At 45.5% G+C, this 60,948-nt stretch overlaps 1 protein-coding gene and 1 non-coding gene across 3 annotated transcripts; one reads left to right on the forward strand and one right to left on the reverse strand.

Annotated features, from left to right (window-relative positions):
- The first annotated feature begins 5,961 nt into the window (after window positions 1-5,961).
- On the forward strand, window positions 5,962-60,460 carry PRPSAP2 (phosphoribosyl pyrophosphate synthetase associated protein 2). Of its 2 annotated transcripts, XM_004612836.2 has the most exons (12): window positions 5,962-6,108; window positions 10,160-10,256; window positions 10,498-10,648; window positions 11,349-11,401; window positions 13,410-13,476; window positions 20,444-20,616; window positions 26,364-26,479; window positions 45,488-45,543; window positions 50,961-51,109; window positions 53,013-53,083; window positions 55,581-55,727; window positions 59,722-60,460. In XM_004612836.2, the coding sequence occupies exons 3-12, from the start codon at window positions 10,530-10,532 to the stop codon at window positions 59,878-59,880; spliced, it is 1,110 nt and encodes a 369-aa protein (XP_004612893.1). In that variant the 5' UTR covers window positions 5,962-6,108; window positions 10,160-10,256; window positions 10,498-10,529; the 3' UTR covers window positions 59,881-60,460. The 2 variants fall into 2 exon arrangements, with proteins under 2 accessions (XP_004612893.1, XP_054992220.1); XM_055136245.1 differs by lacking the exons at window positions 5,962-6,108; window positions 10,160-10,256; window positions 10,498-10,648; window positions 13,410-13,476.
- Window positions 17,356-17,486, reverse strand: LOC129404677 (small nucleolar RNA SNORA44). Its single transcript, XR_008630046.1, has one exon. It is a non-coding gene; the product is annotated as a small nucleolar RNA SNORA44 (small nucleolar RNA).
- Window positions 60,461-60,948: the final 488 nt, after the last annotated feature.

The following is a 60,948-nucleotide window of genomic DNA, read 5'->3' on the forward strand; positions in this document are numbered from 1 at the left end:
ACTTCAAACCATAACACCCAAAAGGAGAGAGAAAGCAAAAGGGAATGCCCTGCCACAGAGATGGAGGGTGGAATGGGGTGGGAGTGAGGGGAGGGATTCTGGGACCATTGGTGATGGAGAATGGGCACTGGTGGAGGGATGGGCACTTGACCACTGTATAACTGAAACGCAAGCTCGAAAGTTTCTAAGTCTGTGACGGTACTCCATGGTGATTCACTAAAAAATAAAATAAAATAAAAAAAAAAAAGCCAGCTGATCTCCTAAAGAAAAAACACAAATGACTAAAAGGTACATGAAAAAATACTCTACATCATTAATCATCAGGGAGATGCAAAATCAAAACAACAATGAGCTATCATCTCATGCCCCAGAGACCGGTACACATCAAAAAGAACAAGAACAACCAGTGCTGGCGTGGATGCGGGGAGAAAAGGACTCTCCTTCATTGTTGGTGGGAATGCCGACTGGTCCAACCTTTTTGGAAAACAGTATGGGCATTCCTCAAAAAATTAGAAATTGAGCTTCCATATGACCCAGCAATACCACTTCTGGGAATATACTCTGAGGGCCCCAAAACACACTGCAGAAAAGCCATCTGCACTTCAATGTTCATTACAGCACTGTTCATAATAGCCAGAATCTGGAAACAACCCGAGTGCCTGAAAAGAGATGATTAGATAAAGAAACTATGGTACATCTACACAATAGAATATTGTGCAACTGCCAGAAAAAATGAAGTCATGAAATTTGCTTATAAATGGATGGACATGGAGAGTATCATGCTGAGTGAAATGAGTCAGAGGGAGAGGGACAGATATAGAATGCACTCCTTTGCAGAATATATATATTGATATATAAATATATGCATATTATATTTATATATATAAACTATGGTATGAAGCTAATACCCAAGAACAACAGAAATGAGGGTCAGTAGTACTGGTCCATTGTTGGAAGCTTGCCACAAGTTGGTGAGGGGAAGGGCAGTTAGGACAGAGAAGGAAGCACTATGACAATGATAGCTGGAAAGGATCACTCTGGATAAGAACTGAGTGGAGGGGCTGGAGTGATAGCACAGCAGGTAGGGCATTTGCCTTGCACGCGGCCGACCCGAGTTCGATTCCCAGCATCCCATATGGTCCCCTGAACACCGCCAGGGGTAATTCCTGACTGCAGAGCCAGGAATAATTCCTGTGCATCGCCGGATGCACCAAAAAGAAAAAAAAAAAGAACTGAGTGGAAGGAGGTAAAGGGACAAACATGATAACCTTTCAGTACATGCATTACAAACCATAATGCCCAAAAGGAGAGAGACAGAGAGAGAGCCAGAGACAGAAACAGAGAGAGACACACACAGAGACAGAGAGAGACAGAGACAGAAACAGAGAGAGAATTGTCTGCCATAGAGGCAAGGCTGAGGGGGCGTGGTGGGAGGGAAACTCCTGACATTAGTGTTGCGAAAGACACTGAAGGCCAGTGTTGAAACATTGTATGACTAAAACTCAATCATGAACAACCTTGTAACTAACTGTGTATCTCACTGTGATTCAATTTTAAAAATATATATTTTTAAAGGCAGCTGAGCTCTTCCATCCTATGCAAAGACTCCAAGTGGGCAAAGACTCCAAAGTGTGAACCTCCAAGTGGGCAAAGGATGATTAAGTTTATTTATTCATTTTGGGCCACACCTGGCAGTGCTCAGGGCTTACTCTTGATTCTGCACTCAAAGATCACTGGGGGGGGGGGGGGCTGGAGTAATAGCACAGTGGGGAGGGCATTTGCCTTGCACGTGGCTGACCTGGATTCGATTCCCAATATCCCATATGGTCCCCTGAGCACCGCCAGGAGTAATTCCTGAGTGAAGAGCCAGGAGTAAACCCTGAGCATTGCCGGGTGTGACCCCCCCCAAAAAAGATCACTCCTGGGGGTCCTTTGGGGACCATATGGGTTGCTTGGGATCAAACTAGGGTCAACCATGTGCAACATGTCCAAGGCAATCATCCTACCTGCTGTAATATCTCTAAGCCCCAGGATGATCAAGTTTAGCAAGAGACTAAAAACTACCTTAGAGTAGAAGTGACCACCCGTGTTCAGTCTGGTTCTGCTCTTTACCAACAGCTGTTTAACAAGACATAGCAAACTCAGAGCATTATTATACCTCAGTTTTTTAAGGTTTCGACTAGGCTCAGCAAAGTGGTGGTTGCCTGGGCCAGGTGTCTACCACAAATCTCTCTCATGGCCTAATACCCAAGGAGAAAGAGAATGGAAGCTGACACCAGCTTCAAAAGAAATTGGAAATTTGGCAAGTGGAAGGAGGATGGAGAAGTTGTATCTGATATAAGAAAGCAAAGAGAGTGCCGGAGAGGTCGTTCAGAGGGTAAGCCTCTTGCTTTGCGTATGGCTGAGTTGGTTCAATCCCCGGCACACTGCCAGGTGGCCCCGACTCCCTGACCCATTGCCTCCAAAAGCAAACTATAAGCCAAGCGTGGAGCGTGAGAAGAAACTGAGAGTAACTAGTCATTTTACTACAAGACCTGCTCATAATCACTCACAAGACCAATTAAGAACATTTTGTGATTGTTATCTCTGCATAGGTTATTAAGAACCCATACCAAAACTACAAAGTTCTGTGCTTCTGACGCTTTTCCACCAAAGAAGGTAAATTTTTAAATCATAAATTTTATTACCATTATTTATTTACACAGACTAGATTTCATCAATCCCCAAATTAACTACAGGCTGCCCTAGAGATATCTACAGAGATTTTCCCACATCTAGAGAAAATGAGAAAGACAGTGCTGGGGCAGGGACACCATTGCAGTTTTTCAGCCTGCTTATCTACCCTCCTCTGAAAGACATAACTTTTTTTTTTCTTTTTGGGTCACACCGGGCAATGCTCGGGAATAACTTCTGGCTCTGCACTCAGGAATCATTCCTGGGGGTGCTCAGGGGATCATCTGGGGTGCCGGTGACTGAACCTGGGTTAGCTGCATACAAGGCAAGTGCCTCATCCACTGTACTATCTCTCCGGCCCCAAATGAAGTCACCCATTTCACAGTCAGTTATTAAGAACCTATTTGTGGGGTTGGAGCAGTAGCACAGCAGGTAGAGCATTTGCCTTGCACACTTCGTACCCAGGTTTGATTCCCAGCATCCCATATGGTCCCCCGAGCACCACCAGGAGTAATTCCTGAGTGCAAAGTCAGGAGTAATCTCTGAGCATCAATGGGTGTGATTCAAAAAGCAGGAAAAAAAAAGAACCTTATTTGTGTCAGACGCTGTGCTGGAAATAGCTTCTGTTTCGTTTTGGATTGCACCTAGCGCCTCACACATATGAAGAGCATGTGTCCTACCACTGGGCCACATCTCTAGCCTTGGAAACTGCTCTTGGTACGCAAGAGACAAAATTTGTGCCTTCAAGGGGGAATAATCTGTTGGGGGGTAGGTGAAGAGGTTTAGAAAATAACCTGCAATCAACAACCATTATAAACTTCAAGAAGGAAAGGTACATGAAATTATTGTCTTGCTTGTTCTGAGAGAAAATGATTTAGGGAAGAGTTGAAAATTATTATTGAGGCGCACATGCTGCCCAAGTCCATGTGCTGCTTGCATCCATGTGTCATGATGAAGCACATGTGGTGCCTGAGCACATGTGTTGCCTGTATCTCCCCTCTTGAGATGGGCACTTTCATACCTTCATACTTCAATGCTGGGATGTATAGTGGGGCTCTCTGTCTTTGGAGAAGGCTGAGTTCTGTCTTGAGTGCGTTATTCTCTCTTTCTCTCCCTCCTTCCACTTCCTCAAAATTTGCAAATAAAATCTGATTTAACTTTAAAACAAAAAAAAAAAAAAGGAGAGAGAGAGGGGCTGCAGCAATGGTACAGCAGGTAGGGCGTTTGCCTTGCATGCAGCCGACTCAGGGTTCGATTCCCAGCATCCCATATGGTCTCCTGTGCCAGGAGTGATTCCTGAGTGCAGAGCCAGAAGTAACCCCTGTGCATTGCTCGGTATGACCCAAAAAGCAAAAAATAAAAAATAAATTATTGAGGAGCTGGAGAGATAGCTCAGCAGGCTGAGCGCAAATCTCGCATATGTAGGGCCTGGGTTCCATCCCTGACATGCTCAAGCCATTCCTGAGCACAGAGGTGTCTCCTCAGGGCACAAAGAAAGTACGTTTCTAGGGGCAAGAACATCAAGTGCAAAAATCCTATGCTTAGGCCAGGAAGATTAAGCTGGAGAAAAAGGACAATGAGAAATAAGCTAAGGAAGATCACACAGGACCCTTCATATGATAGAAACCACAATCCATACTGATTTCAGAGGGTGGTGGGTAGGAATTTATTGGCCTCTATCACTGAAAAGTTCAGGGACCCATTGTTATAAATTCAGCTTAAACTCAACTGGGTTTGCGCCATCCCCTCTCCTGCTCATTCAGCATCTCTCTCTGGCAGTCTCCTCTTCCTGCCTCCCTCTCCTCTAAACTATGGACTGCAGCAGAATGCTGCACATAGGCAGAGATTTGTGGCTCACTGGTTCAGTGGTTTATCTTTGGAGCCTATTAGGGAGCTGAGGGATGAGCTGCTCTGATAGGCTAGATCCTACTACAGGTCTGCAAATGTAGTTAAGGGTAGAGCCAATGAGACTCAAAACAGGATGGTTTTGCTTGTTTTGAATTAGAATAGAGTGCAGAAGAAAGGAAGAAAACCCAAAAAAGGTCCCCTGGAAAAGAATTTAATCTTTTTGATTGATGTATTGCTCATTGATGCACTGATTGATATATTTTTGAGAGGTTTATCTCTATAAAGTTTTAGGCAAAGGAAATGTTACAAATGATCTCATTCCACAAACTACTTGTTGCAGCTGTAAAAGCAGAGGTTTTATAGTTTTCAGCACTGTGAAAACTGACTGTGGACTGTGCAGCTTTCAGTGAATAATTCATGTCTCATTGTCGTAAAAAACCTAAAGCAGAATTAGAGAGATGTATGACACAAAGATTAGTTCAGTGCAGAAGTTGATCCAGGTCATTTGGGTTGTACTTCTTGTCTACTTTGACACTGGGCAAGTTATGTACCATTAGTGTCTCAGTTCCACATCTATTGAAATAGTGATAATACCTGTTTCATACTCAAGTATGGGAGAACTAAACTAGGGTTATTATGTGGTAAGTACTTAAAAGGAATCTAGCCTGACACATGGTAAATTCTACAAACATATCTACTATTATTATATAACATGACCAAAGATAAACATACCAAATGATAAAGAATCAAGCAATACTGGGTCTGATTCGGGTTCCACCCTGGTCATTCTATATGCCCCCCCCCCACAGCCCAGCCAGGAGAAATCACTGAGCACTGCTGGGTGTGGCCAAAAAAAAAAAAGGAAAAGAAAATTAAGCAATACTAAAAGCAACAAATTACTTATAGTAGAGGAAGTGCGATAAAACAGATTATAGTATTTACTCTATGCCAGGAACAGTACTAAAATTGCAGGAGTTACTCCACTTACTCTCACAGCAACTCGGAGATGGGTACCACTACCATCGTTAAGAAAACATCTGGGGCATCATTAAGAGGCCACAGATGAGAAGTGATTTGCCCAAGGTTGCAGCCTGTAAACATTGTGAGCCCAGACTACAATTGCAAACCTCTGTGCACACTCATTCCCGTTGCCTTTTTCTTGCTTTCACAGCGGTGCAGTGGTCCCACAGGCGCAGACTCAACCCCCGACCCTCTCTTCACGTGGCCGGAAGACCCAGTCTAGGTCTCCATCGCAGGGGCTAAGCGCCCGAGCCAGATTCCGGCCTCCGTCCGGCCCGGCCCGACCCCCACAAACCCACCAAGGCCCCGCCCCCAGACCGGGCCCCGCCCCATCCGCCCGGGCCACCCCTTGTCCAGACTTTGCTCCGCCCTCCCAGGGCACGACCCGCCCTCTCAGGCCCCGCCCCCGCCCCGCCACGGCCCGCCCCTCGGCCTCGCTGTCGTCGCGGACGCGGTGCTGATGCCCGGAGTCGCCATTTTGCCCTTAGAGACGCCGCCTGGAGACTCAGCGTTTTCTCCTCCCGGCAGCGGAGGCTGCGGCGGGGCCGGGGCTGGGGTCGGGGCCAGGTAGGAGGGCAGGAGGCGGCGACGAGTGGTGGCGCGGGCCGGCGGTCTGGGCCCTGCGGGTGAAGCTGCGGGGCGGGCGCTCGGGCCGGGCCGGGCGGCTGCGGGGGGCGGCCGGAGGACCCGTCTCGGCCCCGGGGGCGGCGCGCGCTGCGGGCGGGGGGCGGCGGGGCGGCCCGGCCCGGCCTGGGGGGGCTCCGTGGCCTGGCGAGAGGCACAGTCCCAAGGGGCGGCTCTGCTCCGCCCGGAGTGCGCTTCGGGGAAGGGATGTGGATGTCGGCAGAATCGTCGTTGTGCTTCCGTCAGGAATCGGAAAACGTGGAATGGGGGTTGGGGACTGAGGAAGTGTGGTTTTTTTTTTATGTTAAAAAAGTTATGCACAAATAAAGATGATCCACTTCACATTGAATCTGGTCTTTTACCATCGTCACCTAGTTATGTTCAGACTTGCCGGGAGCTCTTAGAGCGCCAGGGAGTTACGTTTCTGTGCTGGAATAGATGTTCAGGTTCGATGACCTGGTTGGTCTGCAACCTTAACGCGCCCTCTGCGTTTCCCGTGCCCGTTAAAAAGCTTGCGGTGCCCGTGGTTGAGCTTGTAGCTTCTTTCTCGGTCAGTTTCCCAAAGGGCGAATCAGCAAGCCCAAGTTTTGGTTCCTCCTCGGGGGCCTGATGTGCGCTGCGGTGGGCCGAGGCAGGCTGACAGCACGGTGCGGGGCCTCTCCAGGAGCGGGCTGTTGGCGCCAGCTGCATACTCCGAGTCAGCCGGAAACTGAGGCCCCGGCTAAATTTCATCTCAGTCTCCCTTCCTCCGAAAGACGTGTACCTTTTGAACCCACTTTCTTGAAGTGTGAGCGAACTCAGGAAATGGAGTAGCTCCGAGGAAATGTTTTGATGGAGAGGCTTGCAAGATGTAGTTTAGGGTTTGCCCTCTTAATTCTCTTCATTATGATACAATGTTTGTGTGTGTGATGCATTACTAATAAAAATAGTTATGGGGCTTTTTAGTTTAACTCAGTGAAGTCAGGTTACTAACATTCATTTATCAAGCTTCTTAGCATGTACCAGGTGATGTTCCAGGCTCAGCGATGCTGGTCCTTGAATTATGATTGGGGAAGCTGTTTTTATCAAGCAGTGACCTCTTTGAGTTGTCTGGAAGGGAAAGGCTGAGGGAAGAAAGAAGCGGGGACAGGAGACTAAGTGACCAAAACATCCAGAACCCTTAATCTTGCAAGGCAAACCCAAGCTCTAACATTCCTGCTCCAGCCATCTTCAGGCAGAAGCTGTTACAACAGCCAGGGCCCTAGAGGGTAAACATTACTAATGGCAGCCTTCATCTGGGCAGTGAATGGTTTTAAAACAATGGCTCCCAAGGACCTTTCAGCTTTCTCATTCAGAGGAGAGTATGCTTTGCTTTTTGAGAGATACTGAAATTCTTGGAAGAGGGTGCATTTTCACCTGCTTTTTTCCGTAGTCTTCACACATTCGACATTTAGGATAAATATGTAAGCAGTCTGCGAGACGAAGGGAGTGTCTTGATTCTGCCTTTCACACCAGAGCCTTAGTGCCACTGAATCTGTAGCCGTCCCCATCCCTGCAGAACCATCAGGTTCTCGAATAGTCTTTAAAAAACTCTTCTTCCTGGGGCTGGAGCGATAGCACAGCGGGTAGGGCGTTTGCCTTGCACGCGGGGGACCCAGGTTCGATTCCCAGCATCCCAGGTTCAATTCCCAGCATCCCATATGGTCCCCCAGCACTGCCAGGAGTGATTGCTGAGTGCAGAGCCAGGAGTAACCCCTGTGCACTGCTGTGTGTGACCCAAAAAAAGCAAAAAAAAAGAAAGAAACCTCTTCTTCCAGTTTGCTGATGGGTACAGCTTTTGTTGTGTTGGTAATAGGACTAAAACTAGTCACAGTTTGTATATTTGAGCTTGATTGATAAAGTTATCGGTTATGGTTATTAATAGCCATTTCTAAAGCAGTTGTGTCTTCATATTGCATTAGTTGTTGTGTGGTTTGGTTGTTTGGGGGCCTTGCTCTGCAGTGCTCAGTGGATTTTCTATACCTGGTGCTGGAAAGTTGCTGGACATCAAACACCACCCACCACCCCTAACCCCACAATCTTCTAAGCCATACCCATGCCTAAAATTATTTTTGTTTTGGGGCCACACCCAGTGGTGCCTAGGGTTGCTCTTGGCTCTGCAGTGAGGGATCACTCCTGGGATGGTAGGGGATGCCTGCGTTATCTCAAAAAAAAAAAAAAAAGGTCCCACCCTTGCCTTTTTTGAGTGTGTATGATGGGGATAAGGGGCGTAGCCCCAGAGATTGCCCCCAGGTCTCATGCATACAAGGTATTCACTGAATTAACCACTGAGCCATATCCCTGGCTGCACCTTTCTCTTTCTGATGGGGAGTTCAGGTTAGTTTTTTACTATAGAAAATGGAATCTGTAGTATCTGTAGAAAATGGAGCAGTAGTATAGCAGGTAGGGTGTTTGCCTTGCATGTGGCCGGCCAACCTGGGTTCAGCCCCTGCCATCCAATATGGTACCCCAAGCACCGCCAGGAGTAACCCCTGAGTATCACTGGGTGTGACCCTAAAAGAAAAGAGAGAGAGAGAAAGGGAGGGAGGGAGGAGAGTGGAGAGTTTTATCTAAAGACTGGAGACTACTGGAGTGATAAAAGGCTTTATTTACATAATCATTTTGTTTTTTGGGGCCCCAACCAGCAATGCTAGGGCATACTCCTGGCTCTGTTCTCAGGGATCCCTTCTGGTTCAGGGAACCATATCAGGTACTGGAGATCGAACCCTAATTGGCCGTGTGCAAGATCAGCACCCTCTTCACTGTACTGTTCTCATCCCTGCCACAGAGAATAGAATTAAGATAATTGGGTTCCGGACTGGAGTTATTTTCTATAACTCCTAAGGAAAGAACAAGGATCAGTGGATGGAGGCTGTAGGGAGAGAAATCTTAGCATGTACTAAAGGACGTGGGCGGCCAGCTGTAGGCTGTTCAGGAATCTGGAGTGGTTCCTTGGCAGGAATCCCGTAGTTGGCAGAACTATCTCTAAGATAGTGTCCTACTCCTAAGACACTTAATTCCATTTATTCTAAGCTAAATCCTTCCAAGAACACTTGTAATTTCAGAAGCTGAAATTACTTTATTGGAAAGTTGGGGATAGAAAGAGGACCAGCCCACACATTATCAAAATCTGAGAAAAGTCAACTCATGTGAGTTCTATTTCAAAGAGTATTCTGTATGTGGGCACTGTGTTACCAGTGCTACAGAGAGGTCAATTGGATGTAACCCAGTGCTGCTGGTGTTCACAGTAGTAAGGATGAGAGACCTGTACAATGATGGTACTTTTAAGGTGGGCCATGCCCTACAATGCTCAAGGACTGTTCATGGCTCTGCTCAGGAATGATTTCTAGGGGTGCTGGGCCACCAATGTGGTGTGGGTTTTGAACCAGGGTCTGCCGAAGGGACCACATATGGCATACCTCCAGTACTAACTTTTTGGCCCTAGATTATCTCTGACTTCTATACATTACATTTATGGGACTCACATACAATTTTTTTTTGTTTATTTTTGGACACACCTGGCAATGCTCAGGGGTAACTCTAGGCCCGGGACTCAGGAATCACTCCTGGTGGTGTTCAGGGAACTATATGAGGTATTGGCAATTGAACCCAGGCTAGTGTGTGCAAGGCCTAGCTGCTGTTCTATGACTCCAGCCCCTGGAAGAGATTATCAGCCCAGGAAATCAGGCCCTCAGAGAAGGCTTCTAGGACAGAATGCTGCCTTTTACTTGGGTGACTCTGCACTTTTCTTCAATGTCACGGAGTCAACCTTGTTGTTTGAGTTGAGAATGCAGATAAAAAGGTCAGTTTTAGAGGTGAATGCAGGCCATCAGGCAGAGGTATTGCTTGGAGAGGTTTTATGTTAAGCAGGTATTAAAGGAAAAGTGGGGCATAGATGGTTCAGTTACGGTTTAAGCATCACTCAGTACATCTCCTTGCTAATGGCTCTGCCATTTTTTTCTGTGTGTTAATCCAGGAGGAATTGTGTTGTCAAGAGAATAAAAGGAGGTTATCCATAATTGACTTTAAGCAGCAAACTATAAAACACTGAGCTCTTCAGCTCCACCTTTCTTGTAAGTTTATTATTTATTCCTAGTGGTCATAAAAATTGATTAAATCACATATTTTCATATAACTGGAACTCTTAAATCCAATGGAATATTTTATTTGTCCATATATACATATACTTAACATAAAGAGAATTTATCATGATGAATGCAGATTTCCTTCAACTGATGTATTTGATATTATAAATGTTTATTCAGGTATATTTAATTTCAGATGGCAGTTTTGATATGTTTTTTATCTTTCTAGGGTCTGAAAATTGGAAAAACAAGAAGGTTTTGATGTTTTGTTTGACGCCACCTGAACTAGAAACCAAGATGAACGTAACTAAAGGAGGTCTGGTGTTGTTTTCAGCAAATTCTAATTCATCATGCATGGAGCTTTCGAAGAAAATTGCAGAGTGAGTTAGAACCACTAACCATTAAGATTTGTATTCATATGTGATGTAAATATTCATATGTTATTTGATAATGCTGATTGTTAAACTTGAAAGTGGGTATTTCATAGTTTGTATATTGTTTATACTTGTCAGGAGTAACCTTTTTATAAACTATTGTAATTTCCTATACTTTCTTCCGATAGATATTGAGGGACTCATGAGTGCCAAGGATTGTTTCATAATACATATGTATGTACAGAATTAGTAAAGTGTAAAGAATGGTGATGTGTATATTATATGAAAATAGTTTATAGCTTATTTATAAATTACAGTTCAATATAATTTCCTTCTCCCCTTCCCTCCTCCCCCTCCCTCCTTGGTTTTTGGGCCGCATCCGGTGATTCTAAGGGCCACTGTTGGCTCTGTACTCAGGAATCAGTCCTGGTAGGACTGTAAACCACAGTGCCTAAAACTTCAAAACAAACAAAATAAAGTGCCAGTTATAGAGGCACAGGAAGGTGTGAGGGGAAACTAGGGACATTGTTGGAGGGAAGTAGACTCTGGTGAAGGGATTCGTATTGGAACATTGTATGCCTGAAACCCAGTCTTGAAAAACTCTGTAATTCACAGTGACTAAATAAAAAAAAAATTAAAAAAAAAAAAGATGTGAGTCTGTTCGATTACTCTTTCAGCTTCCCTTGCTTTTCTCTTTCTCCTCTAGGCGACTGGGGGTAGAGATGGGCAAGGTGCAGGTTTACCAGGAACCTAACAGAGGTGAGCTCTCTTGGGTATGCGTAATATTAATCTTTTCTTGTGGAATGTGATATACTTAGTCCTTCATCCTCCACTTTCAGAACCATTGCACTCAGTGTCTAGTTCTGTCATCAGGCAGTCAGGCTAACAGGGTGGGTAAAAGTGGTATTTTACTTATTTGGGGAGCGGGTGGGGCAAAGATCAACCTAGACCCTGATGTACATGAAATGTGCTGCTACTGAGCTACATCCGTAGTGAAAGAGCTCCCACCAGTACTAGGTCAGTATAGGAGACTGTTCCCTGTATCTGGGGGCTTGAACTCTGGCTGTGGATCTCATCCAAGAAAAACTGCCTAGATAAATTAAACCACTGGCCAACTGAATTGGAAACATAAACTCGGTCATTGGTTGAGTTTATGTCGCTTTAAACAGGATAAGTAACGCCTGAAGACATAGCTTTAGTTGGTTGGTACTGTTTATCTCCCTGTACGTTGTTATGGCTAGCCATCATGAAGTCTCAATAGGAAATGCTTGGGTGTCACTACATAACCAACCTGAGTTGTGAAAGAGTGTGTGTGCTCTTCATCTCTAGTTGCTTTAGAAATGCTGTGTATTTGAAACTATTCTAGGGGACTGGAGCGGGAAAGAAAAAAAAAGAATCAGTAGTCAAATCTAGGTTTACTTGAGTCTAAAGTTCATTTTCTTTCCATGGTAAGCATGTCACTTTTTGTTTATATTATTTTGAAAATTTTTATGGGAGAGGGACGTTTGGGCCACACTTTGTGCTCAGAGATTGCTCTTGGCTCTGTGCTCTAGTGGACCAGATATTGCTAGAGATTGAACCCAGGCTGCCTCTTCACAAAGCATGCACTCAACCCATCCAACCTTATTTCCGATATTTTTAGTTAAAATGTCCAAATGTAATAAACAACTGAAAGTACAATGAAGTCATGTAGTCTACCACCTAGATTTAGCATTTACTATTTTGCTATATGAACATGTATGCATAGGAACATCCAGAAACTTAATAACCCCTGAAAATACTTGACCATGAATTTTCTAGAAATTGGAGATTTGGTGGTGGTGGTGGTGGTGGTGGTGGTGGGAGTTGTTCTACATCTGGCAATGATCAGGGGCTGTTCCTGGCTCTGTGCTCAGGGGTGACTCCTGGTGGTGCTCAGTGCACTGTGTTTGGTGCTGGGATTGAACTGGAGTGGGCTGCTTGCAAGGCAGGCTTCTTACCTCCCTTAAACTCTGTCCAGCCCAAGAAAAAGAACTTTGTTTTATGTAAATATATTGCTGTTGTCACATTTGAAGAAAGGAGTTCTAGGAGCCTGAGTGAAAGTACAGTGTGTAGGGGGCCTTGCCTTGCGCCTGGTTCACCCTGGCATCCTGTATATCTTCTGAGCCTGCCGGGAGTGATCTCCGAGTGCAGCATCAGGAGTCAGCCCTGAACAGTGCTAGGTGTGGCGCCAAACCCCCACTAAATTAGTTCTCTATCTATTTGTCTATATTCAAATTTTCATAGTTGTCCTAAAGTTGTTTATAGGTTTTTTTTTTTTCTTTTTGGGTCACACCCGGCGATGCACAGGGGTCACTCCTGGCTCTTGCACTCAAGAATTACCCCTGGCGGTGCTCAGGGGACCATATGGGATGCTGGGAATCGAACCCGAGTCGGCTGCGTGCAAGGCAAATGCCCTACCCGCTGTGCTATCACTCCAGCCCCTGTTTATAGTTTTGTTGTAGATTTTTTTTTCCCCTGCAAACTAGGATTCTTAGTGTGGTATTTTTTTTTTTTTTAAGTTAGTTTTGTTGTGGGGGGAATCCAGTCTTGGACACATTCACGTATAGCTGAATGTGAGCACGTATAGCTGTATATTCTCTAATATAGACTATCCCCGTACCTTTTCTTCTGCCTTCCCCTGATGTTAACTCTTTGAATGGTGTCTTTTGTTTTTTGTGTTTTTAAAAATTAACATTTTTTAAAACAAAAATTAGCATTTTTGTTTCTCTTTATTATTTCCTGCCAGAAACAAGAGTACAAATTCAAGAGTCTGTGAGGGGAAAAGATGTTTTCATCATCCAAACTATTTCAAAGTGAGTACTCAACAGAAAAAAGTGTTGGGGCTTTCTGGATTATTTCTGTTTGAGCATGAGTTGTTTAAATAATGGGTTGGTTAAACGAGAAGAACTGGGGCTGGAGTGATAGCATAGCGGGTAGGGTGTTTGCCTTGTACTCGGCCGACCCGGGTTCGAATCCCAGCATCCCATATGGTCCCCTGAGCACCGCCAGGGGCGATTCCTGAGTGCATGAGCCAGGAGTGACCCCTGTGCATCACTGGGTGTGACCCAAAAAGCAAAAAAAAAAAAAAAAAAAAGAACTAAGAGATTGTTAGATTGTTTCATAGTTACTTATATTATTTTGCTATGTTTTCTGACATAACTGTATTTTTTTTGATATTCTTGAAAGTTTGAAATAATAAAGTATCGTAGTATAGACTCTTTTGAGATGGGGATATGCTTTGGGTCACACCCAGAAGTACTCTGGGCTTTGTGCTCAGGAGTCACTCCTGAGGGGACCATATGTGATATGGGGATTTGCAGGAGGGTTGGCTGTGTTCAAGGCAAGCACCATAACCCCTGTACTATTGCTCCTGCATGCAAGCTTTTTTGGGGGGCCTTCTTTTTAAAAAATAAATTTGATAAACTGTATAAATTTAAGGTACGCATTGTGTTACTTTTTTTACATTTTTATATTGTTAAATGTTTGTCTTTGTCCTGATGCATTGCATAATAATTATATAGTACTGTTGTCTATATTGATTTTAATATGCTTCAGATTTCTGCTTGTTGCAATTCTGAGTCTTTTTTAATTCTTTGTTTTTGTTTTGGGGCCACACCCAGTGATGCTAAGGGCTTATTCTTGGCTCTGTGCTCAGGGAGGATTACTCTGACAGAGCTTGGGGAACCATATAGGTTGTCAGGAATTTAATCTGGTGAGGCATATACCTTACCCACTGTACTATTACTCCAGCCTGCAAGTTTTATTTTGTTTTATATTTTTGTTTTTCTTTTTGGGCCACATCTGGTGATGCTCAGGTTACTTCTGGCTCTGTACTCAGAAATCTCTCCTGGCAGTGCTTGGGGGACCATATGGCATGCCAGGGATCGAACCTGAGTTGGGTGCGTGCAGAGCAGGCATCCTACCCACTGCACTATTTCTCTGGCCCAAAATTTTCTTTCTGTTGGGGGAGGGGGTTGTTATTCACATTTATTTATTAAGACAGTGATATACAAAGTTGTTCACAAATAGAATTGTTTCAGGCATAGAATGTTCCATCATTAGTCCCATACCAATGTCCCCTGGTTCCCTGCCACTTCCCAGCCTGCCCTCTTGGCAGTCATATAACGAGTTTATTTCATATTACTTGCCATAACAAAACTCAAAGAAGCAGCAAATGGAATTATCAGAAAATAAATCAACGAAAGTAAATTTGCAGTGACTGCTAATAATTTGCTCCAACAAAACTTAAAGGAATGGCAAATGGTATTACTAGAAAATAAGAAAAGTCTTCATGATTGCTGTATGTTTTTAACCTTTCTTTAGCTAATAAAGGACAACCAAATGCATAATTAGTAAATGCCATACTCAATGCACATGACGGGAAGTTTCTCCTGTCCTTTAGAGGAGCTCTTTTATTTCAGCAAGCAGTTACTCTTTATAATCTGTTAATCAAACAATATCTTTGCCCTTAGGGTGCTATTTCACTGGTCATGCAGTTGAATATCTAATATTTCTATTTGCGTGGTAGGTTATTACAGATGTATTTTAGGAAAGATATAAGACCTGAGAACTCTTAGAGTTGGTTGGGCTGAGGGGGTGGAATTATTGTGTGGGTGCTGATGTGTGCAGGCGGGTTTGGGTTCATGCAGATTTGAGAGGGGCTTTCTGTCTAGTGGACCCAGGAACAGGTCACCGGTGACACAGAAATGATGGGCTGGGAAGCCAGGGGAGCTTTTTTGAGCTTCTTGCAAAACTGGTTTCAAGGTTATGTATTCACTGAGCTGTTGCCTGTCCATGAAGGTCTGTATAGTTCCTTCAGATCTGAATGGTCTTGGTGAGGTGTTCAGTTCATTGAATTTTTGTCCTATATCTTTGCATGTTCTTCTGGCTCATGGAGTCTCATCTGCTGTACATTTTATGGGCTATACTTTTTATATATGTTCCTTATTTGATCTTGCTGCATTCAATATTCTGTCTCTATATTTGGATTTTGCCATTGCTCCCAGCAGTGCTCAGGGCTTAATCCTGGTTCTGCACTCAAGAATTACTCCTGGAGGGGCTGGAGAGATAGCACAGCGGGTAGGGCATTAGCCTTGCACGCGGCCGACCGAGGTTCGATTCCCAGCATCCCATATGGTCCCCTGAGCACCGCCAGGAGTAATTCCTGAGCGCAAAGCCAGGAGTAACCCCTGTGCATCGCCAGGTGAGACCCAAAAACAAACAAAACAAAACAAAAAAGAATTACAGTATACCTCCCCCCACCCCCCACCTCCCCAGCCCCCCACCCCGCCTGTGTACATTGCCAGGTGTGACCCAAAAAGAAAAAAAAAAAAGAATTACTCCTGGAGGGGCTGGAGCCATAGCACAGCAGGTAGGCGTTTGCCTTACATGCAGCCATCCGGGGTTCGATTCCCAGCACCCCATGTGGTCCCCAAGCACTGCCAGGAGTAATTCCTAAGTGCAGAGCCAGGAGTGACCTCTGTGCATCGCCGGGTGTGACCCAAAAAGCAAAACAAGAAAAGAAACAATTTCTCCTGGAGGTGCTTAGGGGACCGTATGGGATGCCAGGGATCAAACCCTGGTCAGCCACATACTGTACTGTCACTCTAGCCTCGATGTTCAGACTGTTCTCCACTTTCTGCTGTTGCCTAGTGGTTTTCTCTTCCTCATCTTAGAGCTCCTGATTTTTTGCTCAGCTTCTATTACTATTTTGCTCTATTGGCTATTTATTTATTTATTTATCTATTTATTTATGCTGTACAGATGTCTTTTTATTTAACAGAGAAATACTATTGGCTTTTTAAAATATCACCTACCATATTCATTGCTTTACTGACTACCTGTGCTATCATTCCTTTGAACTCATTGAACATCCTTTTCATAGTGTCACTGAAGACACTGAGGGTTTACTGATGTTGTTTATGTCTTTGGTGATACTGTTTTTGCTTGTTGAGTTTGGTGGGTTTCTGTGTATTTTCTCCATTGGATTTTGGTGCTCTTCCTTACTGTGCTGAGGGTGAGATAGTTATCTCCCTGGAAGATGCTGAGGGTTTGACATGAAGTTACTATCTGTCTACTCCGTTGGTGCTCACAGGTTGCTAGGCGAATAAAGGGAAGGTGGAACGGCAAGCAGATCTGTCTGGAGCTGTGGTGAGGGCCCTTAACCTGGAGCAGGCCAGGTGCGGAGGCTGTTGGGAGGGAGGGGCTTTGCCTCCTGTTCTGAAATAGGCCCAGTATGATGTCCGCCAGGGACGAGCCTCACCTGGGATGGCGGGGCAGCAGGCAGAAGGTCAGGACCCAAGTCTCGTTCTTGAACATTAATCTTTCTCCCTATCTTTATCCTCTGTTACCATCGTTTTACTGTTTTTCTGGGCTTGATTTTATTTTTAGATTCCACGATGTAGCAGTAATACAGTACTTTCCCTGTGTGATTTAACCTCACAGCATAATGTGTTGAGATCAGTCTATGTTGTCTCAGATGACAGGATATCCTTTTCCCCCTCAAGCTTCCATTATTTATATGTAACACATCTTTATTATCTATTCCTCCATATACTGATTATTGTGAATAGGAGTGACTATGCTTCAAAATTCTGTTTTCACAACTTTTGGTTATATAACCCAGGCGTGGTGCTTCTGGATCGAGTGGTAGATATGCTTTAACTTGAGGAGACCCTTTTTTTTTTTCTTTAGTTTATAGGAAAGGTGAATGGCACTTGCAGGTACTGGTTGACCTTCACTGTCAAGAGTCTCTCCAGATTGCTTTTGCATGCAGTTGGAGATCCCATGGCTACTATCAGCCATTGACCTTGGAAACATGCTATCCTTTTATTGTTTTCATATTGACTGTACCACCTTATAATCCCCCAGTAGTGATTAAGATTCCCTTTTAACCAACAACCTCCCCACCACTTGTTACCTGTTGTGGTCTTGAGGTTCATAGTCCTCACAGGTGTAATTTTTTTATTTATTTATTGGTCTTTGCATTTCATTTATTTTAATTTTAATTTAATTTTATTTTGACCCTTACAAAGCTGTTCATGATTAGGTTTCAGTCATACAGTGTTCCAACACCCATTCCTCTACCACTGTACATTTCCTAGCACTCTCTCGCTCTCTCTCTCTCGCTCGCTCTCACTCTCTCTCTCTCTCTCTCTCTTTTGGGCATTGTGCTTTGCAATACAGATACTGAAAAGTTATTGTGCATATCCCTTAACAGGTGTAGTTTTGATTTATATTTCCTTCATGAAGTTGAGCATCTTTCCATATGCCCGTTGGACATTTTGATATCCTGTGTGGAAAAATGTCTTACCAATTTTTCTGCCTGTTTTTAGTGAAGGGCTGGAGCAATAGCACAGCAGTTGGGCGTTCGCCTTTCATGCGGCTGACACGAGTTCGATTCCTCCGCCCCTCTCAGAGAGCCCAGCAAGCTACCGAGAGTATCGAGCCCGTGTGGCAGAGCCTGGCAAGCTATCCGTGTGTATTGGATATGCCAGAAACAGTAACAATAAGTCTCTCAATGAGAGATGTTACTGGTGCCCGCTCAAACAAATTGATGAGCAACGGGATGACAGCGACAGTAACAGTTTTTAGTGAACTTTGTCTGTATGTGGGGTAGGGGCTGCCACTGGTGCTGGTGGCCCAGAAGAGACGCCAGCGTTAATTGGCTGGTGGGTGAGCTTGAGGGTTCAGTGCTGGGGCCTGTTGGTTTGGTGCCGTTTGACCCCATCATTGCTGGAGCCTAAGTCTGCCAGGAGCCTGACCTGGGCACTCTCAGGGCCAGGTGCTCTACCACTTAAGCACATTCAGGACCTGTATGAGGTATGTTTAGTCAGTGGCTTTTGTATATTAACCTTGCCTTGATACGTGGCTTATAAAGTACTGCTCTGTATTCTTTTGGGGGCTGTACCTGTGCTGCTCGGGGCTCTGCCTGGCTCTGTTCAGGACTAACTGCTAGTGGTGCTTGAGGGTACATGTGCAGTGCCAGGGGTTGAACAGGAGCTTGCATGCAAGGCAAAGGCCTTAACCCTTTCACTCTCTTTCTGCCCTGCTTAAATTCTTTTTCCCCATTCAGCAGGTTATCTTTATTTTGCTATTCCTTTTTATATGCAGAAACTTTGCTTTTGATGTAATCTTTTTTTTTGCTTGTTTTTGGGGTTACACCCGGTGATGCACAGGGGTTACTCCTGGCTCTACACTCAGGAATTGCTCCTGGTGGTGCTCGGGGGACCGTATGAGATGCTGGGAATCGCTGTGTTATCGCTGCAGCCGCGTGATGTAGTCTTATGTGTTGGTACTTACTTTTGTTTGTACTTGTGACTGGAGCGATAGCACAGCGGGTAGGGTGATAGCACAGGGCGTTTGCCTTGCATGCGGCCAACTCGGGTTCGATTCCTCCATCCCTCTTGAAGAGCCCGGCAAGCTACAGAGAGTATCTCGCCTGAACGGCAGAGCCTGGCAAGCTCCCTGTGACGTATTCGATATGCCAAAAATAGTAACAAGAAGTCTCACAATGGAAACGTTACTGGTGCCCGCTCGAGCAAATCAATGAACAACAGGAGGAGAGTACTACAGAGTGCTACTTGTGGCATTGCTTAAAACTAAAATCATCACAAAGACCAATATTAAGGAGCTTTTTCCTTTTTTTTTTTTTTCCTTTTTTTAGTTTTTTGGATTACATGCAGTGGGGCTCAGGGCTTACTCCTGGTTTTGTGCTCTGGGATCTCTCCTGGGTTCAGGGAGCCAGTGTGGTGCTGCTGGGGCTTGTGCCCAGATTGGCTCCCTACCCACTCTTCTGTCTCTCTAGCTTTGATGCACCTTTTTTTGTTTTGTTTTAGGTCTGCACCTGGCAGTGTGCAGGGCTTACTCCTGACTCTGCTCAGGGATCACTCTTGATGGTGCCCGGAGAACCAGATGGGTGCTGGGCATCAAACCTGGTTTGGCTCTATGCTTCCACTCCACCACTTGGAATGCCCAGCGCGGCGGGGCTGGGAGCACCCAGTGTGTGCTGTTGCTCTTTCCCTGAGGACTCACCTGTGCTCTTCACTTCCCCTCTCCCTGGAGTGCTGGGGAGGAGGACGGGAGCCTTATATTTCTTTTTTCAGTCCGCTCCTGCGGGCCTACAGTGCTTTTGTTTCCTCAGAGACTGGATTCCAGTGGGACAAATGCACCGAGATTGTGATTATTGGCCCACAGGGTAAAGTAGCTTGGGAGGCCAAATTAGGCTGAAGTTCAAAAGGGGGGACTTCTCATCCCTATTTTCAAGTCCTTAAATATCTTACTTCTTTTTGTCAGTTGCATCGCTTAACCATTCTGCTTCTGCCTTTTGTCAGGTTTTTTTCCTCTAGATAAAACCAGCCCTTGAATTTTCTCTACAGGTGATTGATCACACTTTTAAGAGAGATTGAGTTCCTGGAAGTGTCCTAGAGCTAGAGAAGCAAGAGGGCTTGGGGATTAGTGAGTAATTTGAAGGATGAGTTGAGGGTGACTTTGTTGTGGAAAGTTCCTCCCTGACTAACGCGTGAGGGCAGCCAGACCGGCGAGGACAGATGCATGTGACTGTGGGAGCCCGAGGGAGCTCTCCTGAGTGTGCTTCATTTTCTTGTGAGAAGGAAAGTGGGGAGGCCTGAGGAATGGAGAATTTATGATTTCTTCTGTGTCTAGATCCTTAAGCCTGAGTCTTCCATGGAGAGTAGCACCTTGGTGTTTCTTTGTTGAACAGGGAGATATGATCTAGTGTCTTACATTGCATGCTCTGGTTTTCTGTCTTTGGGGCTGCAGGGATGTGAACACCACCGTCATGGAGCTCCTGATCATGGTGTATGCATGTAAGACCTCGTGTGCCAAGAGCATTATCGGGGTGATCCCATACTTTCCCTACAGCAAACAATGCAAGATGAGAAAAAGAGGCTCCATTGTCTCTAAATTGCTGGCTTCAATGATGTGCAAAGCTGGTAAGAAGGGCGGACATTTGGTAATTAATTTGGGGTTTGGGAGTTTTATTTTTACCTTAGAAGTTATAAAAACCCTATTTTTTTAAATTAAAATATTGAACAGATGAAAAATAGTGATAGTTTAGGACTAAAGAGATTTACAGGAGTTTTGGCCCTGCCTCACATCCCACTGACCCTGGTTTGAGCCTGGCACCACATACAGCTGTGCCCACCCCTCCTCCCAGCAGGTCAGTCCTGAGCATGGCTGGGTGTGGCCCAAAATTTTGGGGGGAGGAATGAAAAAGTGATAAATTTATGGGGAGGGCCTGGAGGTTTCCCAAACAGTGCTGAGGGGTCTGGGGGCCGCTCCTGGAGATTCTTTATCAGCTGGTTCCGATGCTTCGATGGTTCAGTGCCTGGGTGTGCCGATGTTGTCTCAGTGCTGGGGGCCACCAGGGCAATACCAGGGGTGCTGGGCTAGGGGTGGGTAGCCCATGGCCTGAGCTGTTTCCTGAAAGAAAGTGAATTTTTTAGTGGGGGGCAGTGCTTGGGCCACACTTGGTGGTGCTCAGGGCTCTGTGACCAGGGGTTATCCTGATGGGACTCGGGACTATATGGGTTGTTGGATACCCAACCCAGGTTAGACATGTGCAAGGCAGGCAGGCTTCTGTATTATCTGTATTCCGTATTATCTCTGTCCCTCAAGTGTTTTTGTTTTTGTTTTTAATTAATTTTGTTTTGTTTTGCTTTCTGAGTCACCACCCAGTGATGCTCAGGGCTTACTCCTGGCTTTGTACTCAGGAATTATGCCTGACGATGCTTGGGGACTATATGGGGATGCCGGGGATCGAACCCTTAAAATCAATTTTTGGTTTTTGGGCAACACCCTGTAGTGTCCAGGGACTCCTTCTGTTTCAGAGCTTGTGGGTTGCTGCTGGTGGTGCTCATGGGACTATGTGCCAGGGTTCAGGCCTCTTTCTTATAAAGCATGTGCTTAGCCCTTTGTGTTATTTCTCCTGCTCCCTTCAAGTCATTTTGGGGGAGGTGGACTTGGTGATGCTCAGGGGTGACTCCTGGTGCTCTTTGGTGACTTCACTGTTGCTCGGGGCCCCTGTATGCATGCTGGGGATCAAACCAGAGTTGACTGCATGCAAGAAAAACACCTTAATCTGTGTACTGTCTCTAGTCCCCGCCTCAGGTCATTTTTAATGTTTTGGGGCCACACTTGGTGATGTTCAGGGGTTACTCCTGGTTCAGGAACTACTCCTAGCAGTGGTTAGAGTACCATATGGGATGCCAGGGATTGAGCTCAGGTTGTCCCTGTGCAAGTCAAGCACTGTACCCGCTGTCATATCTTTTTTTTTTTTTTAAATTTTTTTTTGCTTTTTGGGTCACACCCAGCAGTGCACAGGCTTTGCACTCAGGAGTTACTCCTGGCGGTGCTCAGGGGACCATATGGGATGCTGGGAATCGAATCCGGGTCGGCCACGTGTGAGGCAAATGCCCTACCCGCTGTGCTATCACTCCAGCCCCTGTCATATCTCTTTTTTTTTTTTTTTTTTTTTGCTTTTTGGGTCACACCCAGCGATGCTCAGGGGTTACTCCTGGCTTTGCACTCAGGAATTACTCCTGGCGGTGCTTGGGGGACCATATGGGATGCCGGGGATCGAACCCGGGTCGGCCGCGTGCAAGGCAAACGCCCTACCCGCTGTGCTATCGCTCCGGCCCCTGTCATATCTCTTTTAAATATCACTTTTAAAGGCGGAAAAAGATATTTGGAAGTAACTCCTTTGACACAGCAACTATTCACATTGAGTGTCTTCCTCCTATCCCCCAGACAGATTGGTATATTTTGTAAACCAGATGAATTATTTTGTGTTGTTTTCAGGGAACATCAGAGTGGTGTTTCACCATTGTTTCTAAATTACTGTCAGGAGTTGTTATTGTTTGTGTGTGTTTATGATCTTAGAAAGTACACATTATAAAACATTTTCAAAGAAAAGAGAAAGAAGTCCCTAAATCGCTACTTTTGTTGTTGGGGAGTGTGCATTTTATTTTATAATTTTTTTTTAATTTTCTTTTTTATTGAATCACTGAGATAAACCCTTATAAAGCTGTTCATGACTAGGTTTCAGTCATCCAATGTTCCGACACTCATTCCTCCACCATTGTACATTCCCCAGCACCAGTGGCCCCAGGTTCCCTCCCACCCCACCCCCATCTCCCAGCCTGCCTCTGTGGCAGGTACTTTTCTCTCTCTCTGTCTTTGTCTCTCCTCTCACCTCTCTTCATTTTGGGAAGCAGGTAGGGCGTTTGCCTTGCACACGGCCCACACAGGTTCGATTCCTCTGTCCCTCTCGGAGACTCGGCAAGCTACCGAGAGTATCCCGCCCGCACAGCAGAGCCTGGCAAACTACCCATGGTGTATTCGATATGCCAAAAACAGTAACAAGTCTCACAGTGGAGATGTTACTGGTGCCTGCTCAGGCAAATCGATGAACAATGGGACAAACAGTGCTGCAGTGCTACAATATAGACACTGAAAGGTTATCAGGGAATATCTCTTTACCTACTTTTAACACTCAGTTTTTTTGTCCAGTATGATTATTTTCAGCTATTATTGTCATTCTGTTCCCTTCTCTATCTTACCTACCCTCTGCCCCACACACACTTGTGCTTGATCCAACTATTGACAAGTCCTCCTAGTCCCTGTTTTTCTTGGCTGTCTTCTAATATCTATTTATATTTATATACCACAAGTGAATGCAGTCATTCCATATCTGTCCCTCTCCTGACTCATTTCACTCAGTTTGATATTCTCCATGTCCATCCATTTATAAAAAAATTTCATGACTTCATTTTTCCTAATAGCTGCACAGTATTCCATTGTGTCGATATACCATAGTTTCTTTATCCAGTCATCTGTTCTTGGGCACTCAGGTTGTTTCTAGTAAATCACTACATTTTAATGAACTCATTATAAATGCATTTTCTCTCCTTTTTTTGCAGTGTTTGGGGGCGGGTTTGGATTCTACCCTGTGATGCTGGGATGACCATATGTGGTGCTGGCACCTGAACCTGGTTAGCCGCATGAAAAGCAAGCAATTTAAGCCCTGCACTGTCTCTTCAGCCCTATAGAATACACTTTATGTGATAACATCCTAAAAAAGATAAAACAATATCAAACTTCTAAAATCTGGAACTCAGTAGCCAACATATTTCCCTTTCTCGGAGTTTCCACTCAGATAACTGGCCAGAGGGAGCAGGTAGCTCCCTGAGCTTTGGTTTGTTTTTTCTCTTGGTTTACTGGAGGCGGGGAGGAACCGTGCTCTGGCTTCCTGGTGGATCTGGGATTGAACCCAGTAAACAGAGCGTGCACCCCGGTCCTCTGAGCTGCCTCCCCAGTCCCAAGGCTCACTGAGTCCTCCAGCTCTGCCTGCTATGCTGTCGCTCCAGCCCCATAACAAATATGGGCTGGGGGCTGGAGCAGTAGTGCGCCAGTTAGGGCACTTGTCTTGCACATAGTGTACCTGGGTTCTATCCTGAGCACCCCATATTATGATGCCAATGTGTCCTCAAAAAAGACCATTAAAACAAATGGAAAAAACCTTTTTCTTTTAAATATATTTTGCCATTTCTGTTAAGGAAAGCTCAAGGAGCTATAATTCGTTATAGGAGAGTTACCGAAGATAGATATTTGTAGTATTTATCTTTGCTCTCTTAATAGTGATGTGAAAGTTCCACTTCACTGTGTGAGAAAAAGCCCTTTCTCTCCCTGAGCAGGGAAAGAGCCAGCTCCCTGCCTTCTGCTTGCCTCTGCTCATGAGAGTGCTTCAGCTTACCAAATGTTATGTGGGATTTTCTTTACACTAAGAACCTTCCCACCACGGATGGTTGTCCTGTGATATAGCTCAGTTCTGGCCTCATCTGCCGGAGGGCTCAGCCCTACACCAATGCCCCGCCCTCATTCAGACATCAGCCATAAATCCACACTGTCATCTTACTGATTATCTGTAAATCTGGCCTTCTGGGGCTGGAGAGAGAGGAGAGAGTGCAGGGGTTAAGACGCCTATGTTGGTCCCCAGCACCACATATTGTCTCTTGAGAACTGCCAGGAGCCATCGATGAGCATCACTGGGTATGACCTCAAAACCAAAGTAAAATTCATTAATTTAAGAAAAATCCTCACATTCATTTCCTCTAGACTACTTGTCCGAGCAGTTCATGTAACCCAGGAAAACTATTTACGAGTTTATTATATTTAAAAGAAAAAAAAAGCAACACGGCTGGAGAGACAGTCCAGGGGTGAAGGCACTTGCCTTGCTCCAGCTGACCCTAGTTTGATCCCCAGCACCTCATATCTCCCTGCACCACACTCCAGAGCACAGACGCAGGAATGATTCCTGAGCACCACCACATGTGCCTCTCCCTGTCCCCCCAAAAAAATGAACCTTATTTCTGATTTTGTCTTTTGGGAGCCACACCCAGGATGCGTAGGGCTACTCTTTGCTGGTATTCAGGGGTTGCTCTCTAGTGATGTCTGGGAGTTGCACCCAGGCCTCCTATGTACAAAAGATGTCCTCAGATTTGCGCTCTCAGCCCCCAAAGGATGAATGTCAGCTCAAGGGAATGAGGAGGGCCTGGTCAATGTGGAAGACTTGCAGAGCTTCCACACCCTTACCTGACATTTGCTCAGCATCTTCGCATGTTCACCAACCTAAGAGATTGCCTATAATTTTGGCGTTTTTGTGGCGGCTTCCACACATAGTCATGATTGGTCTTGAATACTGTTTCTATCCTCGGGGCTGGAGTGATAGCAGAGCAGGTAGGGCGTTTGCCTTGCACGCGGCCGACCCAGGTTTGATTCCCAGCATCCCATATGGTCCCCTGAGCACCGCCAGGGGTGATTCCTGAGTGCAGAGCCAGGAGTGATCCCTGTGCATCCCTGTGCATCACCAGGTGTGACCCGAGGGAAAAAAAAATACTGTTTATATCCTCACTTTTGTCTTTGGAGAATGGATGTGGGTGTGCTGGAGTTCAAGTTTCTAATCCTGGCTTGGACCGGATGATGTGATGAGGGGCTGCACACATCACTCACGGTGCTGCTCGCCTGGTCACCCAGCAGCTGGCAGTGCTGCACTCAGCCAGTGTTTAGAAGGCTGCTCTCCTTAGGGACGGGTGTTTGAGCATTGTATAACTGAGACTTAAACCTGAAAGCTTTGTAACTTTCCACATGGTGAATTAATAAAAGAAATTAAAAAAAAAAAAAGAAGGCTGCTCTCCTTTAGTCGTTTTAATTGTTAATTTTAAATGATTGCCATCATTTAAAACAGATTATTAATTTTAAATCATTGTCACAATTTAGATCAGAGGATACCACCTTTGTTTTAATCCAGGAAATCCCAAGAGTTCTGCCAGGAACAAGGAGCGAAGACTTTTATTTGTGTTCTCTGTTATCTCACAATCTCATCATAGTGAAAAATAGGAGAAATGGAAATGCTGAGATAATTTGATGAGTGCATTTTGTTTTGTGGGCCACATTCAGTGGTGCTCAGGGCTAACTCTGGCTTCTGCTCAGGGATCCCTCCGGGCAGTGCTTTGACTATATACATTGCTGGGGATCAGACCTGGATGCTTTACCCACTGTATTATCACCCTGACTTTGATGAGAGCAGTTTTTAATGGCTATCTTAATATATTGTATCTTGTGGTATGTAGTACTTATTTGCTACTGATTACTAAACTCAGTGTCTGCTTTATTTTCAAAGGTCTTACTCACCTTATCACTATGGATTTACACCAGAAGGAAATCCAGGGTTTCTTCAATATTCCTGTTGATAATTTAAGAGCATCTCCATTTTTATTACAGTATATTCAAGAAGAGGTAAACCATCTCAGACTTTTATTTTAGCAGTCTACTTAAGGTTGAAATACAGTTCTGCTTCCTGGGTTATTCATAAAGGATTAAAACTTGTTATAGTCTGCTTAAAGTACTATTTACTTTATATACATGTAATTCAGTGAACTTAAAGCATTTTTTTTTGATGGTGTGGAGAATCATTTAAAAAGACAATATGTGATTTATTTCATTCGCTATGCTCTTAAAGTTACTTTTTCATTTTTGGGAACTCGCCTGGAGTTTGACAAACCATCACAAGCTCACATGTGATCCTGACTCCTTTGTATAGCCATCCATCCTTCTATCCATTCACCTGTCATTCCATCCAGTCATCAACTTGGTTTTTGTTGTTCTAAGTACAGCAGCTAGTGTTGGGGATCCCACCACCCAGCCAGAAAACTAGAATCATTATCATAATCTTAAAACCACTTTGCTGTGCCCTCCCTTTCTCTCACCTCCGCCATCAGCTTAAATACTATTTCATCTTTCTCTCAACTCCCTTTTTATCTAGTTTTATCTCATTTTTCTCTATATTATTTTAAACAAAAATGTGTTGAGTGTGTATATAGTCTATATCTTATTTAATACATTTTGGGTTTATATAATTTGTGAAAGGAATCAGACTGATCTGAGGAATAATTCACTTAGTTAGAGTTTTTATGAAATTCTCTCCTCCCCCCCCCCCCCCGTGTGGTCGATGATGCTGCTGCCCCTGGCTGTGCTGCTTGCCAGGGCCCACAGCAGGTTGCGGTGTTGCCCGGCGGCCACGCACTCACTGAGGGCTGCTTTCCTTTGGCTCCTGGGCTTGCACACGTTGTTTCCAGGGAGTCACGCTCTGAGTGGAGGTACAAGGCTTCTTACATGGTGTCTTACGTGGTTGGGGGTTGCCACAGGGCTCACTCTCCAGGACTTGTGCTTGCTGACATGGTGCTCACTTTTCAGTAGCAGTGCTTGGCAGGAACTCTCCCCTTTCCTCATGCCCCTGGCTGTGGTGCAGCAGAAGCTGCCTGCAGTTCTGGTGCTGGGAGGGCGGGGGGCGGGTGGTCAGAGATCACAGAGCTTCCTTGGCTCAAATAGCAGAGTCGGACAGGTTCATGCTCTTGACTTATATGGGGCCCCAAGGATTTGAATTCGTGACTGTATACTTGCAAGGCAAGCACTGTTAGCCACTATGCTGGTTTTTGGGTTCTTGAAGTTTCATTAGTAAGACTCATCCACTTGTTTGTTTTTTGCCATCCCTGCAGTCTTAAAGGTTATTTCTGGCTCAGGGGTTGCTCTGGCACTGCTTAGGAGGCTGTGAGATGCTGGGGGTCCAGCCTGAGGCTCCCACATGCAAAGTACTCTCTCCAGCCCTTTGAGCCATCTCCCAGGCCCCATTCACAGTTTTGCAAGTCACAATTTATCCATTTTGACCACTGAGAAATTCTTTTTTTTTTTTTCTTTTTGGGTCACACCCAGCAATGCACAGGGGTCACTCCTGGCTCAAGCACTCAGGAATCACCCCTGGCGGTGTGCTCAGGGGACCATATGGGATGCTGGGATTCGAACCCGGGTCGGCCGCATGCAAGGCAAACACCCTACCCGCTGTGCTATCACTCCAGCCCCCCACTGAGAAATTCTTGCTGTGAGTTATGCTTGACGTTTCATTCATAAGATTTTTGCTGTTGTGATAGTGCTTGCGCAGACATTTTTTACCTCTCCTATGGTACATAAGCAAGAGTGTATCTTGCTTATTTTCTGGGTAGAGCTACCAGGGTATGTGATAGATGAAAGTTTAACTTTTCGGGGCTGGAGCAATAGCACGGCGGGTAGGGCGCTTGCCTTGCACGCGGCCAACCCAGGCTGACCCAGGTTCGAATCCCAGCATCCCATATGGTCCCCTGAGCACCGCCAGGGGTAATTCCTGAGTGTAGAACCAGGAGTAACCCCTGTGCATTGCTGGGTGTGACCCAAAAAGCAAAAAAAAAAAAAGAAAAAAAAAAAGAAAGTTTAACTTTTCCAAAGCAGTTATATAAAATTATAGCCCATAGCATTGAATTAGACATCTGTGGCCTATCTTTAATATTCATATTATTAGATTAAAACTTTTGCCTCTTGAATGGTTCTGATATGATTGTGTCTCTTTGATGAATATATCTCTCTTGTCTGTTCTTTGATGGTTTTTCTTTGATTATTTGTTTGTGTTTGGGTTACACTCAGTGGTGTTCTTGGCTGTGTGCTCAGAGATCACTCCTGGCGGGGATCAAGGGACCAGATGGGATGCTGGGAGTTGAACCTGGGTCACTGTGTGCAAGGCAAGTGCCCGACCCACTGTTTTACTGCTCTGGCCCCTCTTTGGCCGTTTTGTTTGCTTGTTTCTGAGTAATAGTCATCCTTTAAGAAATTCTTTGGTTTTGGGGGCTGGAGCAATAGCACAGCAAGGTAGAGCATTTGCCTTGCATGCGGCCGACCCGGATTCGATACCCTGCATCCCATATGGTCCCCTGAGCGCGGCCAGGAGTAATTCCTGAGTGTATAAGTAACCCGTGTGCAACACCAGTTGGGATCCAAAAACAAAACAAAACAAAATTTCTTTGTTTTTTAACTTTCATTCATTATTAGTTTTAAAAATGTCTTATTATTTATTTTTTGGTCCATCTCAGTACCAGATGACTGCTCCCAGCATGATGTTTGGAGGCCACTCCCAGCAGGTCTGTGTACCATGTGGACTTGGGAGTCCCTCATGAAGACATGCATGCAAAGCTTCTCGTGTTTTCTGAACCAGTTTCCTGGCCCCTTTATGTAATATACTTTAAGAATTAACAACTGTTGATTATGTTATTTGTAGTATTTCTAATTCCTGTTTATAACTTGTCTTCTAGTTTTCTTTAAAATGATTTTGGTCAATAGCACAGTGGGTAGGGCGTTTGCCTTGCGTGCGGCCGACCGGGTTCGATTCCCAGCATCCCATATGGTCCCCTGAGCACCGCCAGGAGTGATTTCTGAGTGCAGAGCCAGGAGTAACCCCCCTGTGCATCACCGGGTGTGACTCAAAAAGCAAAAAAAAAAAGATTTTGGTTTTGTTTGGGGTCCACACCTGGAGGGTGTTTAGGTTCTCTTGGTTCTGTAGGAAAGAGTGACCCCTGGTGGTGCTCAGGGGGACCTTTTGTGGTGCCAGGATCAAAGCCACATGCACAGGCAAGCATCTTACTCCAGGTCTCTTTCCGCCCCCCTCCCTTTTGGTTTCTAGATTGCTCTGGCTGTACTAAGGCTTACTCCTGACTCTGCTTCGGGATCATTCATAGTGGGGCTCAGATCCTTTTTTTTTTTTTTTTTTTTTTTTTGCTTTTTGGTGATGCTTTTTGAACCACACTTTGATGGGTGTGACTGGGGTAAGCCTAAACTCCGGGAAAAACCGGGATGAGCTCCTTGAGGCAAGGGGGGGGGAAGGACAAAGTAATGTCATAGTACAGCCACCATTAATATAGAAATGCTCTCTATACTGGTGAATGTGATCACTCCCCATTTCTCCTTTTATCCTTTGGCAGCTACAAATTCATATTTTTATTTCTCTAGATTTGCCTTTTGTAGATTATTTCATATAAATGGATTCATACGTAGGTATTTTTTTGTGTTGACAACTTTTGCTTAGCAAAACTTAGAAGTTTTATGAGCTTCATTGGTGTTGTAACACATCAGGAGTACATTTCTTTTGGTAGATAAATTCCATTGTCCATAGATATCACCGTTGCACAGATGGATGTTTTGTTTCTACCTTGTGTAATAAATAGTGCTGTTGTGAACTTTTTTTTTTTTTTTTTTGCTTTTTGGGTCACACCTGGCGATACACAGGGGTCACTCCTGGCTCTGCACTCAGGAATTACCCCTGGCAGTGCTCAGGGGACCATATGGGATGCTGGGAATCGGACCCGGGTCGGCTGCGTGCAAGGCAAATGCCCTCCCCGCTGTGCTATTGCTCCAGCCCCAAATAGTGCTGTTGTGAACTTTTATGGTCAAATTGAACGTATTGTTGGTTTGTCTTTCATTTCTTGGTTATATACTTATTTGGTCTTGGTCTTTTGGTGATGCTGTTGATTTTTTAAGGAACTTGGAAAATATTCTCTGTAGTTACAACCCTATTTTATATTTCAACCACAGTGTATGAGATTTCCTGTTTCATCATATCCCTCCCAATATTTATTTTCTGGTTTTATTTAACCTCTTGTGGGTGTGACAATAGTATCTCATTGTGGGTTTTTGTTGTGGTTTTGGTTTTAAGCCACACCTTGCAATACTCAGGGGTTATGCCTGACTCTTCACTCAGGGATCACTGCTGATGGTGCTTCAGGGGCCTGAGGTTCTGGGGATTGAACCCAGGCTTGGCTGTGTGCAAGGCAAGCATCCTACCTGCTGTACTATCGCTCTGGCCCCTCATTGTGGTTTTGATTGTTTTTTCTGTTTTGCACTATTTTTAGTGTATCAACAACCACTGTTGCATTGGCCTGGCATTTTTTTTTCTTATTAGATTGCAGGATGCCCTTCAACAGTTACCCTCAGGAAATGTGGGGGTGGGTAGTTTATTACTTAAAGGACGTAAAAATTACACACCACACTTGGGGCCACATAGGAGGCCATGGGGTGAGAGAGTGCGTGATGACAGCCTTCTGCTTTTATTGTAGTTGAGGATGAGGACTCGCGTTCCACGGCTCTCTCTGTTGGTGAGTTTAAAACTGAGATAAGGGTGCTGGAGAGAGAGTACAGGGACTATACAGGAGCTAAGGCTCTTGCCATGCATGTGTTGTCCCTGTTCAAGCTCCTGCATTACGTATGGTCCCCTGGGCACCGCCAGGAGTTATCCTTGAGTGCAGAGCCTTACCTTTGAGTGGGTAAGCCCAGAACTCAGCTGAGTGTGACACACAGATCCCCACTCTCTAAATCCCCACGCTAAATGGATATTTAAAAGTTTGAGAAAAAATGGCCCAAGGTTATATTTGAGTGGTAGGGCACATGCTTGCAGAAGCCATGGAAAGGATGAGCAAAAAACTACAAATCATCTATTACTGAAATACAATGAAATCTTTAAAGTCAGGACGCCTCTGTTGGGGAGGTGACTGGCTTTTTGTGTTTATTAAAATAGCCTTTTTTAGGGGAAAGTGAGTTGGGTCACACCCAGCAGTGCTCAGGGCATACTCCTGGCTGGATGCTCAGGGATCATTTCTGCAGGTCTTGAAGGTACATACATGGTGCTGGGGATTGAACTTCGGTCTGCCGTGTGTATGCCAATTGTGTACTTTATCTCCGGCTCGAGATAGCTCTCTTTGAAGTCGGCCCTCACAAAGAGAAAATCTGGCAGGGCAGGCGTTTACAGTTTTCCTAGTGTGAAGGGTGGGCACATCCTTATGTGTGTTTCTTTGCCATCTATATGTATATAGGTCTTTGAATAATTGCCTACCAAAATCCTTTTGTTCAAGAACTGGAGACATACAGTGGGTAGGGTGCTTTTCTTGCACGCAGCCAACCCAGGTTCACTCTCCGGCATCCCATATGTGGTTCTTTGAGCACCACCAGGAGTGATTCCTTTGTGCAAAACCAGGAGTAACCCCTAAGCACTGCCAGGTGTGTCGCCTCTCAAAACAGAACAAAATCCTGTCTTTTTTTTTTGGTCGGTGGCACACCTGCTGGTGCTCAGGGCTTATTCCTGGCTCTGCAATCAGGAATCACTCCTGGTGGTCTCGGGGGACCATAAGGAGTGCCAGGGATTGAACCCCACACTCAGTTGTATGCCAAGCAAACATCTTCCTGCTGTGCTGTCTCTCTGGTCCCTGTCCATTTTTATTTTTTGTCTTTTGGGCAACACCAGCAGTAATCAGGGGTTACTCCTGACTCTGAGTTCAGGGATCACGCCTGGCAGGCTCAGGGGACCATATGGGGTGCTGTGTGCAAGGCTGTTTTTCTTTTTTCTTTCTTTATTAGTGTCCTTTGATGCACAAAAGGTCTTAAACTTGGTAGCCTGGAAAGATAGTATAGGGTTCTTGTGGTACTTGCCCTTCTTGTGACTGACCCCTGAGTGCAGAGCTGGGAATAGCCCACAAGCACTGCTGGTATAGCCCCCTGAAAAAAAAATTTTTTTTTGGTTGTTGGGTCACACCTGGCGATGCACAGGGGCTACTCCTGGCTCTGCACTCAGGAATTACTCCTGGCGGTACTCAGGGGACCATATGGGATGCTGGGATTTGAACCCAGGTCGGCCGCATGCAAGGCAAACACCCTACCCACTATGCTATCACTCCAGCCCCCTGAAAAATATTTTAATGTAGGTGAAGTCCAGCATATCAATTTTTCTTCTGTTATTTATGCTTCTGCTGTCATATCCATGAAATTATTATTATACTATTAAGTTTTAGTCCTGTTTCATCTAAAGAATTTTATAGTCCCAACTCTGTTTAGGTTGGTCCATTTTGAATCAACTTTTGTATATTTTGTAGGAGGACTGGAGCGATAGCACAGCAGGTAGGGCATTTGCCTTGCACACAGCCAACCTGTGTTTGATTCCTCCATCCCTCTTGGAGAGCCTGGCAAGCTACCGAGAGTATCCCACCCACACCGCAGAGCCTGGCAAGCTACCCGTGGCGTATTTGATATGCAAAAAACAGTAACAAGTCTCACAATGGAGACGTTGCTGGTGCCCACTCGAGCAAATCGATGAACAACAGGAGGACAGTGCTACATATTTTGTAGGATATTTTGTATAGTGTCTGACTTTATTCCTTTTTTCTTAGAGGGGTCTCATCTTTGGTGCAGAGGTGGGCCATGAGGTGCTGGGATTGAATTTAAAGCCTCATGTATGTAAGATGTGCTCTACCACATGCTGAACCACATCCCTGGCATCCTGGCTGCATTCTTTTGCATATAGATATCTAGTTGTTCCATGACCGTTTATTGAGAAGACTATTTTCCTGCCATTCAGTAGCTTCTTTTTTTTTTTTTTAAAAAAAAGCGATTTAAGGTTTATTTCTGGTCTCTGTATTCATTGATGCCTGTATCTATCGTCATGCCAGTCCCACACTCAAGTTTGAATCCCAGTTCGGTTTTGTTTCTGTGTTTTGCCAAGAGGTGTCAGGGATCAGACCCAGGATGTGTGAGTGCTCTGATCCTGAGTCACGCGCCAGCCCTGGTTACTATAGTCTTCGCTACAGTAAGTTTCAAAAGTGGGACATATGTGTCCTCCACCTTTGTGCTTTTTAAATATATATATGTACATATATATATTTACTAATTTTTAAAAATTTTATAAGGTAGTTCACAATATTTTATTACATTTAATATTCAGACACCAATTCTACTACTCTTTCACCCTTTGTGCTTTTTAAGGACTGTTTTGGTTATTCATGCCTGACTGTTCCATATGAATTTAAGGATTGGAGTGTCTATGTTGCAAAACCAGTCATTGGGATTTTGATAGAATGTCTGTTGTTTCAGACATTCAAACAAAATCTGTTGTTTCTTTGGATGATACTGCTATTTTAATAGCATTAGTCTTCCAGCCATGACTGTGAGATGGCTTTTCATTTGTTTGAACTCCTTTCATAGTGTCCATGTGTTCATTCTCTAATGTCTTAAGATGTTCCCATCACGATCCCAGGTGTGTGCATGAGACAGCTGAAGCTATGCTGGGTAGCAGTGTCACTCTCCAGCCCCTGTGGGCCGGATGACTCAGTGCAGCAGCATCCTTCGATGGTCCTGAGGTGAGGCCAGCAGTTTCTCGTGTAGCCCACATCAGTGTCCCTCAATGCAGGTGTCTGCTCCGGTGCCAGGCTGTCATCCAGCTGAAAACCCCATTTTAGGTTTTATTGTTGGAAAGAATCAGGATTGAATTCTGTTAGCTTATGGTTAGAACCAAACTCTGAAAGAACAGTTTTTTTCTTGTACCTACATACCTGTGATAAAGTTTAAGTCAGGTATTATTAACGATAATCACGTTATAGCGATAGTAATAGAGTAACTGTAACTACATAGCTATAACTAGGTACTACTGTAATCAGAGTTACATGCATGTGGGTCTGTCTTTCAACACATCATATGTAACATTTTTAGACCTCAGTTACTGTGGGTGACTGAAATCATAGAAAGTGAAGCCACAAACAAGGAAGGGCTACTGTGTTTTGAGGCTCTGCATTTTCTCCTGTGTCTTCATTTGCACATAGCACATAGGTGATCATTTTCAGATTATGCACTTCTAAAATTTCAGTGGCTTATAGAGAGGGGGTGAGGTGATCTTTTCTAGGTCCCATAAAGCACTTGATTGTTGCCTTGCAAGAGAACATGTAATTATTGTCATTTCTTCCTGGATGAACATATGATTCATGAGTATAAAAATTGCATTCTGCTTTCCTCTTCCTATGTATTTCTGCATGAACATTTACATTTTTAAAAACTTAAATCACTCTAAGATACATCACTTCACTGTGGGGTTTGGGGTCCATATGTGGTGCCTGGGGATTGAACCCTGGAGACATTTTACGTGGCACTTAAATCACCCTTACAGAACCAAAGTGCCAGTGACTTACTAGAAATGAGATCCAAGAGACAGCTGTGTGGCTCAGTGGTAGAGCACTTGCCTTAATGTGTAAGGTTTGATCCTGGCACAGAGAAGAACCTTCTTGTGAAATGAGGACTGTAGGCACCAGAGCCTATGAAGGGTTGGGACGGAAAGAACCATGTCAACTTCCTGGGGTTGACAACAGTTTTATGAAACTTGAGTTTAACATGGTCAGATAGTAGAGATATTAAAATGTTACTAAAACTTGATTGGGAATTAACAGAGTGCAATGTTTAAAGTTAGTTTTGTATTTATTTTTGGTTTTTGGGCCATATCCAGTTTTGCTCTTGAGCTGTGCCCAGCTTAATGCTCAGAAGTTGCTCCCAGCAGTGCTTGGAGGACCATATGGTGTTGGGGATTGAATCCAGCCTCCTGCATGTACCCAGCCCTGAGTCATCCCGTGTTCTTAAAAAAACAAAACAAAAAAAGACTAAATATTATAGTGATAATTTGGTAATTATTACTCTGTACCGGTTTTATTTATTTTATTAATAAAATTTATTAATTCATTAATACAATTTATAACTTTATTAATTTTTATTAACCTATTCCTTCGTAATGCTGGGGGTTGAACACAGGCAAGGCATGTGCTGTATGTCTCCGCCATTTCCCTGACCCTTGCATCGGAATTACTAAAGAAAATCCTGACAAATATATTTTGATGGCATATCAAATACAGTCTCATGAGATTTTTAAAATATAGCCACTTGTAAAATGTTCCTCTTCCTAGTGTTTTGGTGGGTATGGCTCCCTGAGGTGTATGGGGAACCATGTGATGCTGAGGTGTGGACCCAGAGCTCTGCATGCATGTGCTCTGGCCCCTGAGCCTTCTCCTTGGTCCTGATTCTAGTAATTTTTTTTTTTTTGTGGAGGCCTTTCCCTGTTCCCTTTCTACCCCCCTCCAAATCTCATACACACACACACACACACACGCACGCACGCACGCACACCCCCAGCAGTGATCAAGAGCTCTTTATAGCTCTGTGCCCAGGGGTGTTATGTCTGGCAGTTTGGGGAGACTGTGGTGTTAGGAATGGAACCTGGGCCTCCTACATTCGAACATGTTTCTGCCTGTTGAACTAGCTCTCTCTCTGGCCTATGTGATCCTTTAGGCTTTTCCCCAAGTGACTCTCATTATCACAAGAATGAGACTGGGTAGGAAATGGAAACTGGAAACAAGAATTGGGGGTGGAGCAAAGAAGTGTGGAGGTTGGTACCTTGATCCATTGTGACTCCACAAGTTGCCCTCACATATTGTATCTTAATAGTTCAGAAAAATTACTACAGACTATCAAAGTTAGATTACGTGTGACATTTCCACTTTGATTTGATAACAAGGATAAATTTTGTTTTGTTTCTAAGCCATTCCTGGCAGTGCTTAGGGGCTTGGGGGGTCTCACATAATGATATTGGTGGACCATGTGCTAACAAAGCTGACTCCAGTATACTTGGTGTTCTATATACTCAGATCATTTTTGGTTTTGCCTCCTGTCCATACATAGCTGCAGAGAACTGATTTGTGAGTGCTGAGAGATATTTGTGAGATATGAGAGGTATTCTGTGTCTGTCCCTCTCCCTCTAACTTCCCTCAGCAAGATACTCTACAGGTTCATCTGTGTAGTAGCAAGTTGTGTCTTTTTCTTACTGCCCAGCAGTTTTCCATTGTGTGTACTATGCTGTAGTTTCTTTATCCTGTCATCCAAATCAGACACTTGGGGTACTTCTAGATTTGACTATTGTGAATAGTGCTGCATTGAATATAGGAGTGCAGATGTCTTTCATGCATAGTGTTTTTGGGTCCTTGGGATTATATTCCAAGGAGTGGAATTACTGGGTCCTGTGGAAGCTCAGTTCCACCCAAACTCCTACGGGCCTTTCTTTTAATTCCTCTCTTTACTTGCTTTATTAACTGTTTCCTCAACATAATTTTTTTCCCTTTTTTTTTTTCTTCGTTTCTGTTGTTTCGGGGCCTGCACACTGTGGTGTCCCTGGTGGTGGCATGGGAGGTCCTGGTACGGGGATCAAAACCAGACCTTGCACCCATGAAGCTTATTCTCTACCACTGTGCTGTATCCCTGATCTTCATGATGGTCTTTTTTTTTTTTTTTGACTGAGTTCGGTGCTGTTTGATGATGTTTGGTAAAGTAAAGAAGTACATAAAAACACTGGAAAGGCTACCAGCAAAAATGAGGAGGCGTTATTTTAGAAATACCTGATCCGAGTGGTTATGTTATATAATAATAGAGCCTTTTTCATATAATCAGTTTTTTTCTTTGTTTTCTATATATATTATGTAGTGATTCCTATATGTTAGACATTAAACAAGATGATAATTGTTGTTGTGTGCTTATATTAAAATTTAGTGATTTGGTCTAATAGGGGTATATTTATTTTTATATTAGGAGTTTTTAAATTTGATTTTGGGCCACAATCCAGCAGTGCTCAGGCTTTGTGCTTAGAAACCACTCCAGGGGCTGGAGCGATAATACAGAGGGTAAGACATTTGTCTTTCACATGGCCGACCTGGGTTCAATTCTGGGCATCCCATATGGTTCTCTGAGCACCTCCAGGAGTAATTCCTGATTGCAGACTCTGAGCATCGCAGGTTGTGACTCAAATAGCCACGGGGGTGGTGGGGGGAAACCATTCCAAGTGGGGCTCAGGGGACCATATGAGATATTAGGGATCAAACCCGACTAGACCATGTCAGGGCAAGCACCCTACCCATTGTACTGTTGCTCCGGCCCCTCAACGGTACTTTAGATGAGACTTCTCATCTTAGCTGATGTCAAACAAAGACACAAGAAAAGAAAGTTCCCTCTTCCCAAGCCCACCTGGGGCAGGTACCAACAGAGTCACCAGACTGAAGCAGCCGGGCCAGAGTGAGGGTGAGTCTCTGGGGTCTCTGCAGAGGCACAGAGGGAGCTGCCCGCAACAGCACAGCACAAACGCAGCAGTTAGGGTTTGGGTGGGATGACGGACATGAGTCTTAGAGTGCCACCCGGGCCTGCACAAAACCAGAACCTCACTCATAGCCCTCTTTGTGTTGTAAGGAAATGAAGAAGCGCAGAAGCCCATGAAATGTAATGGGTGAAGATAATTGTCGGGAAGGGTCCCAGCACTCTGGTTCCTCAGAGGATCTTCAGAGTGACCACGGTGAGACTGTTTAGTGAGATGGGAGAAAAGGTAGTACAGCCCTCCTGTAATGAAACAGAAAGTATGAGGAAAGGCATGAGAAAATGGTACATGGAATAAACTCGCTGGAAGACCTTGGTAGCAGGTTGTAGGATAACATAGCCTCAGGTAGTTTAGGTTTATTGGGTTATTCCCGTTACAGTGCTCCCATTCCTCTTTGTTTATTTGTAGCTTCTTTCTTAGTGTTCTGTTGACTTGTAAATATTGTTTTTCTCTTCTCCTTGAGCCCTTTGCATAGTTTATTCAGAGCAATGTCCTTTTTGTATGGGCACAGGAAGACTTAGCAAATGCTATGCTTTTGTAACCTGGGAGTCATTTGACTCTACAGGTGACTGAAGTCGAGGGCTCACAGACAAAATGCAGAAAAGCATTGATTGAAAGAAATTAATATACTGGGAAATTATGGGATGAGGAACAACATAATATTCATTCATAGTCTCACTGAGGAACAAGAAGGAGTTAAAGAAATTATTACTAAGAACTTTCTTGAGTTGAAGATGGAGTCATGCACTCAGTCAAATAGCTCAAAGACTTCCAGTTAAAGTAACCTCGTAGAAAAACTTAGACACATTGTAGTTAAATGACAAAAGCCAAGGAAGACATAGAACCCTGCGATCAGCAAGGTCAAAGAAAGAGCTTAATACAAAAGATACTCCATAAGACTTACAACAGATCTTTCAAATGAACCCATAGACCAGAGGAGAGTGGTGGGATATAGCAAGTAAGCTGAGTGAAGTAAACATCTCTGGAAGAAGACTCTATCCAGATAGGTCATCGTTCAGATCTGAAGAAATCACACGAAGCTTTTTGGACAAACAGCAGTTCAAGAAGTTCACAGTTGGGCTGGAGCTTAGTACTGTGGGAAGGACACTTGCCTTGCACACAGATGTCCTGGGTTCGATTCCCAAGATCCCATATGGTCCCCTGAGCACTGCCAGGAGTGATTCCTGAGTGTAGAACCAGGAATAACCCCTGAGCATTGCTGGGTGTTACCCAAAAGCAAAAAAAAATAAGTTCACTGTTGTGAAACCAGCTTTGCAGGGGATATTAAATGGTCTCATTTAAAAGACAAATTTTATACACATAATTTTATAAAATGATGGCAATAAATTCCTTCATCTCAGTAATCTTGCTTAATGTCAAAGGCCTGAATTCGCCAATCAAAAGACCCAGCATGGCAGTATAAACCCAAGTTTCTGCTGTCTACAAAGGATATACCCAAGAGTCATAATAAGCACAGGTTTAAATTAAAAGGCACAAATGCAGTCATATAGGCATGCAATGGATGGTCAAACTTGTGTCAAAGTAAAACAGGTTTGGGGCCAGAGCGATAGTATAGCATGTAGGGAGTTTGTCTTGCATGATTTCGACCTGGATTCAATGCACAGCACCACAAATAGTCCCTGTAGCACTGCCAGGAGTGATCTCTAAGCATAGAGCCAGAAGTAAGCCCTGAGCACTGTTGGACATGGCCCAGAAACAAAAACAAAGTAAAGTAGGTTATAAGGATGGTGATTATTTTACTTACACTCATAAACATACATGAATCTAACATAGAACGATCAGAATTTGTAAAGCAACTGCTACTAGACCTAAGGAAATATACCAAGAACAAATTAATAGTAGTAGAAGATTTTAACACCCTTCATTAGAAAGATCAAATAGTCCTAAAATTAATAAGGAAACATTGGGTTAAAGGGGAAAAAATGGAACATTCTACCTCCCAGAAGTCAAGTAAAACACGAGACAGTTTCATGAAGACAATGAATACAGTTTTATGAAGAACATTGCGGATACAGCAAGAACTATTCTGAGAAGTTCATAGCAATCAGGCAATACTAGGAAACAAGCAAAGGCCCAAAGAAGTAATCTACACACTTAAGTTACTAGAGAAATCTGTGGTGTATAGGGAAATAGAACAAGGGAATATATAACATTATCAATTGATGATAATAAACTCTTGGTACTGGAATACAAACTGGGAATTTCAGACCAGGCAGGTGGTATATGGGATGTGATACAGGGAGCATCTTGAGCACCTTGAAGGGAGGTAAGATTGTAAATGTCAACATTATCATAAAAATGTCTTAAAGTACTGGAAGTAATAAAAGGATTGTAAAGAAAGTAGGAGGGAAATGATGAAACTTAGGGTAGAAATCAAGTAAATAGAAACTAAAGACAAAATATAAACCCACAGCTTGTTCTTTAGAAAACAGAATTGACAAACCACTAGCAGACTCACAGAGAATAAAAGAAAAGCCTGATCAGTGAGCATGAAAGGGGAGAAGTTATATTACCACAGAACCATAGATACCACAGAGATACCAAGGATCATCCGATATTACTACGAAAAATTTTATGCCATGAAATTGGAGAACCCAGAAGATATGAATACATTTTTGGAATCCTATAACCTCCCAGGACTGTCAGGAAGAAGTGGAATACCTGTAGAGAATAATTGCTGACAGGAAAAGCAAAACTCCTAACGTAATCAAAAGTCTCCTTAAAACCATAAGCCCAAGTCCAGATTGGTTTACTAGTGAGTTCTTCCAAATTTCAAAGAGGATCTATTTCCTGTCCTTTTTAGGCTCTTTCAGAAAGTTGAAAAAACAGGAATCCTTTGTAACAGTTTCTGTGAGGCCCATATTATTCTGATACCAAAAGCAAATGGAGACATCATTTAAAAAAAAAAAAAAGTTACAGAACTATATCTCTGATGAACATGGATGCAAATATCCACAATAAAATATTAACTAACTCAGGGTGGAGCAATAGCACAGCAGGTAGGGTGTTTGCCTTGCATGCAGCCGACCTGGGTTCTATTCCCATCATCCCATATGGTCCCCTGAGCACCGCCAGGTGTGATTCCTGACTGCATGAGCCAGGAGTAACCCCTGTGCATCACCACCAGGTCTGACCCCAAAAGCCAAAAAAAAAAAAAAAATTAACTCAACCAGCAATGGATTAAAAGGGTCATACACCATGATTAAAGTAGGATTTACCCAGGAACGCAAGGTTGATTTAAAACAAGCAAGTCAGAGTATTAAGATGAGAATCATATGACCATATAAATAGATTCAGAGACAACTTTTGACACCCATTCATGAAAAGTGCTCAACAAGATGAAGATAGTAGGAACTTTGCTCAATATAGTAAGAGCTATTTGCCACAAACCCACAGCTAATGTAATATTCAGTGAAAAACAGACTCTTTCATTAAGATCAAACATATGACAGGATGTCTATTATCACTATTTTTAATATAGCATTGGAAATCCTTGCCATGTAAATCAGTTAAGAGTGAGATACCAAGGGAATCTAGATCGAAACTATCTGCATATCACATAATATTTTACTTAGAAAACCCTGAAGATTCAATCCTGAAATTACTAGAAAAATAAACCTATTTTTTTTCTAACGTGGTAGAAATCCATGACAATTCATGCTCGCCTTGCCAGAATGAACTACTTCTCAGCCTGAGACGATGTACTCTTGGCTTTTAATCCCTTCTGAGGAGCCTGTGTTTTTTAATCTCCTCCCTCCTCCTTCCCTCCCACCCTCCCTCTCTCTTTGTCTCTGTCTGTCTGTATGTCTGTCTCTCTCTTGCTCTCTCAGTAAAATTTTCCATAAATTTTTCCCTTGCACTCTCTTGCTCTCTCTCTCACTCTCTGTCTCTTAGTAAAGTTTTCTTTTCTTTTTTGGTTTTCAGGCCACACTCACTTGTGCTCATGACTTATTTCTGGCTCTGTGCTCAGGGTTCACTACTGGCAGAGTTTAGGGGACTATATGGGTCTCAGGGATTGGGTTAGCCGCCTGCAAGACAAGTGCCTTCCCTTCTCTACTATTTAGCTTCTTTATACTGTGCTGCTCCAGCTCCTCTTAGTAAATCTCTGTAAATAAATTCTATTTTACATCACATAAAAAAGGATCCCATTGTAGTTGTACACCAAAACTTAGATATCAACAAGGAGGTGAGAGACACACAAAAATTATAAATCCCTATTAAAGTAATAGAAGGAAGACACAAGGAAATGGAAAGGCATCCTGTGTTTTTTTATTGGAATGATTAACATTGTTGACACTCAAAGCACTATAAATTTAGTCTCTGTAAAAATTCCCATGACTGGGGCCGGAGAGATACTACAGCAGATGGAGCTTACCTTTGCACGTGGCCAGCCTGGGTTTGGTCCCTCAGCGCTGCCAGGAGTAAACCCTGTGCATTGCCAGTGTGGGCCTGACACAAAACGAAACAAAAAAGATTTTTAAAAAATTCCTATGACAGTTTTTAAGGATATGTGCCAAACATTAAAATGTATATGGAGTCATAAAACTCCCAGAATAGCCAAAGCATCCTGGGCGGGGGTGGGGGACAATGGGAGACTTTTCTTTCCCAAGCTTTAAATAATACTGTGAAGCTACAGTAATCGAGGCTTTGTGGTACTGGAATAAAGGCAGATTCTCAGACTAAGGAAATAGAATTGAGAACCCAGAGACAAACAAATGAATATGGACATTTAATTTTTGACCAAAGATCTAGGTATTGCCTCACACAGTGAGACTAGAACACATTGATAACGAGTAGTAACAGCCATTACTGGTGAGAATATGGGAAGAAGGAATCCTCACCTGGGAATGTCGTCCGGTTCAGCTGCTAAGGAAGGTAATATGGCACTTCTGAAAAAATTATGATTGGGCAGGAAAGAGGGTATAGGAGGTGAGTCGCTGGCTTTGCACGCGGCTACAGTGCCATGACTTGGTTCAAATCCCTGATACCACACATATGGCCCCTGAGCACTGCCAAAATTCACTTTGTGAGCACGCTAGGAAGAGCCCCTGAGCATTACCAGGTGTGTCCCAAACCCCCTTCTCTTCAGACTGAGTTTCCATTTGATTCAGCCACTCCACTTTTGTTTTATTTTTTTTTTTATTTTTATTTTTTTTTTGCTTTTTGGGTCTCACCCAGCGATGCACAGGGGTTACTCCTGGCTTTGCACTCAGGAGTTACTCCTGGCGGTGCTCAGGGGACCATATGGGATGCTGGGGATCGAACCCGGGTCGGCCGCGTGCAAGGCAAACGCCCTACCTGCTGTGCTATCGCTCCAGCCCCTCCACTTTTGTTTTAACTGAATCACTGTGAGATATACAGTTACAAAGTTGTTAGTGATTGAGTTTTAGTCCAACAATGTTCCAGCTCCCATCCCTTCACCTGTGCACATTTCCTGCCACCAATGTCCCCAATTTCCTACCCCTCCCACCAACTCCCACAGACTGCCGCTATGACAGTCACCTCTCTCTCTCTCTCTCTCTCTCTCTCTCTCTCTCTCTCTCTCTCTCTCTCTCTCTCTCTCTCTCTCTCTCTCCCTCCTTTTTTTCCTTTTAGGCACTGTGGTTTGACATACTGTTACTGAAAGGGTGTCATGCATATCACTTTATCTCCTTTCACCACTAGTTCTTGCCCAGATTGATCATTTCCAACTGTCATTGTCATAGTGGTGCCTTCTCTATCCTAACTGCCCTTCCTATCCCCCTTGGTGACAGCTGTTCAGAGTAGCCAAGTTCTGGAAATAACCAAAATGCCCAGGAACAGATGAGCAGATAATGAAACTGTAGTATATATGCATGATAGACTATGACTCAGCTATTAAAAAAAGAAGAAATTATGCAATTTGCTGCAGTGTATGGATGGAATTAGAGAATATCGTGCTGAGTGAAGTCAGAGGGAGAGAGATACAGAATGGTCGCTTTCATATGTGGAATATAAACACACAGGGCCAGTGGTAACAGACCCCAAGAGGGGGCCTACATAATTGAGTCTGCCAGGGGGCTGGAGGTGGAAAGGGGTCCTGAGCTACTGCTGGAGGGACACTGACACTCGGGAGGCAGGCGTGGTATTGGAACATTATGTGCCTGAAACAACTGAACAATATTGTGATTCATAGTGCCAAAGTGAAAATGGAAAGAAAAAGAAAACTGCAAACAACAGTTCTGTGGGGCTGGTGAAATGGTTCCAAGGGCTACTGTATGCTGGAGGCCTGAGTTAGTCCCCAGCACCATGTGGTCTCCTGATCATGCTGGGGGTAGCCCCTGAGCACCACTGGATGTCTTCCAAACCAACTCCGAAGAGTTTTGTCTCTAAGGAGCTGAATAGGTATACCTTCAATGTGTAGATCACTAGCACAAAAGACTTCAGAATGGTGAAACACTCCTAGGAGGCTAATGAATCTTTGTTGTTTCATTTTGGGGGACCTTTCCTGGTGACTGTAACTTGCTAAAAATTGAGCCAAGCATGTGCTTGAGCTGTTGAGGCATCTCCCTGGCTTTTATTCTTCTTATTTCTTTTCTTTTGTTTTTGTCCCTTTTTTTTAGGGGAGGGTCCTTCCATCAGTGCTTGGGGCCACCAGGGCTATTTTTGTACTTGGGGGACCATGTGGGACTAGAATAGAGTCTGGGGCCCTGTTGGTGCCAGGCTTGTGTTCCAGACCTTTAGCTCCAGACCTTGACCAGGTGTCAAGACTCTTGGTGTTCTTAAAGACTCTTGGTGTTCTTAGGAAACAGCACTGGGGTGCTTGTCCCTCCCCCCTTTTTTTTAGCTCTTTGCTTTCTTCAGTCTGCTGTGACTGAGGTACTGAGTCATTTGTTTGCACTGCACTAATTTGGAATCTGACGATTAGCTTGGGTAGATATCCCAGGTTGGGTAGATATCATCCTTGACATGTATCTGGTGTTTGTGAGAGGACTTCCTGTTGACTCTGTAGAAATGTCTTTGTTCCACACTATCAGCATTATTAGTGTCTGCAGGTACTTAGGTATGAGCTCATCTTCAAATAGAGCTTTTTTTTTTTTTCTTGGAAGAAGTTTGTGAGGCTTGGGTCAGGGAGGCTTAAGTGTAGACCAGATGGTTTGCTGGGTGTGGCCCTGGTGGCCCCTCAGCATTCCCCAGGGTGGCTACCTCCCCCCACCAAAACCCTCATCCCCGCCCCAAAAATAATAATAATAAAGCCAAACAACATTGGGGGTTTCCCCATAGGGAAGAAAGATTTGTGAGTATAATAATTTGATGATTTTTCCTTAGTGGGCATTTTCTGAAAGAGTAATTTTTCTCTTTAGTCTGCTGGAATGTTCCTTTTTATGCTGGAATGTTCCTTTTTATGGTTCATTGGTTATCACTGTGCATAGCCCTGCGGAGACATGGCAGTAATCCCGACCTCTCATCTGTCACAGATCCCGGATTACAGGAATGCAGTGATCGTGGCCAAATCTCCAGCCTCAGCCAAGAGGTAGGTGGGCTCACTCTTCTGTATGCATCCAGGGATTGTCTCCCTGATAGGATCTTAGCTGTCTGGATTCTCTCCACTGACGTTCACTCTTTCTATTCCATGCCACGGTTGTTGTAAGACGTTCCACCAACTCCTTTCAGCAAGCCACAGCTTGTTTTCTCTCGTCCCCCAAATCCAGTCTTGATTGCCAGTCATTTTTCTTTCCTTTTGAAGCTCGCTCGCCTTCTGTTTCAGTAGTTGCACGGTCCTGGCTGTGGTGCTCCCATGGTTGGTTGTGGAGCTTTCATCCTCTTTCATCCCGGGAGTGGCCCCGTGTTCAGTGCTGGCACTCTCACCCTCTTGGTTACATGTCCCAGGTGTCACACGTTGTTGTGGTGGGGTCTGGTAACCAGACAGCAGAGCTGTTGGGCTCACCCTCAGACATGGGGGGTGCTGCCTCACTGGCCTCAGGCTTGCAAGTCAAGTCCTTTCGCTACTGAGCTTTCCAAGTCCCTGGGCCTCACCAGACCTGTTTCTTCACCCAGATCATCCAAATCCTGGGAATCCCTTGCAGCACTTCCCTCACTGGCAGATTGGTGACCACTTGTTGAGCTTTAAATCTGGCATTTCAAAATCACAGGGCCAGAGAGATAGTACAGTGGGTAAGGAATTTGCCTTGCATGCGGCTGACCCAGGTTCGATCTCCGGCATCCCAGGTGGACCCCCAAACCCTGCAAGGAGGGATCCCTGAGTACATAGCCAGGACTAAGCACAGATTACTGCTGGGTTTGGCCCTCAAACCAAAAATAAAGTATCTGCAAGGGCCCCGAAGAGAGCTCAGGGGTCACAGACACCTCCTTGTATCCTCGGGGACCTGAGTGTGGTCCCAGCACCTCCACTGACACTATGGAGGGTGTGGCCTTGTTCCTGTGGGGTGTTGGTGAGAGTCCTAGTCTTTGGATCTCCTGTCACCCCTTCAGTTGTGGAGGGGGCAGGGTCTCCTCACCGCTGAGCTGTAGCAGAAGCCCAGGCTTCACTTTCCACTGGCGGGGGGCAACACATGCTCACGCCTGAGGAGGGGATTCAGCTCTCTGTGGCCTCTGTTACCCCCGTCAGACGGCTGGCCATGCCACAGTATGTGTGTGTTGGGGGGGGAGGTGCTCCAGCCCCTCCTTAGTTTTTGGCTGGAGTAGAGCATTTGTCTGAAATTGTAATGACCTGTGAGAGAGCAGGGCTGCTTTGGGTCCATTTTGCTCTGTGCCTGTTGGCATTTCAGGGTTGCTCTCTGTGAGGGAGTCTTGGTTTCTGGAGCAAAAGAAACCCCTAAGAAGCACACGATGGGTGCCATGGGTACCATGCCATGTGCTCTGCTTCCAGGCCTCCTTTCTGCTTTCTTTTCTTTGCTTTGAGTTTTCTGCTTGTTCCAGACACATTATTAAGGGTGTTCACTTAGCTGTGGTGTGTGTTTACGGGGGGAGTGCACTGTCTTGGTGGAAGTGGCAGGCTTCAGTTTATATATCTTTTCTAAATACCAGGGAATAAGGTTTGTTTTTTTTTTTAAGCTTTCCCTTCTGAGTGGGCTTGTAACTTGTGAAATCTTGACCTTGTATTCAGCATAGTTTGCTGATGAGGTGTATGGATGTGTGACAGAGTTGTTTGTAATCATTATGGTGACCTTTGCTTTATCTCTTTGACACTTGCTACTGTGACAATGATTTACTAAGAACTCAAGGGCTAGTAACATGGGCCAGAGCCCGCTGAGCAAAATGCCTTCAAGGGTCAGGGTTAGTGGCCAGTGTCTTACCTGCTGTTGTGGACAGTACCTGTATCCCCTCCATGTTCCTGTGCTGAAACCCTACATGCTGGTGCTGCATTAGGTCGCACTGAGAGGCCAGCAGGTCAGGAAGAAGCAGAGTGCCCTTCCGGGCAGGGCTGGGAAGGCTTGCTGCTGTCTGCTATTCCCCCCTCCCAGAGACAGAGAAGCTGCCTGTCCCCTGGTCTTGAAAGACTGCAGAATTGTGAGAAACGAATTTCTGTTGTTTAAACCACCCTATCTGTGGCCTTCTGCCACCATTGTTGTGGTGCTGGGACTCAGTCCCAGAGCCTCACCCAGCCAAGGCAAGTGCTCTACTGCTGAGTTACCTGATGGCCCTCATCCCTCCCCCAGTCTGTGGTTTTCTGCCCCAGCAGCCAGAACTGAGTAAGATACGATCACTTTGGTCAGCTCAGGAAGTCAGCATTTATTATCTCGCAGATGAAGAGACAGACCCAGGGACGTGCAGCCTCTCCAAGATGATTCAACTGGGTGCTGCTTATTGGACAGTAGTGGCACCACTAATTTTTTCTTGGGATGATTTTTTTTGGGGAAATTATCCACAGCTGTGATTATAGAATTTGGATGTTGGCCAAATGTGATTGAATTTGACTTGTCCTTCCATTTGGTCTTTATTGAATGTGTCTGAATTCTAGCTGCCGTGGCGACGGTGGCGCTGCACCTGTGTCTGTTTGTGCTGCCGCTTCGGGGTGCCCGAGTGCACTGCTGTGAGGATCTGACAGCTTTTATTCCCTGCAGCTTTTTTTTTTTTAATGTAGGAGTACTGCTGTTTGTTCAGCCATTGATAAAGCTGATTGAATTGAGCATGAACTCCACTCCCCGCAGCTTTTGTAATTCCTAAATCCACCTTGGTCACACAGCGTTGATGAAACCTCTGAGGACGGATATGGGTGCTGTCAGGGCCTGATCTTCGGAACAGAGTGACACAGAATGACTTAGGAGTTCCTTCTTCCCATCAAAGGCATAAGGGAACTCTAGCGTTTCTTGTCACACTGTAACCTTGATGCGGTGGCCCTCTGTGTCTCTCGTGCCTCTGTAGTGCTGGTTTTCTTTTATTCCGATACCCTGTTTTCTATCAGAGTTAGACCATGAGATGACACTTTCTGTCTTAGTAATGTGTCACTTAGCTTTTTTTTTTTTTTGATTGAGGTGACTTTGGTTGATAAGAGTGTAGATCCAGGGCTGGAGTGATATTACAGCGGATAGGGTGTTTGCCTCGCACACGGCCAACTGGGTTCAATTCCCAGCATCCCATATGGTCCCCTGAGCATCACTGGGTGTAAGTGTAGATCCATGTTTCAGGGCCTCACTCCTGGCCCTCCTTGTGTCCTCTGTGTCCATGCTGGTGTCCTCCTACCATGATGCCCTTTCCCCTTCTTGGACTCCTGAGTTCTGTGGTTTGAGAGTTTGTTTTTGTCGGAGGTTATCTATTCCCTTGCTTTGTTTCTTGTATATAACAACTATAAGTGAGATCGTCTCCCTTCTTACCTTTGTTATTTGCCTTTCTCTTTCTGACTTACATTACTTAGCATGACACCTTCCCCTTCCATTCACGTTTATAGCAGAGACAAGATTTCGTCTTTCGTTAGCTCTTTCGTCTTTCGTAGCACTGCTGCACTGAGCACCCCAGCACTGAGCTGGGGTGGCCCCAAACCATCCCACTCCCCAAAGTTGAGGAAATGGAGGCCCCTGTGCTCTGACATTGAGAGGGCTCGAGGGGCGAGTAGCCCCAGGCCGTGCTTGGCTGGAGACTGGTGTGTGGGGCTGGCTGGGAGGGGCTGAGGCCTTGGCGCAGCACGCGCCCTCCAGAGCAGCGCCCCTTTGCTGACTAGCTACTTTGGGGGTTGGCACGATGCTTTCCTCTCTGTCTGCTCACCTCAACAAGTGACTTGCCCCTTAAGGTTGTCTGGCTGTTTTAAGCTTCCTCCTCCAGGTTCTTCCATGACAACTAACCTTAGAAAACATTTGTGGTTAATTTAAAAGACAGCCTGGGGCAGCAGGAAGATTGTTAAACTAGGAGTCGAAAACCATGGCTTCCCATTGGGGTTCAGCTCATTTGAGACCATTATCTCCCCGACTGACCTCAGAGGCTGGTAGGGATGCCGTGCCCTAGGCTCCTTAAGGCCACTCTCAGTGTGAAGGTATTTGACAACGAACAATTGCTTTAATAAAATGGGTCACTGAGACTAGAGTGTGGCTTTAATGAGCTGTTTGGAATTGTTGGCTCATGATAACTGAGGGGATAAAAAGTGGCGATCTTCTGTCTCTGAGGATTCGAACTGAGGACCACGTACCAACAAAGCAAACTGTGGGTCATCACCCATAGGGTTGTGTGTGAATGAATGTGGGTATCAGAGCAAGTTTAGTACCAGTAGGTTTCTGAACATGCATCAACCAAGATTCATAGTTGACTATGTACTGAGTTTGAGGTGTTTTCTGGAAATTCTTGCCTGTGTTTCATTTCTCTGGTGAAGGCAGTTGCAAGTGGAACGAGTTTAAGAAGCGCTGCTCTAAGCAACAGTGCTGATTCTTTTGGGCCAGCAGTTTGACTATCAAAGGAAAAAATTGTGTGGAGTCTCCCATGTGGGGTCTTCCCAGCACTGCTGCGAGACAGAGGGCTCGACCAGATAGTTCCAGGGCTTGGATTCAGGGCTCGGTGCGTGACAGGTGTGTGCTGCAGCCCTCAGCTTCCTCCCCAGCCAGCTTAGTCAGCTTTTAACAGAGCCAGATAAGGGACCAGAGAGAAAGTTGAAGCTATGGTGAGAGCAGGTCATTGGCTGCCTGGTGCTGGAAGAAGTTAAAGACACAACAAAATATTTGGCAGTCTTAAATAGTTTCATTGTTATGACTATGCTAGTGTATATGGATATAAACATATACTGGAGCTTATGAAACTGCACAGCTTAAATGAATATGGTTTAGGGGCCCAGGATGGGACTTGGGAGTAAAGTACATACCTTGCATTCTGTCCACCCCACAGAAAATACTATCTGTCCATCCACCTCTGCTTTATTGTATCTCAGTTGTACTCAGGAGAGCTGCTGGAAGTTTCTATGTTATACCATAGTGGGTATTTATTTAGGGATGTTTCTCTCCCTGCCCTACCGTTGGTTGTTGTTCCATCAGGGATTGCCCTATATGGTTTTGGTGCTTGTGCACTCTGGGTTGTGGTACACTGAATCACATACTTTGTTGTCGTGCCAGACTTCAAAGCTCATGGCCTCATCTGCAAAGCAGACACTCTGCCCCTGGCTTCCTCAGAGGGTTTCATATACCTGGTTGCACTACTCTGTTCTCACTCACTGTTCAGTTCTCACTGTTCTGTGGATAACCTGGTGCAATGAGCAGTTTCCTGAAAGGAACCAGGCTTGTTGGAGGGCCCTGAATCTCTCAGACCCACTCGAATACCAGCTGCAGGCCCACCCCACAGAGACATGCTGGTCATGAGGGGATCCACATTCCTCCTGCATTCTAGGGTTATCAGATGGTCTAATCATTCGTTAATCTTCCAGGGGGTAGTTTATTCTTGTTCCTGTACTGTTTCTCCTGTAGCCATCAGCAGGAACCCCACGATGCTGTAACTGGGTCTCCTGTTGTCTTTCAGGGCACAGTCTTTCGCTGAGCGCCTGCGTCTGGGCATTGCAGTGATCCACGGAGAAGCCCAGGATGCTGAGTCGGACCTGGTGGATGGACGGCACTCCCCGCCCATGGTCAGGAGCGTGGCTGCCATCCACCCCAGCCTGGAGATCCCCAGTGAGTGAGCTGGCCCCTCTTTGTCACATTCCTCTTCTCTCTCTGTTTAAGTCGGCAGAAAGGGGTTATTAACTCCTTCCCTGGGCTATTTGCCCAGGAGCACTTCTGATGCTCACACTAGTTAGATTCAGTTCTGGCACTGTAGGGGAATGTCATTCATTAATTCAGCTTTCTTAGTGTATTGTTTCACATATGCAAGAAACCTCTTCCTGTGCAAGTTAATTATTCATCATAGTTATTTAACTTTTTCAACTTTGAGGCCTTCTGAGCAGCACTTAGAGCATCTAGGAATGAATCCCAGCGATACTCAGCCCTGCAGTGCAGGCCTGGAGGGTCCGTGCTCAGCCGAGGGGTCCTCAGGAGGCCTTGCAGTGCTGGGGTTGGATGTGCATCTCCGCCTGCAAGCCTGCACCCACCACTTTGAATCACGCCATAGCGCTTGGAGTGATTTTTCCCCCCCTGAAGACTAAAATTTAATGATGACTAAATGTTGGAAATGCAGCCAGTAATACTTATAATGTTCTCTCGGAGCTTCAGTGTCTTCCTTTGCAAGGTGAACAGTTCAATACCTAGAGTGATTTGAAATGCAAAATATTGGGAAAGTGTACATGGCTTACCAAAGGTTTGGCTGGATAAGTTACATTGTATCAGTTCCACTAATCAGCAACCCTTTGAAGTAAGACTCATTGAAAGCCAGGAGACAGAGGGTCACTCCAAACACAGCATTGTTGGCCTGTCTCCCCACAGGGACCACCAGGGCGTCTAGCTGGGGTAGAGCTGGTCTGTTTGAACTTGCATTTGTTTTTAAAACTTCTCTCCTGTCTAGTAACATCATTTCAATGAAAAATTATGCACTAGCCCAGAGAGAGATGCCAGTGGGCTCCAGCGTGTGCTCCGTGTGCAGGAGCCTCCGGTGGGGTCCTTGCACTGATTGGTCCCCAGCACTGCCGGCATCAGCCTCCAAGCACTAAGCCAGCGGTAGTCTGGGCACGCTCTGACGTGGACAGAAGCAAACCAAATAGATATTTCTTCTTATATAAATACAGGAATATGTATATTTGTCTGTATTATGTAAACACACATACATATCATTATGTATATGTCTGTGTATAAATAAACACATAGTGCTTGGGCTTGGAGATTGCTCAGGTGGTAGTGCACATGCCTAGAAAAGGTGTCTATATACTAGTGTATGTGCATAAATGTTTTCATACATGTATTTTAATACACTTCACAGACTATGCAGTCATAAAAGGAAGTCCTTGTTCTGTGTCTTGTGGATTACCTCAGTGGCACTAAGCTAAAGTGAGATGAGTCAGAAAGACAAATTCTGTGTACATGTGAGATCTAGATGCACCAAACTCACAGATGCAGAGCAAAGTGGAGGGTTCCAGAGCCTTCTGCAGAGGGGGATGGGCAAAAAATACAAACTCCCAGCTGGACGATGAATAGATTCGAAGGTATTTGTGTGGGGCACATCTCCCAAGATGTGCTCAGGAGACTGGGGCCACTCCTGGTGACATCGGCCCAGTGCCCCACAGCCTGCGGTGCTGGGCGCCACAGGACCACGCTGGGCATGCCGCGAGTCTCGCCTCGAGCCTTGGCGTGCCAGGCGTTGCTCTGCACTCAAGTCACCCAGCTCCCCTAGCTTCCTGGGTCTTTTTATCACGAAACATTAACCTTCTTTGAATCTTGGCTTACGTTTTGTTTTGGGGGGGTTCCTTGCAGCTTGATGCTTAGGGGTCACTGTCAGTGGTGTTTAGGGGACCATGCAGTGCTGGGGACAGAACCTGGGCACCTCCTATGTTAACAGCACTTATACTGACCTTTTGAGCTGTCTCCCGGGACCCACTGGTTTACTTTCTAACATAGATGTGTATATGTGTGTGTTTATTCTGACCAGTGCTGATTCCTAAGGAAAAACCCCCAATCACGGTTGTTGGTGACGTGGGCGGCAGAATCGCCATCATTGTGGTATGTAGGCATCTCTTACCCTCATAGTTAGCATGCACTTTTGATCACTGTGGCGTCAGTGAGAAGGCTGAGTAACTCTCATTAACTCATTGCCTTTGCTAAATATTTGCTTTGGTCCAAAAGTTGTAAAAGATCATGACTAGTTTATTAATGTAGAAGTTTATTAAGAAACCACTATTGGGGCTGGAGCGATAGCACAGCGGGTAGGGCATTTGCCTTGCACGCGGCCGACCCGGGTTTGATCCCCAGCATCCCATATGGTCCCCTGAGCACCACCAGGAGTAACTCCTGAGTGCAAAGCCAGGAATAACCCCTGTGCATCGCTGGGTGAGACCCAAAAAGCAAAAAAAAAAAAAAAAAAAAACAAAAAAAAAACGCTATTTAGTAGCTCATTACTGTGCAGTGAACTACAGTGCAGCTGCCATAGCATGGGGAATTGATTCATGGTCAAAACATTATTACTGATCCATGAGCAAAACATTTTTACTGTTCAAAACAGCCTCACGTTCATGAAAGCAGTGCGCAAAAGGAATCTGTTTCATGCTTGGATAATTTACAGACAAAACGAATGCCTGGGAACCTATCACTCAGCTTGAGGAAACCTATGTTATACCTATTTGGGGTTTGGATGGTTTTGGGTTTGTTTTTTTTTTGGCGGGGGGGGGGCAGCAGGGGAGTTGGGTTTTAGTTGTTCTTGTTTTTGGTGAAGCACGGTGGTTTTTATTAAAACTTACTAGAAAGATATGAAAGGAGAGAAAGGGAGAAGTATGTGCTCAAGAGAGAACACAGCCTTCTCCAGAGTAAAGAAGCGAAGGAACAGGTAGAGACAAGCCAGTGAGGCAGACTTCAAGGGAGAGCAGGGCCAGAAGAGCAGGGCGGGGCCGAGCAGAGCAGAAGGGCTGGAGCTGAGTGGAGCAGCTCACGATGCTCTCAAAGCTGCCCCTGGGGGCTGGAGTAATGGCACAACTGGTAGGACGTTTTCCTTGCACATGGTCGACCCGGGTTCAGTCCCTTGCATCCCATATGCCCATATGGCCCCCCGAGCCCCGCCAGGAGTAATTCCCAAGTGCAGACTCTCGAGTAACCCCTGAGCGTCGCTGAGTGTGACCCAAAACAAATGACAAAAAGAAGCTGCCCTGGGCTTTCTCCTCCTTCCTGCCACAGGCTGCCAGCAGTCTGAGAGTCTCGTTTTCTCAGCTTTGCAGCCCACTCTGAGTCTGTGTTCTCCTGTTTCTGTCTTCCCATGATGGAGCTCTGGTATATTTGGGATGCTCGCATGGCTCTTGCCGAGGTTTCTGAGTGGCATTCCCTGCTGTGTGGGGCACGAACACAGTTCTTGTATTTCCAGATGAAACCAGAACATTCTGGCACATGGGAGTCTTTCTAGGTGCAATGGGGTGGAGTGTTTGTGGAGGTACATTTCAGTGTTCTCAGGGACCCAGGTATCCCCAGAGCAGCAGGTCCAGCTTACTAAGGCTCTGTGTGGATGGGCCCATAATCACCTCAGTGCCTAGGAATCCTCTGATGTCGCTGATGAGGCCACGGCTGGAATTTTTTTTTTTTTTTAGAATAATTAGATAAATCATCCTTATTATTCTGTAGTGATTGGACCTATGACCTATGACATGTGAGACATGTGGCCACCTTTAAAATCATTAATTAACAACAAGTGTTTTATTTAAAACAAAGCCAGGGAGAGCTTTCCAAGGATTTAGCTCCTGGTACCGCATGCTCCCCTCTGCACCACTGGCACGGCCCCTGAGCTCTGGAAGGTATGGCCCAGAAGCGAGTAGATATATTTTCACATTAAAAATACATATGTAGGGGGCTGGAGCAATGGGACAGCATGTAAGGCGTTTGCCTTGCACACGGCCGACCCGTGTTTGATTCCCAGCATCTATATGGTCCCCCGAGCACCGCCAGGAGTAATTCCTGAGTGCAGAGCCAGGAGTAACCCCTGTACATCACCGGGTGTGACCCAAAAAGATGCGCCCGGAGAGAGAGTCCCTGTCAGCTCTGAGCGCCAGACACTTGCTCAGGGCCATGTTCATGCCTGTGTGCAGTGAACTTTTGCACAGAGGCTGGGCAGTGAGCAAGGGCCTGTTGGTGTGGGGACTGCATGATGGGCTTGGTGACAGTCCACGTAAAGGGATACTGTTTGGTAGTAGAGGCGCCGTCAGTATGACTTGGTGAAATCTGTCAGACCCACCTTTCTTCCTGGCTGTCTCAGCCATTGGTGCACACCCCCTGCCCCTTCAGAAAAAATAAATCACTCGGTAATCCCTGGAAATCTGCCTACTTTAAGTGAACAAAAAAAAGAACCCTCCCCCTGCCCCACCACCACCATCTATCACACACACACAGTACCTGAGGCTGCTGTTGCCCGCAGATTGTCTCAGGGCCCCATGTGGTGGGGAGGGAAGCACTTTGCCCGAACTGGGAAGCACCAGCCTTGACCTTCCTGGGAAGTACTCACAGACTTTCTGTAATTGGACAGGATGACATTATCGACGATGTTGACAGCTTTCTTGCTGCTGCAGAGACGCTGAAGGAAAGAGGGGCTTACAAGATCTTTGTGATGGCCACACATGGCTTGTTGTCTTCAGACGCTCCTCGACTGATCGAGGAATCTGCCATCGACGAGGTACCGAGAGTGTGGGTGGGGATGGCATGTCTGAGTGGGGTGAGTTCCAGCATTGGTGCGGTCTATGTTCCACCTACTGTACCCTGCAGGCTCCGTCAGTGCCCTCTTGCATGTGGAGCGCCCTTATCCATCGGGGTGGTCCACGTAGCACTGTCAGTTCTGTACCCATCCACAGCGTGAGGGTCATTTGCCCCTTTCAGAGAGCTTAGAGATTGTGTTCTGTAAGGTTAAGGGACTTTTTAAGTCACATACTTACTCATCGAGGGTTTTTGTTTTTGTTTGCTTTGCTTTGCTTTTGGGGGGGCCACACCCAGTGATGCTCAGGGTTATTCCTGGCTCTGTACTCAGGTCTTACTTCTTACAGTGCTCAGGGGACCGTATAGGATGCTGAGTTGGCGACATGCAAGGCAAGTGCCCTCCGTATGGTACTATTGCTCTGGCCCCCTGTTTCATTTTGTTCTGATTTGGGACCACACCTGCTGGTGCTCAGGGCTTACTCCTGGCTCTGTGCTCAGGGGTCACTCCTGATGTGCCCAGAGAACATACAGGTGCCAGAGATCACCAGGCAGCACTGTGGTCAAGCCCAGGCTTGCCTGGAGCCGGAGCCCAGCCCTTTCCCTGATACATGTGCCTGTGGGATGGAACGAGGGTGGCACCAGGTCAGCTACGTACAGCCCCCACTGTACCAGGGAGGCCATGCAGGTCCACTCACCCCTCAGCCCCCTGGCTCCCACTTCCCTCATTTCAGAGGCCAGCCAAACTGCTGGGGACAAATTATATGCATCATTTATTCTCTTCTAAGAAGCTTTAGTCCCAGGGCTGGAGCAATAGCACAGCGGGTAGGGCGTTTGCCTTGCATGCGGCAAATCCGGGTTCGATCCCAGCATCCCATATGGTCTCCTGAATACCGCCAGGGGTAATTCCTGAGTGCAGAGCCAGGAGTAACCCCTGAGCATCGCTGGGTGTGACCCAAAAATGAAGGAGAAGGAGAAGGAGAAGGAGAAAAGGAGAAGGAGAAGGAGAAGGAGAAAAGGAGAAGGAGAAGGATTAGTCCCTACATTGCCCTGGGTATTGGGTCGTGATTGGTGGAGAAGGAGAAGGAGAAGAAGAAGGAGAAGAAGGAGAAGAAGGAGAAGCAGCAGCATTAGTCCCTACATTGCCCTGGGTATTGGGTCGTGATTGGTGGAAATTCTTCTCCTTTCCTTCAGTCCCCATTGCTGCTCCTCAGTGGCAGCTCTCTGGGCTCAGGAAGCCACAGCAGGACCAGAAGGCCACGCTTTCCTGGTGCAACTCAGGCCATCCCTGCCCAGGACCACAGAGGACAGCAAAGGCGTCCAGAGCCAGAGCAGGGGAAGCCCAAGGAATCAGTCCCCATATTGGTGTAGAGGGGCCAGCACGGGGGCTGCACGGGCCCTTCGTCCACTCAGCAACTTTAGAATAGGATTTATAGTAGCTTAGGAAGTTTAAAGTTACAAAAAGAAAAAAGGTGGGGTTTTTACTTATGCTTCTTTTGTTTTAGGGCCACCCCTAGCAGTGCTCAGGGCTACTCCCGCTGGGTGTTTAGGGCTCACTCCTGACTGTGCCCGGGGAACTAGGCATGCTAGGGATTGAGCCCAGGTCTCCATGCCAGGCATGTTGCTCCAGCCTGCTGAGCTCTCCCCAGCCCTGTGCAAACAGTGTAAAGTTAGTGGAGGACTTGAGACCACAGACAGTGAAAGGAGGGAAAGATGGGAATCTTTCCCACCAATCACGACCCAATACCCGCTGCCCTCCTCTTTCAGCCCAGGGGCGGGGAGGATGGAAATGGCTTTTGTTTCAGAAGCTGTATGAAATGTTGAGAAGAGGCATCTGCAGGGAGGAGCTCAGGGAGGGGCTGACAGCTGAAGGGTGCAGGGGGAGGGGGGAGGGGGCAGAGTCACAACTCACGGTTTTCTAGAAAACAAGAAATAGTATAATTTAAATGGGTAAATTGCACAGTATGTGAATTATAGTAAGTCTGTAACTTTTTTTTTTTCAGTAAAGAATAAAATATAAAATAGGATTAGTGGAGAACTTTTCCCCAAAGAGAAAAGTGAGAGAGAGAGAGAGAGAGAGAGAGTGAGAGAGAGAGAGAGAGAGAGAGAGAGAGAGAGAGAGAGAGAGAGAGAGAGAGAGAGAGAGAGAGAGAGAGAGAGAGAGAGAGAGAGAGAGAGAGAGAAAGAAAGAACAGGCGCCCACAAGGCCCCCAGCGCTCTCAGCAGCAGCCCGTGTCCACTGTAACGCCACGGTTCCCATCAGAGTGGTTTCCTCAAGAAGCAGTCTCTCGGGGCTGGAGTGACAGCACAGCGGGTAGGGCACTTGCCTTGCACGAGGCCAACCCGGGTTCGATTCCCAGCATCCCATATGGTCCCCTGAGCACAGCCAGGGGTAATTCCTGAGTGCAGAGCCAGGAGTGACCCCTGTGCATCACCGGGTGTGACCCAAAAAGCCAAAAAAAAAAAAAAAGAAAGCGGTCTCTCTCACAGGGCGTGAGACTTCACTCCTCCATGTGTTTGGGCCACACCTGGTGGTGCTTGGGTGCTTCTCCTGGCTCTGCTCTGGGCTACTCACAAGGGCTCCCAGGAACTATCGCAGGGATAGAGCAATGCAAGGCAAGCCCCTAGCCTTGCCCACAGCTCTGAGCTCCATGTGTTTGTTTTTGATTTGTTACTAGGAAGATCAAATACAAAATAGCTAGTCATAGTGGTTACAGTAGACTAGGTTCTCACATCCTAGGCGTTGGTGCTGGAAATCATTGTGTACCTTGGGTGGGGGTGGCAGCTATGGGGGGGGGAGCGACATGGGGGGCAGGGTGGAGAGAGAGAAGATGGGGAGAGGGGGGAGGGAGAGAGAGAGAGGTTGTCATAAGGGTGGTTTTGGAGTTGGGAGTTTCTGATGAATAGTGTAAGGAGTCATTGCCATGCCCTGTTTGTATTTAAGAGGGCAGAGTATGTTTTCCTCGTGCCAAGCAGCAGTGCCTCCTTGGGCCCATCGTCAGGAGCACCCGAGCCTCCTGAGCACCACTGGGAGACACCCAGAGAAGAAAAGACCTTGTTGCTTCTTTCTTGATTTTTATCAAATCTTAATATTTAAAAATAGCGGTGGATGCGAGGGCTGGAGTGAGATAGCACAGCGGGGAGGGCGTTGGCCTTGCATGTGGCTTACCCGGGCTCAGTCCCCGGCATCCCATGTGGTCCCCCCAATTCTCACCAAGAGTGAGCCTTGAGCAACTCCAGGTGTGACCCAAATCCAGCAGCCGCCCGCCCCCCCACCCAAAAACAAGATATCAAATATTGTAGTGGACTGTAGTGACTGTCGTGATGGCCTCACAGGCTGGACTTCTGGGTTCTCTTCCCGGCACCACATGGTCACCGTGAGCACTGCGGGCTGTGACTCAGAATCCAGAAAATAAAAAATGAATAAACAGGTCTGTGGACCATGCGCTTCACACTGATTTACGGTATAGAATTCTGTGGCTATTAGCATATTCACAGAACGCCACAGCACTGTCACAGTCCCCTTTAGAATCTGCCCCACAACCCATTTCTCTTTCCTGCACTTGAGCCGAGCCCGACAGTCTGGCGTCTCCTGCCCATGTGATCACACAGTCGGTGTGGGCAGCTCTTGTCTGGCAACCCCCTGAGCTTGGGGTTTTTGGGGTCACCCGCAGGGCGCGTGTGAGGCTTCGTCCCTCCACTGTACTTTACTGCGCATGTGTTTCGCACTTGAACCTCCATTCATGGGGGGCTGAGAGGGGGGCATTTTCATTTCCTCCTCCTCCTCCTCCACCCCCTCCACTTTCGCCTGCCTTCCTTTTTTTTTTTTTTGGCTGGAGGTTGGACCCTGGGGCCTCACACAGGTCTAGTGTCCAGCTGTTTCCATTTTTTCACAGTGATTAGTGATGGTAAAGCAGATTGTCTCATCAAGCCCGGATGGTTTTTCTGACACCATTGATGTTAACTCTCTTAACTTACAGGTGGTGGTTACCAATACAATCCCACATGAAATCCAGAAGCTCCAGTGCCCCAAAATTAAAACTGTGGATATCAGCATGATCCTTTCCGAAGCCATCCGTCGGATTCACAATGGGGAATCCATGTCTTACCTTTTCAGAAACATCGGTCTGGATGACTGAGCGGCTTTGCTTTCCTCACACTTGGGAGGGCCAGACTGGAACTGCGGGGGTCACTGCTGTGGGAACCTGCAGGTGGCCACACTTTTTTCCTTTCTTCTGGGTAATTCCTAGGGCATGTGACCAACTTTTTATGTCAGTTTGGGTTTGTGAGTTTGGGGGCAATTTTTATAAAGAGAAAAGCTATATTCTCCTCTTCAATAAAATGAATTAACTGGAATTTTTGTTTTTGTTTTTTAGTAAACAGTTTACGCAATGGAATAAGCTTTTTCAGCTTACAAACCTTTTCCCAAAATTGCTGGACTGCAGTGCGTTAAAAAAGTTAGTAAAATAAAATCATCTACTGTAGGACAATCTGTGATAGAAAGGACAAAAAGATTATACTGCTGAATCCACTCAGCAACAATTTTAGAAATGCTTTTGTAGGCAAGCACATGGAATATGTGACTATTATTTATTTTCTGCGCAAAAGAAGCTCTAAAAATTGTGTGTGTGTGTGTGTGTGTGTGTGTGTGTGTGTGTGTGTGTGTAACTGTATTTTGGCAATTGTTTTATAACTGAAATAAAATGAAGGTGGAAATCACGCTGTGGCTCTGTTTTTTCTCTTGAGCAGCTTTTCAGGCCACAGGAGTCTCGCAGGGGTTGTAAGATGCCTTGTTCTGCCCATGTTCCAACATGCTTTCAGCAGTGCTGCAAGAGGAACTTGAATGTTTCCGGAGCTAGAGTGATAGTCCTCAGGTGGAGCACTTTCCTTATGTGGGGATGACGAGATTCTATTTTTAACCCCTGTACTGTCTCTCCAGTTCCAACTAATGGAATAGAATTAAGTTCAGAAATGAAACTTTTTTTTGTTTGTTTATTTGGGGTTTTTTTGTTTTTGTTTTTGTGTTTTTGTTTTGTTTTGGTTTTTTTGTTTGTTTGTTTTTTTGGGGGGTCACACCCAGCGATGCACAGGGGTCACTCCTGGCTCTGCACTCAGGAATTGCCCCTGGCGGTGCTCAGGGGACCATATGGGATGCTAGGAATCGAACCCGGGTCAGCCACGTGCAAGGCAAACACCCTATCTGCTGT

This window comes from Sorex araneus, chromosome 4 (assembly GCF_027595985.1).
Source record: "Sorex araneus isolate mSorAra2 chromosome 4, mSorAra2.pri, whole genome shotgun sequence".
NCBI classification, from domain to species: Eukaryota; Metazoa; Chordata; class Mammalia; order Eulipotyphla; family Soricidae; genus Sorex; species Sorex araneus.

Coding starts and splice junctions, on each gene's coding strand:
- PRPSAP2 (XM_004612836.2), top strand. CDS start 10,530: ATGTTTTGTTTGACGCCACCTGAACTAGAAACCAAGATGAACGTAACT. Junction 26,480..45,487: donor TACAGTATATTCAAGAAGAG/GTAAACCATCTC, acceptor CATCTGTCACAG/ATCCCGGATTACAGGAATGC. Junction 53,084..55,580: donor GCAGAATCGCCATCATTGTG/GTATGTAGGCAT, acceptor GTAATTGGACAG/GATGACATTATCGACGATGT.